We start from the raw sequence: 72,089 nt of genomic DNA, 5'->3' as shown, positions 1-72,089 counted from the left end.
TATAGGTTAAAAAACAGGATGTCTACACTCTACAGGCAAATATGGTAAAGTTTTTGGGTGAAAATATGTTTATTTCACGCTGGATAAGGGGCCCAAGATGATAAGCTAGATGAAGTGTAAAATGATAAATGGAAAGGGGAGGGGTTGAGTGAAATAGGGGGAAGGGGCCCCTGAGACGATAAGCTAGATGAAGTTTAAAATGAAAAGGGGAAGGGGTTGAGTGAAATAGAAATAACACGAGCAGGCAGCACATGCCTCATACCTCTTGTCAAAGAAAAATCCTTCCCTTTTCTATTCCCCTCGGTCTTATTTACTTCCCAACCCGTAATCAGCCTCAAGTCTGCCCCAATCACAAATCAAATCCTCAAAACATTTCAAGTTGTTTTCAACTCGACCGACCGACCAGGCGACGATCAATTCCACTGTGAATTCCTGCACGGGTAGAAGAGGGGCGACAACGATTCTCTCATGATATACTGATTATTCTATCCCGAGAGAGAATCCTGCTGTTATGTGGAGTAATCAAGCTCCTTTCAGATGGAAATATATGTTTTGTTGAACAATATCCATATAGCAATGGACTGTTTTCCATTGAGAATATATGTTTTTATTATGATTTTTTTAATATGTCAGGTTGATAAATTTAAATGGGTTTAAATGTTGGTTTGTTTGTCATCCCTGATGCCTTATAAAGACATGCTAGACACAAGAAGAAGTTGACAAAGAGGATTTGTGTATATGATAGGCAAACCTCTCACAAAAAAAACAGAATGAGAATATCATGAATTATAAACTGCTTAGATAGTGGTTTGTTCAACATACCTGAAGCCCCAAAGATATGGAAGCCACAAAGTGATAAAAGAATACTCAATTGATAGGAAAACCTCTCACAAGCTTCTTGATATAGAACAGAGTCATTTAAAACAACACCTTGGAGATCGAAATGCTGCAACAGGATTACATATATGGGGTATTCCTCTTTTAGAGTATTTTCAATGAAAACATAAAGAAAAAGAAATAAAGCAGAATAAAGAATACAGAGAAATTACTTTCGAACGGGTGTACAGAAAAAAGCCAAGCAAGAATATTATTGTGCTTTTCGGAATAGTTGAAGAATAACATGGAGAATTCTTGTAATAACAATGTGTTCAAAAAAGCTTATTTTTCTTGTGTAAAAAGGCCCAAAAGGCTCTCAGTGACATTATTTCAACTTAGCCACGTCTCCCAGGTTTCATGTAATCAAATTTTCACATCATAAATGTTGACACAATGATCTCACGAACAAAAAATGTAACCCTAAATCTCATTTTCCTATCATAAATCCTGCGAAAAAACACATAAATCCACACTTCCAGTGAACCATTGGGCACATATTAATATAGCCTGTTTCAAGACGATGACAGTGTCACATTAAAAACATGGGCATCATTCTTAAATGCATAAATATCAAATAATTGTCATTTCTGAAATACAAAATGTTTTTTATGCTACAGATATATAAAAAGAAAAACAAGAGGAAAAAACAATGATTGAAAAAAATCGCAACTTTATGAGATGATTTTTGACATACAAAAAAAAATTATGCTACAGGACAATAAAAACTAAAAACAAATGGAAAATATAATTGAAAAAAAAAATCAAAACTTATGAGATAACAATATGAAATCCTAAAATGATTGAATGATTAAGAGCAGTAGAAACACAGAAGAAACAGAGAAGAAAAAGAGAAAAACACGTAACAAATAGATCATTAGAAGAAATATTATTTTAGGAAAAAGAAGCCACATTATTTTTATGAATCTTTATTTCAAAATAAAGTTATTATTAGACATGAAATAAGACATGTACATATACGAATCAGTACAAAACTTAAAAAATATGAAAAATATGATTTTTATACATTCCATTCATAAGTCCTCGATTCTGTTGATTTATTTTGAAAAAGTATGATTTTAATACATTCCATTTGTAAGTCCTTGATTCTGTTGATGTATTCTTTATACCTTTTTGTAACAAACCTTGAAAGCAGAGAGACTACAAAGTGATGAAAGTGATGACAAGAAAAAAATACATTTCTAAACAACAACGTGATTTTAAAAATGCGGGATTACTTGCTCCTGGTTACCTTTATGGAATGCATCATTTATTCTTTGATGCAAAGAGGAATGCTCCGTTGATGGAGTCTCTTACTCAGGACCCAGACCATAAGGCCTGTCCTCATCAGCTTGAGATTGCCAAATATCCCGCTATTTCTGATTTAGGAAATAATCCAGAAGTAACAAATCGCGTCTTCATCAGCTCGAGACTTCCATCAGCTCGAGATTGCCAAATATCCCACTATATATTTCTGATTTGGGAAATAATCCCGAAGTTACAAATCGTGTCCTCATCAGCTACAGACTTGACCACAAAACGTAGAGCTTGAGCTCGAGGAATTAGAAATAGTACGAGTCTTCGGGCTGGTGAAGATGCACCAGACAAATAGCGGGATATTTTGCAAACTATCCCAAGATATCTTGGTATGATTATCTTGGACAAATATCCCGCTAATTGCAACTTTGGGCTGATGATGACGCAAATTGACTAGATAATTCGCGATCGGGATATTTTAAATAGCGGGATATTTGGTAATCTGGAGCTGATGAAAACAGGCCTTTCGCTACCTCCCAAAGTCAGTTTATTTCTCTTGGATTAGGCCTAATGTATTCTACATGCCAAGTGCATTACCACTTTTGATGTTGTTCAAATTCCTTTCAAAAAGTAACGATTGCAAAAGAAACCATTTGTATGATCACACCAACAAGTTTAAATCTGGTTTCATCTGATTCAATACTTCTGTAACTATATTTGTGTTGAAAATGGCGCCAGAAATTACAGATAAGAAGTGGAAGCCAACTTTAGATTGAAGTAGAAACCAACTCTAATAAAAACATTTTCCATTTAATACTTATGCCAATTTCTTTTCATCTCTATATGAAGCAATTCTATACTTTTTATTATGATTTTGGTATAGAGAAATGAACACAAATATGTATTATGGATAGCGAATAATATTGTACTTTAGATGATTTTTGTATCAAAAATGCAATGACTGAGACACATCAAATGACAGGCGACTATTCAATACCACTAACTTTAATATGATAAACCTCAAGTTATGTCTATCACTTACAAATGCCAAGTTAAAAAGAAAAATCTTGGATGGCATTCAAGTTTTAAAATGGTTGCTTTATTGAAACTAAACCAATCTCGAATGGATCCATCTGTTTTCATGTCAGACCAATAACAACTATATCTGTCACGATGATGCAGAAAATTGGACTGAAAACAACAATTTTATCTCATTTGATGAAGCAGATTATAGTGTTTGGTTTTGATAAAAACAATCCGATTGATCTGATCATTTGAAGTTTCCGATTTCTCTGTAAACAGGATGCAACTCTTTTGGAGAAACTTTCCAAAAAGAACCCTCTATTTAGTTCCGTTTTTATTCTTTATAAAAAATGTAGTAAAAGGTGCTTTAAGCTTCTTTTAGGTCATGTTGTATGGACCTAATACAAACTAGCATGTGTTTTGTTTCTTTCCCTTCGAGTATGAATACTCATTTTGCACTGATATTGGTGATAACATTCTTAACCAAGAAGTTTCTTTTACAAATATAAGTGGAGAAACATAAATATTAGCAACTATTAATTCTTCCTCAAATCTGTACCCATCACCAATAATCTGCTTGTTTTGAGGGTCTTTTCTCTTCTTGTTGTGTGTCTGTTGTTGTTGTTGTTTGTTTGTCTGTTTGTTGTTGTTTGTTACAAATTCTTAGAAGAGTAAACTTCTTCCAAATCTGTAAAATTAACCAATAACCTGTTATTTTCTCTATTCTTAAAGTTTGAAATTGGTAAACAACTTATGCTGCTGCCATCAAAGAATAGTGGAGAAGTAGAGGTTCATAGTTGTCATGACTCTTTGAAAGTTTGTTGACAGGTAACAAAATCAATTACAAAGACCTTTACATACCTCATAAATTTGTTTTATTGAATTGTGTCATTTTGATGAATTATTGCATCCCGGGCAGGTGTTTGAAATGGCTTAATGAAAGGACAGTGGAAGGTTAAGACACTTGAGACGAGGCAGTAAAATGGTGATTTATCAAATTTTGTGACACCACCTATTTCTCACGGTGTTAAAATTTAGGAATACATAGGCCTGCCTCGAGTCTTATTTGTAGGCTGTATTCTTTCTTAAATGTGGTTTATACATTGAAATGATCAGTAATTATTAGATCAAAACTATTGTTTGAGATGATGAGCAACTTTTACGATAATCATTTTCATTTAAAAACATTAATCTGAGGTGTATAGAGCAGCATCACAATAGCCTTTTCTATTCATTCACAAACTTCTTTCTCTAAAATAAAAGTCTGTACTCCCAGGCTATGCCTATAAATTCTTCTTACAAATTTCACAAACCAGTGTGATTTACAAAATGATAAAATTGAATCTATTGCCTTATTTCACAGGTCATAAACTCGCTGTTCACCTAACAATAATCATATTCAAATTAAGTTAAGGCTGGTTGAAGACTTTAATTCAAACCACTTTTATGATGATAAGTCTGTTGAGAGAGAGAAGGGCGTTAACATCTATAACTTTTCATAGAGTTAATATCCTTCTAGCATGAAGCAGACAATAATTTTTTTTGATAGGCCAACTGTCAGAGCCCTTGCTGAGACGTCAAATTCCTGAAGTTGCTGAAGACGATCTCTGGGTCGATGGCCGAGGGTGACATCAGTGAAGATATTCTGACATCATTGGCTACAAAAATTTTCATTTGACATTGTCTTAGTCTGAAGGGTGTTTCCACTGTGTATAGGAGCTAACACCCTTCTGGCTCGAGATGGATGAATTATGTTCTGTGAGAGCAGGAGAAAATTGTGGTGGTAACGTGTGCAATGAATGAATGAATCTGTATTATCTTATGGATGTGCTGCCCTTCTCCGTTCATTTCAGTTTTGGGGAATGTTAACAAACATTTGTATTAAAGCGATAGGGGAAAGGGGGCAAGATGCCCCCCTCATAAATCTTTGGCTACTGTTCACCTACAGCAGGATTAACAGGAAATTTTCTATATTAATTCTAAGTGATGGTGATGGTGGTTATTTTACCTGACTGTTAAGAAAGCATAAATGCTTGTAAGCAACCAGACGGCCGACGGCTTTAGGTCCTCTCTGAGGGACCTGGTAATGAGGATGAATGCCTTACCAAAGGGCACTAGCGCATCGACTTGGTTTCGAACCCGGGTCACCAAATTACCAGACCACTGCTCTACCGACTTATGCTATGCCATGGACAGGAGAAAGGGGGTAATGGCCTTGGGAGGGGGATTCTCATTAGCCCCCCCCCCCCCTCCTCCTCCTCTCCATCCCCTCCTTATAGTACTGATGACAATCATACTTCTGTGATCAATGGTGGGGTGGGTGGAAGAGATAGTATTCGAGTTAAAAAAAGAAAACAATATGTTGATTCTAACATGCTACATCACATCGATTTCAATTAGTCTTTAACCATTTCTTTCTTTTTTAAAGGGGCACACAAGTTTTCCCCTTTCATCTAAATAGATCAAGAGTCTGATACGACTATCTTTAGCAGAAGGCGTTCAATATGCAAGACAAGATTACAATCCTTCATCAGGAGGAGGAGCAAAAGCAAACAAAAACAGAAAAAGAAATCATGCTCGGCTCAATTTCCAAACTGGATCAAACCGTCATCTTCGGGGCGACATCCGCAAGACAGTTACGAGGTGTGCAGGTATTTCCCCAGATGAAAATCAGATGAAGATCATACGAGATAAAAAGCAGTCTGCATGCACACCGATCTCCTAAGGCCTGTCCTCATCAGCTCGAGATTGCCAAATATCCCGCTATTTGAACTATCCCGATCGCGAATTATCCAGTTAATTTGCATCCTCATCAGCCCGAAGTTGCAATTAGCGGAATATTTGGTTGAGAATAATCATCCCAAGATATCTTAGGCTAGTTTGAAAAATGTCCCGCTATTTGTCCAGCGCATCTTCACCAAACCGAAGACTCGCACTATGCGCGAACATCATATCTCGAGCCAATCAAGTCTCGAGCTGATGAAGACGCGATTTGTAATTTCTGGATTATTTCCCAAATCAGAAATAGCGGGCTATTTGGCAATCTCGAGCTGATGATGACAGGCCTATCGTGTCCATGGCATAAGTATACAGTTTCCCTTGGAAAAACTAACTTGCAATGAAATATGATTTGTTAGATTTGGTTTGAAGGGGAAGTGTCACTCATGACTGTCTACTTTCAGTTCTGGAGGAAGATTATATATTCCTGGTTTCTGAAATATCTTTGGGTGCATAAACATCTGTCTTGTAATCAGATATCGTGACAATTGAATATAATTTATTCTAGTTTGATTGCCCAAAAAGGAAAATGATGTGAGTATTGAATTCTATTCTTGATAGATATGTGACGCTTGTTTTAAATTAGTTTATGTTCTTTATTCTACTTTTTTTCCCCCAACCTTTCCAACATTCTCTTCTCTCTTGAACATCCCCCCTTTCCTGTCTCTCCCCTCTTGTTCTCTTTCTAAACTCCTACGATACCCCACATTTTCTTTGTATTTCACTGATCTACCCCATGCTGTTTATGTTTCTTGACTGCATTTTCTTAAAAGCAGTAACAGATAGCTAAAGATAGAGGTAAAGAAAAGAAATGTTGATTTAAGGGACAGATAGAGGGTAGAATATGACAATATTGAAAATACAAAAAAAGGTAAAAATATATGTATTTAAAAATGAAACTTATCCTTTGAAATTTACATTAGCTAAAAAAGACTCATCTCAAAGTCATTCACATTTAATTTCTTATGAGTCAAAGTTTATTGGAGTAGCAAAAAGTGCAGGGACACCCACACAGATTTTGGTTGACCACAGTGATCATAAAAGCTGAAATAGCAGTAAGATTGAAGTGCAAGTACTTCATGAAGTTTTTGGACAAGGCTTCTCTGAACTAGTATGAACATTTGAAAGGGATTAGGGGATCATAAGTGCAAATTATAATGGGATTGCATTCCTGACTGCCTCACCTCAAAAATGTTAAACTTTAAATGTAAAAAAATGAATGCACATTTCCATCATACTGCATTTGATATTATTTACACTTTGGTTGCTTTCTTCACCTCTTTGCACTGTTGCTTGTTTGCCACAAGTGCAATTTTGCACAAAACAATAAGCACTAAGTGACTGTAGGACAGCTTGGGCTACACAGTAACGTTTGCAATATTTCCCATTTCCAGTCTTGATTAGCTCTATGACTATACCCTTCTAACACCAGCAAATACTCGAAACCGTTAGTAAGCTTGAAGCCTATGGAAAATCTATCCCATCAGGCAGGAAGTTTATTTGTGTTAAAGATAAATATCATAAAAGAAATCAAGAGACAATTTCATACTTTCTCCCACTCCAAAATTTATCTTTTCTACACCCCCCCCCCCCCCCCCTCCTCCCACTCCCCCCTTCACACGGAGCCCCAAGTTTTCATGACTGAAAATGAGGCTAGTATAATTCTGTCACTATAGATGCCCATTCCAATCACCTACCTCTGCCCAACCTCATCCTAAATAGAATAAATTCTAATCACATTATCCATTTTTAGTAACGCAGTCGCTACCCCTACACTTGAACCCAACCTGGCTGAATTAGGTCACTTTGAGCCACACCGGTCAGCAACCAAGGCTGCACGATTCCCACACTGGGTTACTGCAACCCAAAACTATTGGACAGAAATCATCATTAGCCATGCTCATGTTGCAGATCACTTATCTCATAGAAATTGATAAAACTTTTCCTCCACAAAACCAGGCCTGCCCAAAACCAATACCAGCTGAGGATCTCGAAAGGAATACATGTAGTTCATCCTATGTCAAATACTAGGGTTAGAAGTAAAAAGTGTCCAGACAAGTTTTTATTCTTTATGAGAAAATAATCAAATCCATTTTGAATGCATATTTTTCAGCTACAGTATGTCAAGAAAGGGGCAACTAGCATTAAACATCTTACAAGAAAAATAATTTGAGTGATCACATTGAAATTGGAACCACTACTTAAGCAAGGAACTGGGGTGTTTTTGGGGAAACATGATCGATGACTTAGTGGTAGAGGAGTGGTCTCTTATCCAGAAGGTCCAGGGTTCAAAACTAAGTACATGTAGTGTCCTTTGCACTCTGTTAACAAATTTAAGAAAAAAAAATCAAATTGACTGCATTATTGACAGATAAAGGTATATTTCTAGGAAATTTTGTTTGCACTGTGAATCCTCCAGAACTTTTTTTCCACAAAGTTGATTCTCTCGAAGATGAACCCTTGTGTGAATACTGCTTTCCATTCAGTTACCCTTGCATCCCAACGAGGTAAAACTGCTGCAATGATCACGTACCTGATGTCAAAATAATTTGGGGGAGAATGTGTCACTGGGAACATGAACCTTACAATGAATGTCAGAGATGTAAGGGGGGTTGAACTTGAAAGAGGGGCCGGGTTGAACTTGAATGGGCGGGGAGTCGGTGTTTCAGATCTGTCCATTACCTATGACTCTGCAAGGTTGCTGGGAGGGACCCGTGTCTGGTATAGTTCACAGAATAACCTCTGCATGGGGTGAACTAGGGGTGCAAACTATAGTTGGAGTAGGAATGACTAGAATGGGTTGATATAATGTCACAGAATCTGTTAAATTAGCAGGTGAATTAAGTGCTTATGAAAATTGGGAAGATTGGCTTTCAACCCTTAGTATCAAAGTCAACATGAAAAGAAAAATCAATTGTATCCAACAAAAAATTCACACAATTGTAACTTTCACTTTTTTTTTTATCCTTGTCTGATTTTTCTTTAAATTTTTTTTAATCTATTTTGTTTTCTTTCTCACTCACCAGCTATTGCCTACAGAACCATGTAGTCCCTGTATTACAGACTAGGAATGAGAGGATTCAAACAAGTAGTTAATTTTCTACTTCTCACAATATAAACTTGTTCTTGGAGAAAAATTTCCCTTACAATAAAATTAGCAGGGGAGGGGGGGGGGGCTCCATTCTGCCTCCCTGTGTTTGTTGTATGTATGTAAAACACAATGCAGGAGTCTATTTTTTGCCCAGGTTACCTGGATTGGAAGTCGTATAGGGTTCCAGTGTCCAGTACTAAGATGGCTGAATGCAGCCGACTAGGAAAGGTGACCTACATCTCGCTGTCAGGGTCATTGCACTATGCTATTATTAAGGATGGGGAGGGCTGTCTGAATGGACAAATTTACTACCAAATATTCTAGCAGGAGGGAAAGAGGCCAAAGCTACTCTTTCAAGTTGAAAGTGATATTTTTTACCAAAAAAAAATTCATCACCTGGTGAGCTTCTCTAGACATGTCTACTAGACATAGTAGGTGGATTCACACGCCTATATTTTCACCATGCACTGTCTCATATCATAGGGCCTATGAAGAAAAAAATGTTGTATTGCCCTTTAGTACCAAACAAGGGTCGGTCAGTCAGAAATCTTTTCCTTCTTTTTTACTTTTTTAAAATATTTTTTCTCCCTCTTTGGGCTGATATTTCTCAGTTTTGAATGCATTAATACATTCATTTTTTTTAACAGTTAAAAAAAAAAAAAAAATCAAAAAGCTGACTGTAGATTTGAAGATCAAAATCTACGAAAGTTATTGTAGCTTGTTATAGACAACAAATTTATGCAACAGGGCCCTGATCTTCACAATGAAATGTGACAATACTTTCCAAAGTGTGAAATCTCCCGTCTCTTCCAGCTTGATACTTGTATCCACCCACATTCAAACATACATAGAAATCAAATCAAAACAAAATCCAATTTCTCCCTTTTCCAGCCCACTACAACGCCCGACCTTCGGAAAAAATCAACTCTGTCTCGAAACCAGCGGATTCGGTCTCATCTCCGCAAACATTTTACCCTGCATACCTTCCCACCTGAAGATTAGCTACCCATTCACACCACCACAATTCATTGTATAAACCATATAGCTCTATAACGATGAGTATAAGTAATTTCTCTCTAGTCTAAATGTTGTATAATTTAAAACATCGTACAACAGATTGTCTTATAGTGAAATGCATGTTTGCGCATCGTTTAAAACAAAACGTCAATGAAGAATCAGGGTCCCCAAAGCACGCTAGTTTGAACATAACAAAACCTGTACAACTTGGCGGGTTTATCATAGGCCATTTTTTTTTAAAATTCATGTTTAATGTCCCCGCCCGCTTCCTTTTTTGGGGCCGCCTCCCTTTTTTTCTTTTTATTGAATAAAAACATGAAAAACATACCATGTTGAGGGAAAACGTACTGAGGGGCCATTTTGGAAAGAAAAAAAAAGGGCCTCCTCCTTCCTATTTTTCAAACAGGCAGGACACTAAACATATTTTCATATTTTCATATTTTCATATTCATATTTATTTCATTTCCAACAGAAAGGTAAACAGCGATATTCCTTTTATTTCATACATAATTCATTTTTTCTGGAAACTATACAAATACACTTTGGCCAGCTGCTATGTCAAATGACCTCTTTAATGAAAACTAATTTCTATACACAATTTTTCTTTACACAATTTTTCTTAACACAATTTTCTCCGCACAGCACCCCTTTCTGCTATACAATGATTCTTCATACAAATCTCTACATTTCTATATACAAGTTTTGTATGAGTTCCCCCTAGTCTGAATGGGACATGGAAAATCAACTCTTTTGCGGTGTAGTCAATTTCTCACAAATCAGATTCAATTCAGAGATTTCATCTTGTAAACTGAATAAAAATACAGCTGACAGCAGAGATAAAAATATTTTGCTGCTAGTCACACATAAATAAATCTCTTTTTCTCAATAAACATAATTTTGTGGGTAAATATTTAAAGTTGAAGTTTCAAACTTTTTTTTCTTTCTGAACAGAACTAAATAATTTGAAAGGCCTTTGGAAGGGCTTGCTGTTATCATCAGCTCACAGAAATGTTCGTATCAATGATTTACTAATTTTCATCACTCTTCCTTGTCATACGGTTGATTATAAGCTCAGCAAGATTTCACTTAAAGTTTATAATCAAGAATTCCCTAATGAACCAAGGATATGGCTAAGATCTAATGACAATTTTTTTTTCTTCTTCACTCGACTGCTAAAAAAAAAAGTATATAGTAATCTTTAAGCCCCTCTGCACTAGTTTGACCAGGAGGGATTAAACCTCCCACCATGGTCGCCGACAAGTGGTTATCTCATCAAATCAGCTCTCAATTAACATAAGAAAAAGGGGATCATGGGGGACCACTGGTCACCAATTAGTCAGTGTTTGCTACATAGAGGGCGCAAAGTAGCTATAAGTAGTGCAGTGGGGCTTTAAGCCCAGTTTGAGGGACTTGGCAATGGAGGAGGCTTGCGGAAGTCAACATGGGCATCAACTTGGTTTTGGACCTGGGACCTCGCGGTTCATTGCAGGGGTCTACCACTGAGTCATTGCCTCCTCATTCCTGCAGGCATAATGCCAAGAGGAGTGATAATTATTACCATCTAGAAATAATGTGCTAACTTCTTTTCAGTTTCAATCTCTGCATTGTGCTGTAATATACAGGGGTGATAGTGAGCACCTTTTTTCCCCTCAACCCCCCCCCCCCCCCCATGGATTCGGGGGGGGGGGGGGGAAATGAGAAAATAGGGGAAAAATCAGGGGGAATCGGGGGAAAAAACGGGGGGGGGGGATTATTAAAAAGGTAATTATCAGGCCTGAATATAGACACTACCATTTTTAAAAGATCACCACTTTTTACAGAAGGAATGAAGAATAGATCACTGTATCATTTTTTTTTCAATTTTTCATATTTTTTTTTGGACAAAACATCAAGACTGGCCAATTTTACAATGCTTCATGTGTATTTGCTACAAGTCAAGTTTTAAGTATTACAGTTTGACTTGTATGACCTCCAGGAGCTGGCAAGAGACAGGAATATCCACCTCAAAGACCAGAGACAGGTGTGCATCTCACTACACAAGTTGTATTAGGCCTGTCTTCATCAGCTTGAGTTGGCCAAATAGCCCGCTATATTTCTGATTCGGGAAATTAGCCCGATCACGAAATAGCAGTCTATTTGGCGGGTGAAGACAACAAATAGCGGGCTATTTGCTCGGGAAATCTTCCCAAGATATCTGGTGCTAGTTTGCAAAATAGCCCGCTATTTGTCCGGTCCATCTTCACCAGCCCGAAGACTCGCACTATGCACAAACACTTGAGCACATTTCTCTAGCTGATTTCTCTAGCTCAAGTTTCCAGCTGATGAAGACACTATTTGTAACTTTGGGCTAATTAATTTCCCGGATTCCAAAACAGCGGGCTATTTGGCCAACTCAAGCTGATGAAAACAGGCCTAATGAGACTGCGTGGATATACCACGGACCCTACATTCCTGTAAAACATCACTGAGAAAAGCATAAGCCAAGACAAAAATAGTGGAACAAATGCTACATGTAATATATAGTTCCATAACAAGTTTGATCTCATAACGGTAAATCCTACACACGTTTCCTCTCAAACTGTGTTCCACATCCAAATGACATTGAGGCCTACAATTAGGAGGCATCATTAGATCAAGGCTATAGAACAGAGAAATCAACCTGAGAGCAACGTGACACAAATTTGTCATTCTCAACAAGAGCCTAATAGATATTGAATAGCAGCCGGCACACTAACCTCATACTGCCCTGTATGAATTAGTTTAACCCTCTCCCTCCTAAACAGCCATTAGATGCAGAGGGCATTTTAAACATGAGGAAATACACGGGCTCATACCACTGGGCCCTCTGTAGTTTTTAAACAAATTATACAGGCCCAATATAGACATGAAAATGCAGTCATTAAATTGAAAGTTCAGTTAATGGTTTGAAATTTTAAGATTATCTTGTAGTTATCAAAGGACCATGCAGACGAACCGGTGGTTTTAGATACTTCAACTTTTTCAAGTTTACTCAAGTTTTATAAGCATAGTAGCATGATATGCTACAAATGACACTCAACATTACATGCCATGCAGTCACAGTAGCAATTTCAACAATTCTGACTGCTTGCTCTGCTTGCAGTTGAAACAAAAAAACTCAGGCAGTCGTTCAGTGCCATGTGAACCCGGCGTAATGATTAGTGGGTAGTGGGTAAAACTGTGAGGCTCTAATAACTCACACAATTACAATGGTGCCATGCGAACACAGCAAATACATCTGATTTTGACCATGAGGGAGATTGGACGGGTTAAAGTTATCCTTGGAATGCCCTGAGTAGGTTCATTAGCATTAACCTTGCTGAGAAATGACTCTCTGTGAGAAGACCCGAGTTTCACCTGAGTCTGAGATGAGCAAATGGTTTTCATTAGATACCAGGTATTGTTAAAACTTTTAAAATTACAATGGTGCCATGCGAACACAGCAAATACATCTGACTTTGACCATGAGGGAGGATGGAAAGGTTAAAGTTATCCTTGGAATGCCCTGAGTAGGTTCATTAGCATTGACCTTGCTGAGAAATGACCCTCTGTGAGAAGACCCGAGTTTCACCCAAGTCTGAAATGAGCAAATGGTTCTCATTAGATACCAGGTATCGATACTAAGGCACTAATTTTAAAACTTTTTAAATTACAATAGTGCCGTGCAAACACAGCAAATTCATCCTGATGATTTTGACCATGAGGGAGATTGGACGGGTTACAGTTATCCTAGGAATGCCCTGAGTAGGTTCATTAGCATTGACCTTGCTGAGCTAAATGACCCTCTGTGAGAAGACCCGAGTTTCACCCAAGTCTGAAATGAGCAAATGGTTATCATTAGATACCAGGTATCGGTACTATATAGCCACTAATAACTACTTTTTAATCTACAATGGTGCCATATAAACACAGCGAATACATCTCATGATCTGCCTTTGACCATGAGGGAGATTGGACGGGTTAAAGTTATCCTTGGAATGCCCTGAGTAGGTTCATTAGTATTGACCTTGCTGAGAAATGACCCTCTGTGAACAGACCTCAGTTTCACCTGAGATGAGCAAATGGTTTTCATTAGGTACCAGGGCTCCGTCTTACAAAGACGATTGTTATCATCGCAACTATATACATAAGAGATGGGAGACTGCAAACTTGCGATTGATTAGAGGATTTGCGATTGATTTGGATCAATCACATCTCTTTGGAAGACGAGGCCTAGGTATCAATACATCCTGGCTCAAAGATCTTCATCAATTTTCGAGTGCATCATGTATTGTTTTGTTTTTTTGTTTTTTTAGATAAATAAGAAAGTAAACTGAGATGCAGTGTGAGGCAAAAGAAGAAGGGTAATGATGGCTTGCTCTTCTTCATGATAAATATACCGTCTGCTGGGAGCTGGAAGGATTTTAATGAAGTCTATATCAAGGCATGAGTTGACGTCCTTCTGGCTCTCAATAGGCAATATACCATGTCACTCTTCAAATGGTAACCTACAACTTGCCTGGTCGTATAGGCCCAAAGACCACAAAGACCACCAATACAGCCCCACACAGACCATCTTCTCCAGTTGAGGCCAGAAGGGCGTTACCCCATACACTTTCACAGAATTAACAACTTTCTGGCTTTATTATAACCTCACCTGATTTCAATACCTTCTTAGGACCTTGAAACAGATGGTCAAATGGTAGGGTATATGTTGACAGGTTGAACATATAATAAACCAGGATATCATTATATGCCCTTGAGGCTTGATATTCATACAGATCAAGAAGCTCTACTCCTAACCAGAACAAAATCATTGGTGAAAGCCAGAAGGGCGTAAGGTCCTAGAATTGCATAAAGTTAGGGACCTTCTGCATGATTCCGACAGAAGAAATCCTTTCTGGATATCCACTGCACTTAAAATTCCAATCAGAGAGTTACGTACCATAAGCATCTCAATCCTTTCCTCATCAAAATTCCTGGATGCTCAAAAGTCAAAAATAGCCTTGCGGTAAACATTGTCTTTTGGAGCCAGAAGGGCGTTAACCCATATACTATAACACACAGTTTATAATGCCCTTCTGGCTTTCAACAGATGACCTACTCCTGTGTAGAGAGAAGCTATTTGCCCCCTTCATGCCATGGATGGCAAATTCATCCAAGAATGTGAGCAGGGAACAATGTGCTTTGACTAAGAATGGCCACTAGAATTAGAGATATCATGTCATATATAGCGTTGGTTATCTAATCCCAAGATACATATCCCACAGAAATAAAATCCTCTTTAAATTGTTTGACCATCTTCAACAATTTTCTTGAAGTCACAGTTGAGTGCAAAATGTTTACCTCCTATATCCTTGCCCATTACAATTCCCCCATGAAGAATGCACATTTGTCCTACAAACAAAAGCTTTTCTCAAAATGTGAATTAACCCACTAGATTCACTTGATTTTAGTATATACTAGCAGGACCCGTGGAAAATCCACGGGATTCTAGGGGGAGGGGAGGAGGGGCGGTAAATAGAAAGAGGCCTAGATCTATAGTGCTATCGAAAATAAAATTTGATTATATTCATATAGGGTCTAGACGATTGTTATAATATACGCTGTTTGACCATGAATGGCGCACCGTAATACCCGTTTTAATGCATTGATTTGATGAAGGAACTGTATCATATAGTAAAAGTATTCTATCCAGCTATTAGTTTTTAAACAACCGTCTGAATTTTCTTGTGAAAACTTTACTTTGAAAAATGATTATCGAAATTCAGCATACAACTATACATGGACAGAATAATCACAATCTAAGCTCAGGTTTCATACCTCTATAGTCACGAAACTATATTGAAATAGGGGCAATAAGAGCAATTTCAAAATGGTGTCGAGTCTACTCTATAATAGCTCAGCTCAGCTCACCTCACCTCACACAGTCACAGTTCCGACAGTGCTCGGCAGCAGTGGCGCACTGCACTGCCCGTGCCTCACGGCAGCTAGCTTGCAACTGAACTGTCAGTTACGATGAATTTCTTGTGAATACTTTACTTTGAAGAATGATTTTCAAAATTCAGTAAACATGAACAGGATAATACCAAAGTAACCCTGCTTGCATACCTCTATTCACGTAAACTATATATAAATCACGGCAATCATCATAGAATCAAAGACGAAGCGACTGAGCTGTGCGTGTGACGGTGAGCGTAGAATCATCGCATACATTATACACGTACGTTCGTACACGCAGCAGGTCCGGCTGGCCTACAAAGCATATCATATAAAAAGACGCATAACACGGGTAAGCCCAACCCGTGAGAGCGTGCATTTTTTACATCCCCTCACCCGGGTGAGTCATCTGTTAATGTGTATTTCTCTTACATGCTACAAAGCGTATCCTATAGCAAGAGGCCTAAACTCGGGGTAAGCCACACCCGTTACTACGTGATGTGCTACACCCATTGACAGAAGTGGATTCTCGTCCACTGTGTGTCTCTTTGTTGATTGGACAGAGGGCGAATGCACGCCTTCCCGACTCGCTCTCACAGGTTCGACGCCTCCTTGCAATCCACCACGCCCGCCGTGCTCTCGTCCGCCCGTCCTCCCCGGCACCCCGAAAACGCGTTTAACGGCATGGACGTCGATCGCGGGGTCGACGTGGCACGCGGGTTACGGGAGACAGGCCTCGTTTAATTGTGCCGCCGTCCCCGCGCCCCGGCGGAGGCGGGCGCGGTCGGGGAAAGACGTTTTTGAGGAACCGTTTTGGCCCGTGTTGGACCCCCCGCGGCGATTTTGCGTATTAATAATATAGATTGTATACAACATACATTTTCCATAGACTCTAGGCAGAGTTATCTGGGCCTGGTTGTGAACGGGTTAAGAGTCTATCTTAACATACCCTTCAGCTGTAATTCCGATGATCCTCCCCGCACATGGTCAAACGATGACAAGATGATATCTCTGTGATATGTCAATGGACACTGGACATTGATAGTTGGATAACTTTGGTAAAGTATGCTAGTGCCCATCTTCATTACAAATGTGGTTGTGGATCGCTTGACTGTAGCATGCAATGCCTATGAGGTGTGCAGCAAAGACAGTTGCACCCAAGTTGTGATCAGGGAAACAAATTTTTTTTTTAATTTGGGGGGCTATTTTTCAAGCTTGCTTGCATGAAAGTAGCACTCTTTAATTTGTTTTGCATTGAACTCAATTTTAGGGGGCTCTTTTTAATGACTTTCGGGGGCTCATTTAGGAATTTCGAGGGCTCATTTGCTCCTTTGGTATATATTTCCCAAGATGATGATGATATAATATATAAATATATTTCAATACTCCTTCACAGTTACTCATTATATATTTGTTTCCAACCCCTATACCCTTTTTCAAGCCCCTTTCTCCATAACTCTTGTCCGTCCTCTTTACCCTTCCTTCTCCATCCTCCTTAATCTCCTCCCCCCCCCCCCCAACCCCCTCACCTCTCCTCTTTCCTCCCTTTTTCTTGACCCTCCACATTCTCCACCCAACCCTTAATTGCCTCTCCTTCTTCATTCCTCTCTCTCCATTTAAACCCTCACCTCTCCTGTTCATCCCTCCTTCTCCACTTTTCTCAGTCTCCATCCCAAACCTCGCCTGTCTTCTTTCGCTCCTACTTCTCATTCTCCACCCCAACCCTTACCTTTCTTCTTTAATCCTTCCTTCATCATTATTATTCTCAACCCCAACCCCGACCCTCTCTCCTTTCTTCTTCCCTCCTTCTCCACCCTTCTGCACCCATCTCATTCACCACCCCAACCCTAACCTCTTCTTTAATCATTCCTCCATGATCATTATTTTCAACCCCAACCCTCACCTCTCCTCCTTCCTCCCTCCTTCTCCACCCTTCTGTTTCCCACCCCAATCCTCACCTCCCCTCTTTCATCCCTCCGTCTACATCCCTTCTGTTCTTCATCCATCATCACACTATCATCCGCTCCCACCCTGACAATCAGGTATCTCTCTAATGAGGTTTTTATAGCTATCATATCTCTTCATGACCCAGTAAACCCCCACTCAACAGAATTATCACACCAACCTTCGACGAATTATGCTACATGTAGGAGAGCTAAACATTCACTTGGACAAAGCTCCATCCACAAATAAACCCTCAGTTTGATACCAGGGAGATTCACGACGCAGCTCATTCATCATGTTGATAATGTCACTGTCTTGACCATGAACCTGAGGGTCTTAAACCTTGGAAAGTCACGCTTACATCGCATCAGGATACTCTCTATCTCATTTGCTTGTGAAGAGGCAGAGTCTCTGTTTATGTTCCCCCTTCTTATCTTCTCCGTTGAATCTTTACTGCGATATTAAAAATCAATAAATACCTCCTGTGATGAACTTATTTTAGGTAACCAAATGCCATTCACATTTTCTGGCCTCTCCATTATATATTATATTTCTTGGAGCACATACATGACCCATCTGTTTACAGTCAGAAAGGTGTCAACTCTGTAAACTGGTGAATTAATGCTGTTCTGGTTCCAAACATACGATACTCTCACAACTTCTGTGTGAAGCTTATTACCACCAACATCACCATCATCATCATCATCATCATCATCATCATCATCAGAAATACCATTATCATCGCCTCCAATACCATACCTTGAAAAGTGAAAACTGTCTTTTCTTAAATTCAAAGGCATATGTGTCAGATCACAACTTCCTTTACATCATCAGGGATACCAAACAACATCATCATCCACCCCCCCCCCCCCCCCCCTCCACCCCTCTTGTCCACATCATCAGCAAATATCATCTCACAGGCCTAGATACTTCACTCTTCACCTCAGTGTAGTAGGAGCATCTTCAATTCAAAATAATCTTTACCTCTCTCAATAAACAGACAAATCATCTTCCAGCATCAATTTTACAACATGGTCATAAACACAGAAATATATTTGACTGCTTAGTTATGATAGCCAAGACCAATAAGGGGATGTTTAGGATTTCTCAAATGTTTTCACCTTCTAAGAAAGAACAAGGATCTATGAATATTAGTGACAGGGTGAGAGGCTGGGCAATGTCTTAAATGACGAGAAGATAAACCAGGCACATCATCTACATCATGACGCAGCCAAGTTTTCAAACGTTTTTGTATAAGGAAAGAATTACGAGATAAGGCGAGTTCGAAATATAGAAAGTCATTAAGATTCTAACATGGAAACAAAAATGTTCCATGATATCTTAACTGGCATTGTAACGCAGACCAGGATCAGGGAGGAAGGGGAGTTCAAAATTATTTATCTTTAATTTTTCGGCATAAATAATGTCCAATTTTCTATCTCCCTATCCATTTCTCCACCCCCCCCCCCCTTCCTTTCAATCTCTTTCTCTCTCCATCTCTCTCTCTCTTTCTCCCTCCCCCTCTCTCTCTTTCTCCCTCCCCCTCTCTCTCTCCTCTCATTTGTACAAAAATATATGCATAACTGTCACTATACAAAATCAATTTGCTTTATTGAAATGTGGGTTACTTGTTAGAACCACCAAAAGAAAGGAAAATAAATTGTTATTTCACCACAAAAGAAATACTTTCTTAAAATGCGTCATAAGAGAAAATGTGTCATAATCTACTTATTCGGCTTCCTTTAAACTGCATACCAAGTGTTACCCACACCTGTCACATTGGTTACACATAATCAACCTCTTTATTCCCGTTCCGATTTTTAAAAGCCAAAAGAATTGGAGAAATGGACCATAAAGTCAACAAAGTATCAAAAGTCAAAATACCCTCAATAATTATGTCAAAAAGTCAGAAGTATTTCTTAGGATTCGATCTGGGTCAAGTGCAGAAGTCATGCTCTGAATGAAGCGAAAACAAAGAGCCTCTTGGTGTGGCGGTCTAGCCCTGTTTGATGTGGGGTGAAAGCGGGGTGTCGGTGGACCGGCTGCTGCTATTTGATCAGGGTCTGACCTGTGAAAACTCTTCGGGAGGCACGCTATATACCTACCTCTGCAATGGCCATGGTGGAGCTGAGATAGTTTAAAAAGCACATGTAGTGTATTAGTTAGCCTCCTAAAATCAATTTGTCAGATATTTATGATCACTGGGTGGCAAAATACAAAACAGTTAGAACTCAAAAAGGGTTTAGTTTTAATCATGTGAGGTCGATGGTACATAGGACATGAAAAATCAATAACAAGCTTTTGTTCCAATCATTTTTACAAATATCAAATCTATTCACAGGAGATTCGCAGAAGAGGCTTTCAAAAGACTTGTCTCCATCAGTATTGAAACAAACCCCCAATTAACACTGCACATGACCTTGAATCTTCTAATGAACTTTGGTAATCCAAATCTTGGTTAGGACCAAGGTTTCATAGTTTTTTTCCTCCGGACACTGAAAGCGTTAATTGGGTAAACAGATTTTATTTTTATGATGGGGGAGTAAGTTTACCTTCTTTGTTTGACCTTCAAGTCCATGTGCATTGTAGCTAGACTCTATAATGTCAGATTTCTTTGAGTTTAGGCGCTAAGTCACTAACAGATATCAAAGATACTCACCGCTCTAAACGGTGGAAAATTGATTATTCTGAAGGTGTCTAAGAATGTGTGGAATGGCTTTTCTGTGTCTTTTTAATAACGCATCTTCACATTTGACGCCATCTGTGATCTAGCTAACTCAATTGGGTAAGGTAAACACAAAGTTAACAGAAATGATAATGAAAGTGTAAACTTAGTACGTCATGATCGAGGTCCACCAAAACGTCTTAGGAATAAATAAACTACCTGCATGGGCAGTAGGTGTCAAACTAAAACGTCATAAGTACAAGTTTGCCGACATCCCATTGAAATGCATGTGTTGAAGTTTACACATATTTCAATGGGATGTCGACGAACTTGAACTTCAAAATGCCTTGTTCATTACACCAAATCAATTCTCATTAAAATAAATATGACAGCATATCCTAAGACTACTAAGTAATATTGGAGTTAATTGAAAGGTAGGCCAAATACAAATACATTTCGAAAGGTGCGAAAGAATTAACTGCTTCAAGAAAGTCCCAAACTGATAGTGGAATTGATAGTATCTTGTTATCCTCATCTGATGAAATATAAAGGCTCCATTATTAAAAGCCTTCATCTTGTAATGACAGTACAAAAGGAATATCAAGGGCAATGAACTAACAATGCAATAACATATTTATTTAAATGTGAGATATGTATATGTCATCAGATTGGCAGTAGTTGTGATTGATAGTCGGGTCTTAAGATCACATCTCACATTCTCCCTGGGGTCATACAGGTCATTATCTGACTCATCTCATCCCACAGCTTGTAACATCATCATGTAGATGATGTATCTTTCTCCTCCAAGTCACTGGCCTAGTCATTAGTCTTTATGAATTATTTACCACCCTAGTAAGGCCCATTTGGTCGCGGGTTGCACTGGTCCAACAACCTTTGGGTCTAATTAAAGGAACCTAATAAACTCTAATTTAATCCAACGGTGGTGAGATGTAGGACCAAAAAAACATTGGACCAAGAACTAGTACAACCTTTAAAGAGTCTTCAATGTCTTTAAAACCTATTGGTCCAATATATTAGCTAGCCCTAGTGCTACTACAAGAAATAAGGAAATAGGACCAAGAAATAAAATATTCAGGACCAACATTCTATTAGTCAAATGGAACATAACCCTTACCCTGACAAAAATGATAATAGGACCAATAACTGAAACGTTCACTCTGGTCTCATATGGGCCAACAAATTAAGTTCATTAACTGGTCCCACGGAACAACCCCTAACCCTAAGTAGCACCACCAACTAAGACAGTCCAATGGTCTGAGAAGGACCACTGCAATTTGGTCTAATGGAATCTAGGAAAATAGATTGTTCATGTTCATGTAAGCAGGCACAACAAAAAATGATTTGAACCATGCTTTTAATCTCTCTCTTTTCTTGTATGAACTGGCCGGTCAGGTTCATGACAATCATTGCCCCTTAGGCTTCAGTAGAGGAACTGATCTATCAGTTCATATTTCCAACGTGAAACATCACACATAGGAATGGTATGGCATTGTCAATCGGCAGTCATATATTTCATATCATAACCCATCAATGCAATTCTAAATCCACTCCATCTTCCTATCACATTGAATTTGTGCAGGGCTCTACTACTAACCTAGACACCCTAGGGAAACATGGAGCCCCCGACTGCTGATCCTGGACTATCATAATTTCACAATTTTTACAAGGGGCTCATGCTTTAATACAGACCTGGTGTGGTAAAGTGGTTCATCCACTGGACTCTCAATCCTAAGGTTGGGGTTTCGAATCTCAGCCTAGCACTAACGTCTCTTTGCAAGACATTATTCCATGTTTGCCACTCTCTACCCAGGTGTAAATGGGTACCTGGCAATTGCTGGGGTAATAATAATTGCATGGCCCTCAGGAAAACAACAACACTTATGCTGATGAGGTCTCCATGGGTAGACAAACTTATTGTTATTGTTATTATTATCATCATTATTATTACTATTATTATTATTATCCTAAAATATAAATCCATATATTTCTACATCCTGGTCAAGGAAAGAATCTTTTGCAACTTGCAAGTTTCTGTCATTGGAAAGGGCAGTGATTAACAACACATGAAATTTTAAGATTTTATAAAATTTACTATTATTATTTTTACTAGAGATAGTAACTCAAAAGCCAGGTCTCTTACGAAAACCTACTGACCCTGAAGTGATTAAATATACTTTTTGATGTAAATCTATGTTTTGTTACATTATAAACTTCCTTCTATATATATATATATCATGACACTTAAAACATTGAATAAAATAACCAAACGGTGAATGCGTGCCTAGCAGAGTATTCTTGGCATTGCACTATCAATGGTAAAGATAATATCTTTGATTATTTTGGAACAAGCTGGCATTTATCACAACCAGTAACGCTAAACTTGAACTGGACATGATGTTTACAATGAAAGAATGTGATGCTATGTACTGCATGACGATATGTGTGTGGGCTTAATTTGTTTAACATTGTGCTTTTGCCTCAACTCACCCCACTGCCCCCTCCCCCTTCAGACTAGTCAAATTAATGGTATAGCAATACAAAAAATAAATGGCTATTCATAAAAATTTACTTCTTCTGTACTTAGAATGTCATCATTATAGCGCACAGAAGTGTGTGGCATGATCGTTTCAACGAAAAACAATAAAGAATCAAGTCCACTTTTAATGAGAAAGTCATATCATACGAAAACGTTATAACTAGGTTGGGATTATCGCAAGCGCACACTAATTGGTCAGTGTTCAAGAGATCTTTTCAAAATTAGTTTCTTTATATGGTGTGTATTTACACTTAGGAGTGACAATAGAGAGATGCAGTATTACTACTTGATAACATGCCTCTTCCCCATGTTTACACCCATTTGTGCTATTCAACGATTCTTTTAAATCATATTTTTATACAAAAATTTCATACAAATTCTCCCTAGTGTGAATGACTATCAAACACTTATATAAATCAATATGTTTACACGAGATTGCACTGGCTCCTGCAAATGTCATAAATATTTCAGAAAACAATTTTTCGTTGTTTGTTGTTTGGATACAAAAGCCAAAACACCATTATCTCCACTCAACATGTGAAAAGAGATTACATGCTCAAGTGCAAAACAATTTACAGAAATATTTTGATACAGATAGACACCTCTTCAGCTATCAATGGTGAGCTAATTGAAATCTTCACCTTCTATGGCTTGCTCATCAGGAGGATTTCATGCTTAGCACGTCTGTTGTCAGATAATCTTTTCATTACTTCTCTATGATATTTCATTCAGACTCACTCTATGATTACCGGAAGATTATGTGTAGGAGGTGATGTTTGAGAAGTAAGGTGTCTAGAGATTACAGTACTTCGCAGAACTTTACAAATGGAATTAATATTTTCAATATTGAAATGAAAAAGATATCATCTGTGTTGTATTTCTTAAAAGATATAGACGTATGTATCATGCAAAACAATTCAGGAATTCAATCCAAATAATTAAAGACATTATTGATTGATATTTGAAAAGGAAGCTATGGAATGATCCTTTCGTTAATCCTTTTGCTAGACAAGCTTTTCATAATCCTCATGGATTATCCCTATGGGGTGGTCTTGTATACCTTTATAATACCAGAGGAACTGAAGGGGGTATGTTAAAGAGCATAAAGGGGGAAACGATTGCTTGAATTTTATGAATGTTGCTTTGCTCGAGGGGGAAATTGTCCGCACACGTTGGAATGCCTCAGAATACAAAGACAGCAATTTGTATCATTTGATCACGTTAATCTAGATAGGCTTAATGAGATGATCCGATTCACTCATCGTCAAGTCTGTGCTTCCTCATTAATTCATTTGGCCTATATCTGTAATAGAACATTCTCCTTCTAAATATATCCCTAGATCATGTTCTTTTTTCTTTCTTCCAAGCAGACCTTCTTTCCACATTTCTTTACTCTTGTCTTTCTCTCTGTCAGCTCATCTCTGGAGTTAATATGCCTACATCTTTTTACACTGTTGGTCTGAAAATGAATTCCAAAGAATTAATACCACCGCATGTTACACATTACTCTCTAATTGTTATCGTTCAACAGAATAATAAGTTTCCACTATCCACTTTAAATTCTACCCCGCCCCCTCCCTCCCTCCCTCCTCCCAACACCCCCCCCCCCCCCCCTCTCTCTCTCTCTCCCTCTCTCTCTCTTCCTAACCCTCCCTCCACCTCTCTCTCTCTCCTATTTGTCCCTCTCTCTTCCCCTTCCCCTCTCCTCCCCCATTTGTCCTTCCCCTGTCTTCCTCACCTCTCCCTCCCTCTTTTCCCCTCTCTAGCAGGCTCCATCCCCTTCTCTATCTCTCTCTCTCTCTCTCTCTCTCTCTCTCTCTCTCTCTTCCATCTCCCTCTTTTCTCCTCTCTTCCACCCTCTTCCCTCTCTCTCTCTCTCTCTCTCTCTCTCTCTCTCTCTCTCTCATCCATCCCTCTTCCATCCTGTATCTCTCCCTCATTCTAACCTTCTCTTGATTTATCTTTCCCACTTTCCAGATGGCCAGATGCATCATAACTCATAATTACTCCTCATATTATCTTGAAGTTTATCTGGGAAGTGAATACAAAGTTTGAGGTACAAAAAACAAAGTTTTTCCTCAATTCTTTTCACTGTTACCAAGGTAACCACTCCTCCCAGAAGATTTCTCCACAATTGGACACAAATTAGGGTCCATGGACCCAAGCTAAGTGACTGCAACAATGTCAATGACATAACGACAACAACAGCTGTTATAGGAGATCCAAAACTTGGGAAACAACTGCAACAAACAAGATGGATGACAAGACTTCATAAGAAATGGAAATATTCTGATAAAAAAGGAAATATTCTGATGAAAATGACTATTTTTGTCCGTAAATCACTTCTGAATCAAAACAACAATTATTCACTTTCAGAGAGCGATCTATATATCTGAGCAAAGAGATCGAGTAGATTTTAAAAAGCTGACATATTTGTATTTAGTTCGAAAAGTCACTTATTTGAAAGAAAAAATAAACACGTAATTGCACAAAACCTTGAATTTTGAAATATGATATAAATTGGACCTACAATATACCCCTGGAAATCTATAATGATCACTTCATTGTTTTGCTCATTATGTACAGTTTGTACTTTATTGTTTTGCCTTGCATACTTTGTTTTATGATGTACATACATTTGTTGTTGTTAATAAACTTCAAACTTTAAACCTTTTAGATGACACAAAATATATACCCTCTGCTATCAGAATACATGTATTAACTAATGTGGGATTCATTAATATTTTCATTGAAAAAAAAAATACTACAAGAGCAAGTAGTTCCAGAACCCGGATTCCTTGAGTACATTTTAAGACAATTTCAAAAAAATTAAATTGTAATGGAAGCAAAATAATGAGAGACCAATCAAAACATTGTGAACAAAAGAACTCAAAAAGTATAGACCAATTCAGACTAATGACACTCCATTGGGAGCTCATAGCATAGATGCAATAGGTATACAGACCCATTTTCTCAGAAGAAATGTTCCAAAATATTCAGCCATAATCTTACTCACTTCATCTTAATAAAAGCCTGAGTAGCAATAAAAACATATGTGGACTCATGGGAATCATTATTCAAAACAATTAACTCAATTTACTTTACAGAAGAGCAAATTGTTTTTTTTTTAAATATTGTATTTTAAATGTGTATAATAAAATATTCTAAATATCAACAAATAATAAAATGAAATCACACATTTCATTTTGTCAAATTTTTGTAATGTTGGATGCATACTTTGTTTTTGCAGAAGTACTCCTATATATGTTATCAACTTATCACTAGATCAACTTTTGGTGGAAAATTTTTGCAAATTTGATATGTTACTGTCACTTTATAATATTTCCTTTTTCCTTAGAATCTGAGTCTGTAATACACTCTCAATATATTTTATGTCTCCCAATCACATGTCATTAATATTGGGTTGACAATCTATCGGGACATTACTTTGAAGTAAAAAGCTGCTACTAATCTTACAACTTCTAATTTTCTAGCCAAAGTCTCCCAATTATATGAAGTCACAAACAACAACTCGCTCATTCTCACTCTTTCTTCCTCACTCAAAAGCAACAAGTAGAAATAAAGGGAAGTTCTGTCCTTTTAAAATCATCTGGTTGTAACATCTGATTATTTACAATCCACAAGTCTTTACAAATTGATTTGGTTATTAGTATTTCTATTCCGGAAACATCTGACTTCTGAGAGGCTTAAAAGATTTACAAATCATTGTGAGAATGTCTCATTCCTCTCTTTACTGTTGAAAGCTGCCATTGATCTTAAAACTTCCAATTTTCTAGCCTAAATATCCCAATTATATGAAGCCACAAAATAACAACTCGCTCATTCTCACTCTTTCTTCCCCACTTTAAAGGTACTATGTCCCATTTGCAGGCCAAAAAAATGAAAAGGTTAAATTCCAACGGCATTTGAAAGACAGTACTAATTTAGAACTTCACTAAAAACACGGGGGCTTGAAAATGTCTTTAAGTGGGAAAATAACGACTATTAGTTGTCAAAATCAACTTAGGAGCTATAGAGCCAGTAAGTAATAGTCTGATTTTTAAAACTACCCTAAAAACAGGGGGGGCTTGTAAATGTAGAAAGGTTTACTTGCATAATTTGAATATTAGGACACTGCTAATGTTTCAATTTCACAGATAGGACATACACAGAAAGGGACATAGTATCTTTAAAGCAACAAGTAGAAATAAAGGGAAGCTCTGTCTATTCAAAATCATCTGGTTGTAACAACTGATTATTTACAATCCATGAGTCTTTACAAATTGATTTGGTTATTAGTGTTTGTATTCCGGAAACTTCTGACTTCTGAGAGGCTTAACTGATTTACAAGTCATTGTGAGAATGTCTCTTTGATGTTAAAAGTTGCTAGTGATCTATAAAACTTCTAATTTTCTAGCCCAAATCTCCCAATTATATGAAGTCACAAAATAACAACTCGCTCATTCTCACTCTTTCTTCCCCTCTCAAAAGCAACAAGTAGAAATAAAGGGAGGTTCTGTCTATTCAAAATCATCTGGTTGTAACAACTGGTTATTTACAATCCACAAGTCTCTACAAATTGATTTATTTGTCTGTATTTCTATTCCGGAAACTTGTGACTTCTGAGAGGCTCAAGTGATTTACAAGTCATTGTGAGAATGCCTCCCCCCTCTCTTTACTTTGACAATTGTCTTGCCCCAGCAATTCTTTAAGCCGGAACAAATGAGGAGAAAAATATGTTGAAAGTACATGTACAATGATACTCTTTTCACACTGGTTTTGCTTAACCCCGTACTTTGCTTAGCCCCGTACTATCCTTAACCCCGGACTATTTTTTTTGGCTTTTCACACACGCTTTTGTTAGTCCCATACTAGCGCCTATTCCGGAATACGAAAATTCCCGCTGTTCTCACTGCATTTCGTTAACCCCGGATATCGTGTATGTTATGATTGGACATACTTCGCATCTGGCCAGCTGCGATACGCTCCATTGCGTAGTACCGGACTATTTTTCGTTTCTGTTCTCATTCATTTGCTTAGCACCGCAATTGCGGGGTTAGCAGGAGTTAGCACCACAATTGCGGAGTTAGCCCTGCTATTTTGCAGGGTTAGTTAACCCCGTACTATAGGTGGGGTTAGCCAACTTTAGCCCACTTTGGTAAAAACCAGTCTGAACAGAAAGTGGAATAGGCTTAACCCCGTACTATAGGTGGGGCTAAGACCCCCCCTTAACCCCACCTATAGTACGGGGTTAAGCAAAATATTGCCAGTGTGAAAAGAGTATGAGAGGATAGCCGATAACATGGTATGGTAACTGCACAGACACTTTTAAAATACACAACTCAAGAGAAAATGACACACTTAGGATTGGAGTTTAACAATCAATCTTAAGTCCTAATGTTGCCAGCTTTCCTAGACACTGATAACACATGATTTACTTTGCAATGATTTGCATACCATGTAACATTTGTTTAGATTGATGAAAAACAAATTGGCAAAAAAGTGTCGCATAACTCACAATGTGAGGCATACTTCAAACTACATTTTTTACATATGAGATAGTCTTTATTTCAGAAAGAAACTTAGCTTTTCTTCTTTCTTTTTGTAGAGAAAAGTACCATGACCTTGTCATAAAGTTCACGACATAATTTTAAAGGGATAGTTGAGTTCTGTTTTCAGACCGCAAATGCCTTCAAAGTGCATGGTTATTGCTCTTATTCTTATCTATTACCTTTATAGTGCAATTTTAGAACCTAAAATTGCTATGAAGATAATTTTAGACCCCAAAATGTGTGAAATTTAGCCAATACGATCATACCAATTCAGCTCTACTTTAAAAAAAACATGTTGACCGTTAATTAATTATTTAATTAAAAATAACAATACATGAGCCAGCTAATTGTGGGTAATATAAGCAAGACGAAAATGCCAACAAAAAAGCCAACATCGGCATCGGCTGATATACGACGTAAAAGGCGTTATTTCGTTTTTTTCAACGGTTTTTTCAAATTTTTCAAAATATCTAATATTTGTGGTGGTACACAATTAGAAATCGTTATATTTCAGCTGTCTCTGAACCGATTTTGATCAAACAAAGATGATTTTGTCATTTAAATATTATGTTCTTTCAAATTTGACACTCAATTTTTCATTATCTCACAAAAAAAATTATTTTGTATATCGCCCTCTGCAACAGAACTCAACTATCCCTTTAAGGTGACTTGCCCTTTTTGCCTTAACCTTCAGAGCTTCCAATATTCAAATGACTACACACCTAAGAGTCCATTGCCCTTCACACTATACAAGCCTATTTTCATTTGATGATACAGATGAAAGCTTTTGAAACACAATTATTCTTTCCATTGTTGATTTTGATTGAAAAAAGACATCATTCATAATCAAAATACATATTAATCTTCAAGAAACTTTTTGCCTTACCCTTTGGAGCTTTCAATATTCAAATGAGTACACACCTAAGACTCCATTGCCCTTCACACTATACAAGCCCATTTTCATTTGATGATACAGATGAAAGCTTTCAAATTAAAATTATTTATTTCATTGGTGATTTTGATTCAAAATAACAACATTGTTCATAATCAGAATATACATCAAACGCCACGATAGCTAAGCCTTATTTTATAATTTTCTGATGAAATAGGAGCTCATGTAATTATTTTGGTTGTATTTATATATTTATTTATGTACATGTATATGCACCTTCCAATGTCCGAAGACAAATTTTATGTATTTTTTTACATGACAATAAATTAATCTTGAATTTTGAATCTTCATCTGGAAAAAGTAGAAACCATACAACTTCTTGGGCGGTGGAAACCTCCTAACCCACTCATCGGTTTAAGAAAGAAATCAATTATCATTACAATAGCTGATTTCAAACACAAAAAACAAGCAGACAACAGCAACAAAAAAAGAAAACACAAAACTATGTCTCAAGTAGGTGTAACACAGACAAATAAGCTGGATAACACACCGCCTACTATTCTCAAGATTAAAGCCGATTCGCTTGCGCAGAAAGGAATGAGAAGACATATATCTTACCTACTTGGGTCTGTTTATTCACAAGAAAAAAATCCAAACAAGCCCTTACCTGTAGGGGTGGAAAAGTGAGAAATAAAGAAAAAAATCAAAGTAAATCTGTTATAGTCACTGTACTTTCAGAGGGTGATATATTGGGTTCCATATTTCACATGTTATGCAATACCAATTCAATTCAATTCAATTCAATATCAATTTTTTTTAAATTCAATTCCATTCATTTATTTTTCCTCTTTCAATCATTCATATTTACAATGATGGTACATTTTAACATATTCACATATTTATATACATATAGATCAATTTGCACAATACAATACATTAACAAAATAAACATGAAATTGAAAGGGAAGGAGGGCCGACTAAAAAGCAGAGCTTGTAGGGTATGAACCCCATCGAAAAGTTATTGTTATGAATTATTATTTTATGAGAAAAAACAACAACAATAACAATAACTGATTCAGTAATACCAAAAAGAAATCACTTTTAAACGCAAAACATTGATAAATACATAGTCTTTTACATGTACAATACAGTCTTTTACCAGTCTTAAACTGCTTGAAAAAACTATTGCTTTCAGCTGGATCTTATTGTAAAAAATTTTTATTAACGAAAACTTAAGATTCACTTTCAATTTTCCACACATTTTGCCCCCCCCCCTCCCCTTTTCCCTCTCTCTCTCTCTCTCTCTCTCTCTATCCCTTTTTCTTCCACTTACCCGGTATTCTTAAAGAAATCATGAGCTCACTACTCCAAACCAAATATCAAATACAAAATATTCAAACTACAGTAATAGTATATAATATCATTGATTTTACTAAATATGAAAAATGCAATACAAGAAGATACATAGATATAATGGAGAACTCGAAAGTATATCGAAGTAAATCAAGGAATCAATATAAATGCAAAGGCCAACTATCATAAGCAACTATCACTGAAATCTTTTTATCCTTTCTACAAACATTGCATCTCACGCACCTGTATAACACATATGAAACAGAACTCTAATAAATTCAATGTATTGGATCGGAAAGGCTGGGTGTAGACCATGCTGGAATAGACCAATTGGGTAGCAGACAAACTAGTTGTAGACAGAACAGCAATTCACCTTTTAGGGTATTATTATTTTTTATTTTTTTTAGTGGTCCGCTGCTGGCCAGCTGTAGGTCTCGTTGGGCGTAACTGGGGTACTAGAAGTCTCATTGTACTTTCAAAATCAAATCCACATGATATACAATAACAGGATATTTTTCTCCATTGTTCCTCAAGCATTTGGTACTAATCTTATTCATCAAAATTTATTAAAAACCGAGACAAATAAAGCTACAGGACATCATGAAAACAGGATATCATTCCTATTGTTCTCATTCGTGTAATTAATTTCATTCACTTCAATAATTGCAAAATTGTTCATAATATTATGTTTTTGTAAAGCATAATGTCTGAATGCACGCTGCTTTACTCCCGCCCGATTAACTTGCACCTGGAAAATATTACACTTATTACCAACGATGAGAAAATCATCTTTTCCAACAAAGAATGATAATCTTGGGTGTTTTTTGCTTTTTTTGTTACACTTATGACTCTGCTTTCTTTGGTAACTGACAATGCTGTTTCAATAAAGTGACAGATATTGTTTGCTTAATGCATCCATGAATCACGATTTGTTGGCCGTATGCCATACACCATACACGAAACCCCAGGGCTGTCATTTTGTCAATTTCGTGGGTCACGTATATTGACCTTGGACTATGTTGTATACAGATGGATCATTACACATCTATCAAAAAGTTAAGCCTTTGTGTGGATTAAATGTAACTTGGTTCCTATCATCAGATACATACTTTATCCTTCCAGCTCTGATTCCTCTCTTTCCTATAATCCCTCCCTTCCATATTTCATGCACTTTGTCCATCAAATTCCAGTGTCTCCCAATTGCATTTAGTCCCTCCTTAACAGGGTAGAAAATAAAATGATATTAAAGAGGGCTAGTTTTCACAGAAGCTGTACGTGGAGGTGTGATGGTCAAGTGGTTCATTTACTGGACTCCTAATGCAAAAGGTTGAGGGTTCAAATCCCCAGCCCGCCACTAAATGTCCTTTGGCAAGACATTAATCTATATGAACATTTGCCACCAAATTTATTGGGAGGGGGCCTCCTAAAAAAAATTGCAATAAAATTTTTTAAAAAGGCGAGCACCAGTTTTCTCTGTAGTTTCATTTTTAAATCACACCCAAAGGACCAATATTGACACATAATCACAATTTACTTCCGAACACCTGCACAAATTTGCAATCCTTTTTGCCAATTATTCAAATAGAGCGGAAGCAAGCTTGTAAAATAAAAGCAATCGTTACAGCCAGATCGTAAACAATCCGTTCAAATCCCACCTAAATTAGTTTGTATAAAGAATAAAAGAAATTTTACCATGAATTGAACGTGAGAGACTGAATATTTGACAAATTTAGGAGCAGAATTCAATATTTGACCTGAAGACAGGTGTATTAGGGATTGTTAATATGTCAAAAATTGATAGGCAATTACTGACACCCTATGAGAGGGTAGAAAATTGATTTGTTTTCTTCTTTTGATAGCTGTTACTTTTATTTGATTAGGAAATTCCATAATTACTGACATCCCATCAGAGGATTGGAGGATTTCTTTTAATTTGATAGTTGTTACTTTTCTTTGAACAAGAATGAATTATTAGAATTGTAGTGAAATAAATGAAGACTGAAATAAATCAAGAATGAACTAAAGTATTTTAAACAGATAGACCTACACAATAGCTTTCTCACAAGGGTAATTAGACAATCCATAGGAGGGATATAGCATAATGAATTTTTTAATTTGATAGCTGTTACTTTAATTTGTCTTGGAATGAATCATAATTACAAGGACCATAAATTGAGAATGAAGTCAACCAGCTTATAGCCTACATATACATTAGCTTCCCTTTATATTTGTAGATAAGCAATATCCTTGGCAGGTCAAATTTGTGGTTAGAATTGAGAAAAAATATTTAGGACAAATTGGACATGTGATTCTTGTTGCAAATTTATAAAATTAAGCATACTTGCAAATAAAAGTAACAATTACCTTTGAATCATCCACAATTTGTTCAATTTCCACCATAATTACTTTGCATAGTGAAGAAACGAAAGATGACCATGAACTGTACGTGACTAGACCTTATATTTGACACTTTTGGGGGCAGAATTTAATATTTGACCTAAAGACAGGTGTATTGTACATTGTCAATATGTCAAAAAGTGATAGGTAATTATTGACACCCTAAGGGGGAATAGGTTGGTGTGAATTCAATTTAAATAGGAAACTGTTACTTTTACAAGAATGAGGAGAGAAGATTATTTTCATAATGAGCTATATTGAAAAGAACAAATGTATTTAAACAGGAATTTACAGGGTCTCAAAGTAGGCAACAGAATTGAACAGACAACTCCCATTATTAGTCAAGTTCACAGAACTGATGTACAGAAAGATATAGAAAATTTGTAAAAACAAGAAGTTTAATGAGAAAGGGGACAATGCTTTGTGGTATCCAATACTCTGTCTTCGTTCTAACCTAGTGGAGGACTTATTATTTGAGTAACAGGAGAATAGACCTGTGCAGAAGTTTCTTATACCAAAACTCTGGTAATAATTTATTTCATATCACCAATAGGTTTCCACCTTCATTGTAAGAGAGCTACTGCTACATCAGTTCAGCCTATGGAAAGCTTGTAAAGTGGGTATCAATACTATTTACTAAAGTGAGCATCGAACTGTATCCCAACTCCTCCTTCCAGATGTTTCATTTACTCTATCACCATCTCTCTCTCTCTCTCTCTCTCTCTCTCTCTCTCTCTCTCTCTCTCATTCCGGCAATGCATCTCTATTTCTACTTTTCAAAAAAAAATCTTCCTTTCTTTCTTTCTTTTAGCTTGCCCTCATTCCCTTTTCTTTTTATTGGCAATAGTTTTACAGTCAATTTCTAACCAACTAATCAACTTCTTAACTTCAACCATGGACCCAACATTACACCTAACCCTTACCCTTAACCTAAACATCAGCCTTAAACCGACTGGTATATCTTTGACAAGATATCCCCATATATGATGTGCATGAGCAGATATCTGATCACATTTGTTTCACCTCCCTTTTTTCATTTTTCTCTTCAAATTTTCCATCACAGTTGGTCTCTTGAAATGTATTTCTTTTCTTCTTGCCAATTTTCTTCTTCTCTCCATTCTCGTTCGTCTTGATTCTTGTATACATTGTTGTCTGAAACTTTATCTTGGACATGACAAACAACCATTATCCAATTTCTGTGACATAAATGAGGTCCTTGGGGAAATCATTAGTTTCATATACTAGATTCTTTAAACCATGTGAAATAATGAGATAATTTTGTTTGACATTGGGAATCTTTCTCCCTTCGGTGAAATATTTATGTGCTCCTCGACTCTGGAATGAGCTTCCACGTTTTATTCGATTAGCACCTTCGCCTGGATGTCTTCCGAAAATGTCTCAAAACTCTCCTCTTTGACCATGATCAACAATAGATTCTTTGATAACTTTTATGTAAAGCGCTGTGAAACAACAGTTAGTTTGTAAGAGCGCTATAGAAATGACTTTATTGTATTATATTGTATTGTATGAGAAAATAAAGGGAGCATTAAATTCACTGTCATATTGGCTTTTTTAAACTACCATTAACACTACTGTAAAAACCCATTAAAAAATAATGCATTACATTTATATAATACTCGAAGTTCATCTACTTTTCATTTAAATAAAATAAGACTAAATATAACTAAGAAATCAATTTTTTTTAAAGGGCCACAATTGTGGAATAATATACCTCAAGATATAAAATCTAGTCCATCAATTAACATTTTTACAAGGAGATATAAATCATTTTTAATCCAACAAAATATATAAGGATTGATTATGTACACGGTCTGGTTTTTGGTTTGGGTTTGTTTTTGTCCCCCCCCCCCCCCCCTCTAGTAGGCTCTTTTTTTTTCTTTTTTTCTTTTAAATCACCCTCTCAAACAACAATATAATACTGTATTATACTTTATTACTGTTTTGGTGGCAGCACCAATAAAGCCTTTGGCTTTCCTAGCTGTCTCCACATTCATATTTTTGTTGTTGTGTTGTATTGTAAATGTTTCTCTTTAACTTGTACACTATGTTTTGTATTTTATATGTTTGTTATGTTTTTTATAAAAGAATTGGTGTTTAAAAATTTGTTTTTTCTTTTTTGTTAATTGTGCCCATGCGCGGCTTGTCGCTGCATTAAAATAGACGTGAGGAGAGTCATGTGACCAACAAAAACGTGGAATATTCACTGGTGTTTTGAGAGCAAGCATTTACACTGCAAAAACTAGCACAGTTTCGGCCAGTGTTTCAAAAATTCACACTCCAGAGGTAATTTTTTCGATTTTGTTTGTTTGTGTGTGTGTGTTCGTGTGTGTGCGTGTGTGTGTTTATGTGTACCACGGGCCACTTCTGATATTAAAAACACCAGAATGTGAGAAACATTTATGATTTTAGCTTGCAGTGTAAATACAGTTTTTTTTTTTAAAGGTGTTTATACAGTGCAAATGCAACTGTTATCCCTACACACAAATGCTACCCAAGTCGTAAAATTGTCACATTCCATCTAAATGAACATTTCATGTGTCACCAGCGAACAATGTTTCATGTTTCTCTTTGCCATTCGGCACAAATGATTAATGACGATTGAGTTCACAAGTCAGACGGAAAATGAGGTTCAATGTTTACCTTTCAAAGCTGGAGAAATCCAAGACTTGAAATAATACAATGAAAAACACATTACTTTTCTTTCTTTCCATTGTAGACTTTAAAAATCATTGATACTTTAAATGCAACTTTGGCGACAATGCTATGGCCTTGGTGCACAGAATTGGCACAAATGATTAAGAACATAGTGTAAGACTTGAAACTAACATGGTTTTATGTTTTTCAATGACATTTGTTTTCTTTTTACATCTTAATAAAGTGGTAGTGAAAAGAACATCGCAATATAATGCCACTCCTAGTAAACCAGAAGTTAGATCTTGGCCCGTTGCATAAAACTAATACCATTGATGGTAACTTTGCCATCAATGACAACTAACATGGTAACAGGGCTCAACAGCCAATCAAAATCAAGGTTTCCATGGTACTTACCATTGATGGTAAAGTTACCATTGATGGTAAAGTTACCATCAATAGTAAGTTCTGTGCAACAGGCCCAGATATTTCTTCACATCATTCGCCTTCTTTTCCTCAACACAGTGGCATATTCCAGGATATAAATCCTCCCAAATCAAAGAAGTCTACAGCTAGCAACACTTTGAATCTCTTATAGATACACATCTTTCAGCAACCTCACGACTATAAAACCAACATCTATGTTTCTAAGAAAATAAACTTTAATAGGAGGAGAGGGAAAAAAATGGTATTAAAGCTCAGACAATTCCCAGTGGGGATTAAAGCACCTTAGGTGGCAAGTGATGGTATTATCACACCCCAGGGACCAAAAAGGGAGGGTAAATTACAAGACTTGGACTCCAGGCTCTCAGGGGAATTGAACCTTGATCTTCACCCAGCACGACAGGGGTCAAAGGTTGCTGGAAGAGTGTTAGAAATGGACTGCAAGTGGTGTAAAGATATCGTAATTGGATTGGGGAGATGGATTCGTCTGCTAATGTTCATGTTCCGTTGGGAGGATCTACTTATTATGTGATAATGATGGAAGTTTTTGATATAAGGTGTTGATATAAGGAACTGAAATGCATGACATTATCCCAAGTGATTTCAAGTTGGTAAGCCTTCTCCAACTCCACATAGATTGTGGATACATCATCAATCAATAATACAAGTTCAAGTTCCACCCATGATACCAGCTAGGCTGTCAACTTTGGGGAGCTAGCTGCTTGGAGGGAGTTTTTTTTCTCCAGATGAACCAGCGTACCGTATCGTATGCAAACAATTTTTGTTCAATGGGGGATAATCGCGCCGGAATGGGGGATAAGAGCACATTTTCATTTTGGGGGGGGGGGGGGGGTTATACGATACGGTTTGGCGGGAGGTTTTTACATAAATCGGGAGATTCTACATCGTTGGCGGGAGAGAGTGAGGAAGGCCTGGTGGCGGGAGTCTCCTGCTACGAGCTTTTGGGGCGGCAGGAGAATGACCATGGCGGCGTGAGACTCGCTCCAAATGCCGGAGGGTTGACAGCCCTGTGACACTTTGTGCCTTTGAGTAAGAAAAATATATATGTGTGTTCATGAGCTCTGCAGAACGTGCAAATGGATGTACAGACATTGTATGTACATCATAAGAAAAGTGCATTCCAAAAAGGAACAAAGTTTTGAGGCAATCTTTGAATAACATCTATAAATGCATTTTAGTCTGCATATCATCATGATTGTTAATTACTCCAGTGACCATGCTTGGAATGTTTACAAATTTGAGAAAAATCAGTGATTTCACCCTTTAAACGAATAAGGAACAGTATCGTTTTTCAACTGTTAAAATCACATTTTCATCATGATGCATGATATGGCTCAAATGCAACGTGGTATTATGGGAACAAAGACGATAGAATTGAAATGTTCTCAATGGTTAGGTCCTTTAGAGATACACAAAGTTGTATGTTCTTGAATGCAATGACAGGCGGAATATCACAAGAAAAGAATATTGGAGTCTACAAGCATTCCCTAATTTCAGTAAAACCTCAAATATGCAACATGTATCTCACTCTCTTCAACACAACCATTGTTGTGTAATGAACTGCAGCATGAAATCAACCTGACATGGACATGAAATCAACATGATATTGAAATTAGCGAGGCCTGTGTATATAACAACTATGTCATGAATGACACAAGGTGTATCCATGCAAACAAAAATTTCTGTCACATCCAGATTCCATCAAGATTTTAACCAAGATTTGATCTGCAAAATTGACAACTCCAAGAATTTCAAATTAAAGGTAAAGACCAGTTCTGGTCATGTGATTGCAATGTGAAAGAAACGTGGAATCGATTTTAAAAAAGGTTGATCATCTAGCATGTAAGTATTGGTGTGTACTGCAAGGTGTTGGAATCATCAAAATGATAAGAAATTGGGCCCAGTCTTGGTAAAGTTACAAGCACTGTACACAGAGAAATGAATTTGGGACTACGCGACATGTGCACGATATCTATCCGGTCCGGATAGATATAATAGTTTACCAAATATATCAATTAGTAGGCGGTTTCCCGGCAAAAAATTTTATCATCACGTATTAGTCAAAACATAGTTTTTCACATGATTGGTAAAAGGAGCTTCCATTTCATTTTTTTTGAGAGGGGGGCGTTTCCAAAACTGGTCTATACCTTTAAAAGCTTGTTTACACATGGCACGGTAATCCGCTACAACAAAAGGCAGCACCTTTTAAACGTGTAAATGAACGCCAACTGCGCGCAACAAAGGACTTGAATATTTACTGAGCTTTGTGTTATATGATACAGAAAAGTGAAGTGTGTTACATTTACGTCATCATTTTTTTTTCTTAAAATACTGCAGTCTTGTTGCACCATATCTGAACGAGCCTTAAAGTACATTTTCTACAGATCAAATTTGAATAATTTTTTGTTAACCTTTCAATACCCAATTCCTACATGTAGGTGTGGAGACATAGATCTGTTGACTATATATTCAAGATCCTATACAGGTTGTATTATCTTTTTTTTCACTACCAAAACTAAATATTATCTTTAAAGTGCTGTATGGACATAGCCATTGACTGGCATACAAACACACAAACCTGCCTCCCTGTTGGATATTGTAAAAATCACATACCTAACCCAGCCATAAATATTATGAAAAGATTATCCAACAAAGACATGATATTTGGAAATGACACCTGAAATAATAATTCTGGGGCCCAGTCAAGGCCAAATACACACACATCATGCACTTGAATGGGAGTATCAAGTCATGAATAAAAAATAATCATTTATTTGGTCTGAAAGCACCCTTTACAGGGAATGTTCTCCGTGATTACCCCTGTACAGAGGGCTGAAATACGTCAGTCAGATATGACAAAGTCAGGGACTGTTCACACAAGAGTAAAGCAAAAACTGACGCAAAATTATTTTATGAAGAAAAAACATCAATAAAGCAAAATGGAAGGAGGGATAAAGGCCTACATGTATAGAGCTGTCGTAGTGGGGTGGTTTAAGCACTTGACTTGAAATGCATATGTCGTGGGTTCGATCCCGACATGGCACCGATGTTCTTTGGCAAGGCATTGATATACATTTGCCATTCCATACCCTGGAGAGAAATGGGGACCAGCATAGGTTGACAAGAGCCTTTGTGCTTAAGTATTTGCCATATATGCCCTCACAGTGACCATATGGTATGAATCCTCCCCAGGGAGTGGAGATATGCACACAGTGCGTGAATTAATCTCATGACCAGCATAGGTTGACAAGAGCCTTTGTGCATAAGTATTTGCCATATATGCCCTCACAGTGACCATATGGTAGGAATCCTCCCCAGGGAGTGGAGATGGTGCACACAGTGCGAGAATCAATCTCATGACCAGGGTGATATTATCTGTAAAGCTCAGATCTTCATTTCCCAATGATTTTGTGATACAACTTCCAGTCATGAACATGATTTACAAATCTAGTACTGTGTAACTACACAAAACATTGTACCATTTTCCCAGTTTTTACAGAGATTATTGGGATTTGCCATAGAAAAGTTTGAACAGCGGCTATTTATTTTCTTTTCCACTTCATTTACTATTGTTCAATATTTTGACAGCATATCTTTTTCCTCCGATAATCTAGTGACAGTAGTAGCGAGGCATGAATAATCAAAACACATGCAGGTTGCATGAAATTCAGTGACTTAACATAAATCACTCAGAATTGTAAAAGTTAAGAAGGTGGAGTTCCAGAAAATATGAATAATAATTGTGAACTTCCTCATATTCATATTTTTTTTACATCAGTTTGAGAGAAAATCACAGTAGAAATGTCTCCTGAAAAGTATTGCTCATCAAATGCCCTCATATTTGAAATATGACGAGAAATTGCTGACAAAGTTTGGGCCAATCTTCATGCCACATGTTAAGTCCTCATATCTGTGTGCAGTGCATTTCATTTTCAGCAAAATTGAGTCAATTTCTTTTCCTTTTGATAATTGTCAACCTGACTGTTTACATAAATCTGTATGAACAGCAATCGACCTTTCCCAAGTTGCTACCAAGAAGTTTCTTTCACATTATAATTACATGACTTTTTTTTATTTATTTTTTTAAATCTCTAACCAAAATCACAAAAATTAGAAAATTAAAAACATCCTTCTTCTCCTTAATCAAATATGTCATATGCAAGAAGTTTTGTGCTAGATCATCAAGCATGTTTGCCAAACTTAAAATAAATTATAAGTAATGCATATCTAGACATGCTGAATTAAAATCGACCATGGCCTTGATTGAGTGTCGTTAAAAACCTTCATCTGTTTTGCTATACACATTTAATGAAAAGAAAAAGATACTACCTTCAAATTATCATTCTTATCTCCATTTCTATCTACCATTTGCACATGAAAACTCATTGCTGCAACCTCGAGCATTAAATAAAATTTTCCAGGCAATTAACCTCACTTAATGATTCGTGACACCCCCTCTTCTAGAACTATTGTTATATATACTCTACAATTACCACGATTCTGTACCTGTCTGCCTTTTTCAAACTCACAGAAATAAGATTAAAGAAATAGATCACATGTACAATGACAGCATCAAGGTATTGAATGAAAAATTAAACCTTTTGTTATGCTTTTGAATTAAAAGGATACCATACTAGTCGGCATGTCTACACATCAAAGGAATGCAATCAAACATTTAAAATAGACAAGCAGAGATAATTTTAAGGACTTGGATGCGCATGATTTTATGGCAATTAGTGTTTATTGAGGGCCAGTGCAGCAGGACTGATCAAACAATTTAAATTAAGTACAAAGCGAGGGTTTAATTGTTTCCTGACAACTTTAGGATGTTACTTCTGGAATTGATTTGCTTTGGACACATAAAACATTCAACAAACTAACGAAGCCTGACGATACTGAATGGATTTTTAAAGAGAGATATCTGAGAGACCATGGAGATGCAATTACCCGTAAACATTTAAAGCTTCATTAACGGTTTCTTTTAGTGTTCATTTCACATGTGCCTATTGATCTAAGGTACAATTAAAACTTCAGCACAAAATAAGTATTCCACAATTATCTTTCTGCTCAATTAGTTCCATTTGAGGAAATTTCTCCCACCAAAACTGCCTCCTCAATTAGCAAATCATTTGGTAATTTTGATTTTTTTTTTTTCTTCAAAAAGATTTACTGATCCAATTATTCAGTGTTTATTTCACATGTGCTTAATGATAGAAATCTGTATTTATATTCAATCAAACTTCAAAGGTATACAATCTGACAAATATCAAACGATTAGATTTTTAGAGGTTAAAGGTATGGACTAGTTTTGGAAACACCCCCCTCTAAAATTGAAATGGAAGCTCTTATTACCAATCATGTGAAAGATTATGTTTTGACTAATACATGATGATACAAATTTTGCCTACTAATTGATGTATTTGGTAAATTATAAATATCCGGACTGGATACATATCGCGTAGTCCCATATTCATCTTTCTGTGTACAGTGCTTGTAACTTTACCAAGACTGGGCCAAATTTCTTATCATTTTGATGATTCCAGAACCTTGCAGTACACACCGATACTTATATGCTAGATGATCAACCTTTTCTGATCGATTCTACAACGTTTCTTTCACAATGCATTCGCATGACCAGAACTGGTCTTTACCTTTAAAGAGTGATGTCTGATAGACCATGGAGATACATATACCGAAAAACATTTAATGCCTCATTAACGATTTCTTTTAGTGTTTACTTCACATGTGCCTAATGAACTGAATTACGATTAACGTTCTAACTTTCAGCAACAAAAGTATATTACAGATCATATTATAAGTATACCACAATTATCTTTCTGCTCAATTAGCTTCATTTGTGGAAATTTCTCACGCCCAAACTGCCTCCTCAATTAGCAAATCATTTGGAAATTTTGATTTCTTTTTAAAGATTCAATGATTCAATTATCTAGTGCGTATTTCACATGTACTTAATGATTGAAATCTGTATTTACATTCCATCAAACTTAAAAGGTATACAATCATACAAATATTAAATGATTATTTGTGCTTTCTGCTGATATAGATTTTTTAAAGTTAAGTTTACAAACTATAAAATTGCATCCTTAATTATCTTTCTCTACAATAAAAACCATATCTGTGATTCAGATATTGTTCACTGGTAGCATAGAACATTTTATTTGTTTGAAGCCAAAAGGGTGTTAAATTATAGACACTTAAACACAGAGTTGTCGACCTTCTGACATCAAACATACAATTCAGGGTACGTTTCAATAAATTCTGAGAACATTTTCTATTTCAGTTGTTACCAGACATCAACATAACCTTATCTGTTTCTTGAATCAGATATTGTTCACTGGTAGCCAAGAACATTTTATCTGTTTGAAGCTCGAAGGGCATTATCTTATAGACACGTTAACACAAAGGTATCAGTCTTCTGACATTGAACATACAATTCGGTGTACATTTCATTGAGTTCTGTGAGAATCTTTCCAGTTATAATCACAGATCAAGGTAACCTTTCACACCGACACATGAATGTTAGATAATGAGTCATTACTGTCAATCAAGGATCAAGGCTTTCTGTATTGACTCAAGACTATCGTCATGTTTACAATTGAGTTGAGGCTTTATCTTCTCATGGACCATTGCAAGAACATTCATGATATTTGAATGGTATGGGGTACATGCAGCTTCAGTTCGCTTCAACCCAACCAGAAATGAAAAGAAAATCCATTGTGGTAGTATGCATTGTGGCGCTCCAATAAATGGCAGCATGTAGTTGCATTCTTTTGTCAAAGATATAACATGTTTGGTTAAGGTTAGGGTTGCAATTGGGTTTATGTTAGGTTTATTTATGGTTATGGTTAGGATTACGTACACAGGGTTTGATCAAAATGGTATAAATGTTGACCATAGAGGAATTATCGCTGATCATGTCTTGTACAAGCGACTGGTATTACTCCGGGGGGGGGGGGGGGGAGAACTCTTGAAATACATTTAAAACCTGACAAGATTCCTTGAAAGGATTTTAAAAAATCAGTCATTATAGAAACAGACTGTTCACCTCAGAATCAAATACAATTTGTTTAAAGTCTATACAGTCACACTAGTGCAAAGGGACCAAAAAGAGAAAAGTTTCTCATAGACAGGCAGTCGTTGGGGCATGCAGCATCGACTGTAGTCAACCATCATGTTCATTCATTGTCACACGGGTCAAAATTTGAAGAGAGTAAAAAAATTAAAAATGCCTTCTATATACATGTGGCTGCCAACCAAGTATGTTTTACCTGTTTGAGTATTTTGCATGATGGATATAAATAAATAGATATGAAACTATCAGTATTGTCAATACTAACCTTTTATTTCACACAAGTCATCTTCAAAAGATCACAAATTCATTGGCGAAATAATTAACAGCATCGTGGTTGTGGATGACTTACCTGGAGAAAAGACAAACATGGGGGAAAGAGGAAAGTTTGTTTAAAATTAAGAACAAAATTAATAACAGCACAAATATTTGAATGAGGATGATAATAATATTCTGTTTACAGTAATCCTATTAATTAAAAGTATGTGTGCCTAATTGCTACACAGGTGCACATGAACTTTCAAAGTATGCAGGCTGAATTATGCTTCATTCTCTTTTGAAAAGAGCATAGAATATGAAGAAACTGAACAAAGTTGATAAAGACATTGCAAGTATCCATTAATGTTTCAGGAATAAAGAAGTAGATAGTTGTAGTCCTCATAACTCATGAGGCCTTATATACTGACAAAAGTACACCATTTGTTTGAAGTTTTGCACATATCTGTTTCATCCAGTCCCTTTTGTGAAGAAAACTAAATCAATAATTCAGTTACCTAGACTGGTCCATTTTTAATCCACCAAACATTTCATTTTTATAAACAAACTTCAAAAAATGTCCAGACTTCATGAATGTTACAGTTCTGACAGGATTAAGAGGGTATTATAAAAGAGAGAAATGATTGAAAATGATTGAAAATGGCAAATGTCATAAGTATGGGAGCTCATTTCAAATCACACAATATCATATTCGCTCTGTAAATGCAAATAATCTCAAAAATATAATTTCCAATTTGGTTTCAACAATTATGTGACAAACATTCTCCATAGAGAGGTTAAGGAACATGGGTCAAATCATGTGGGAGTAAAAGTATGGAAAGAAGACTGGGGTAGGAGGAGGGAGGGGTAGGTGAAAGGTTTGGGGAGGGGGAAAGGGGGGAGGGGAGGGGGAAAGGGGAAAGGGGAAAAGGGAGGGGAGAGGGGGAGGGGGGAGTGGGAGAGGGTAGAGGGGAGAGGGGGAGGGGTGAGGGGAAGAGGGGAGAGGGGAAGAGGGGAGAGGGGAAGAGGGGAGAGGGGGAGAGGGAGAGGGGAGAGGGGGAGAGGGAGAGGGGAGAGGGAGAGGGAGAGGGAGAGGGAGAGAGGGGGGAGAGGGGGAGGGAGAGGGGGAGAGTGAGAGGGAGAGGGGGAGAGGGAGAGGGGGAGAGGGAGAGGGGGAGAGGGGAGAGGGGGAGAGGGGGAGAGGGAGAGGGGGAGAGGGGAGAGGGGAAGAGGGGAGAGGGGAGAGGGGGAGGAGGAGAGGGAGAGAGGGAGAGGGGAGAGGGGAAGAGGGAGAGGGGAGAGGGGGGATGGGGAGAGGGGAGAGGGGAGAGGGGGAGAGGGGAGGGGGAGAGGGGAGATGGGGAGAGGGGAGAGGGGAGAGGGGAAAGGGAGAGAGGGGAGAGGGGAGAGGGGAAAGCGGAGAGGGAGAGGGGAAGAGGAGAGAGGAAGAGGGGAGAGGGGGAGGGGAGGGGAGGGAAAGAGAGAGAGAGAGAGAGAGCGAGAAAGAGAGGGAGAGAGAGAGAGAGGGAGAGAGGAGGAATGCAAGATCGAAAAAGTCAACAAAAAAATAAAGACAGTCAGACTGGTTTTCAGAGAGATAGGGAAGAGAGGAGGATCAAGGCTCAGGTTGAATTTTCTTTATCATTTTATTTTCCTAAAATATTATGTTGCAAAACAATTGACAGCCCAAAATCAGCTGGCATTTTTCCAAAATAGCATTCCATATTATTCAAGAAGTCATTTGCTACAACGTAAACCCCACAGCCTGAATAAATTTATGCAGTTGCTATTTATCTGAATGGGTGGGAAAGCACACGCATTACAGCACTTTCTAAGACAACATTTTTCGAAACAACAATGCTGAAGCACCTAGGGTATCTCTCTCAAGTTAAATTAGTTTTTTATACAAAATTTTAATAGCTTGTATACAGATTCTTCACTTGCTAATAGAGTCACTAGCATGCTGGAAAGTGTGTTGTGGCATTGAATCTTTCATATAAACACGACACTGGGGGAATTTTCTGTCAAAATCTTCAAGAGAACTTCTTCCTTTCCGTCAAGTACTGGGCCTACACAAACACCCAATTATGGGATTTTCTACACACTACAATGCAAATTTTACAATACCAGAAACTGAGTAGTGTGTATATTAGGTCCTTTTTTCTCAAAAAGGGGGCTGCTGTTTCGTTGAAGAAAATTAAGAAAGGCGAATCGTTTCATTCTCCCTATCTTTAAAGTACGACCCACAATGCCCACACAAACAACCTACACTGTATTATGGGATTTTCGACACACTAAATCTGAATCCTATACCATGGGTGATTTTCTAAGAAAAGATCTGCCCTATAGTAGATCAACGGGAATTCGTGAGATAAATTGCCATTCATAACTCCAATTTTATCACAGTTAGAACTTTGTCAGGCCATGTTTATTGGCTACTAAAAACTGTCACTCACAATATAAGTTACATAATCTTGCCACAGATTGTAGTTCATTGGATTATTGCATACCACCTTATATTAAAGACATGTTTGAATTGGGAGTTTATAGAGCTAATCGCAGACAGGATTAAAAAATTCTTTGGTTACAGAGGAAATGAAATAACTTCCCAAATACCTGTATGAATATTACTACTGCACAATGCACTACATCGACCTTAGGATTAAGAAGTTAATCACACCAGGCAAACTTGATCAATTGCTCACTTTACATTTTGAATTTTGTGAATGTATATTTCCAACTACATAATATTAAAAAGTTGTGTACATGTTGTCTGCTGCCCGCAAGAAGGTCTTTACTGCCATTGATAAGACACAGATGTATAATTAAAGACATTTTTGTGGACTCAATGTTGATAATGCATGTTGTTGTTGTTGTTGTTGTGTTTTGTTGTTTTGTTGTTGTTGTGTTGTTGTTGTTGTTTTTTTTTTTTTTGTTTTTTGTTTTTTATGGGGGGGGGGGGGGGTTGGGGGGGGGTTGTGGCTTTTGCACATGCGCTACTTGACGCTACACTGCATGTAATAGCACCAAAGCGAGGTGAGTCACCTATAGTATGACAGTGAGCATTTACACAGCAAAAATCAGCAGAGTTAAGGGCCATGCAGTGTTTCAACAAATTAAAGGTAATACAAAGTTTTGGTATGGGGTCATGAATTTCATTCAAATGAACATATTGGAAGCATATGCGATCCTATAATATTCAGTGATCGTTGTCGCGGTCGAAATCAACTCTAAAGTTATGAAATTGTAAATAATAAACACTTTATGTTGTATAGCTCCCTCTCAAGGTCAAGATATCAATTAAGCTATAAAACAATGTTTCTTCACTAAAATCGACAGATTAGCTATTCCCGTTCGGAAATTATATACCACAACTACATATTCTGAGATTTTCATGGTCGCAGCTACATGTACCATTGTACGGGCGTGGGAGCTATTTTAAATTTATCCAAAATTTTCAGGAGCACCAGTAAATCTTTATAATCAAATTTTCTCGAAAGCAGAAGTGTTTTAGGGGCTAAAGATTCTAATGTTTTAAATACATCCACAGGGGCATCCACATATATCAAAATTGTCAAGAATCACTATCCACCCATTTTTAAAAATTTCCCAAAACTTTGTATTACCTTTAAAGTTTATGGGTAAGCTGCCTAGCAACTTCAAACAAATTTCCAGGATGTATATGTACATGTAAGAATAAACGGTTGTGTTTGAGCAATAGACCAACTGACTATTAGCCTATAAAATAGTCATTAGATCAAATGGTTACATACACAAGATGATTATTACCGGTAGACCACAAGAGACGTGTCTTCACTGTCTCGAGATTGCCAAATATCCAGCTATTTGAACTATCCCGATCGCAAACTATCCAGCTAATTGCGTCTTCATTAGACCGAAGTAGCAAATTAGCTGGATAGTTGGTCGGGATAATATCCCAAGATATCTCGGTCTAGTTTGCAAAATATCCCACTATTTCCCAACTAGCGGGATAGTTTGCGACCGTCTTCATTAGACCAAAGTACGGAGTCAAATATCCCGATCCCATCATGCACAATGACCGCTCAGCACCGCGCTAGTACAGCTAGTAAACACGGAAAACCGCAAACTAGACCGAGATATCTTGGGATATTATCCCGACCAACTATCCAGCTAATTTGCTACATCGGTCTAATGAAGACGCAAATTAGCTGGATAGTTTGCGATCGGGATAATTCAAATAGCTGGATATTTGGCAATCTCGAGATAGTGCAGACACGCCTAAGGATAGTAGACGGACCAGTCGTAGACCAAACTGCAATAAACAGTAAACGATTAGGGGGGGGGGCTTGTTGACCAATCGTAAGGTGGATGATTTGAAGCAGTGTAGGTGAACAAGGTATGTACAAAAGACTGGACTGTGTAGAAAACAAAATTCTTGAACAAAGAATTGTTTGCAGGCAGTTCTGAGAACTGAGAACGTGGTACAAGGTAGAGCTACTTTTGTATATTCATTTGGCGCGATTTAGATCTGTAAACTGGTTCTCAATGTATGAGCAGAAGAATAAAGTGGCTTCACAAACGAAAAAATACTTTCCAACGGCTGTTAAGGTTCACACGTGATATTAGTGTCTAAAGTGAGAGCAAACAACTTTCATGTACATTGGCGGTAGTGTTACAAATGGCTTAAGATACCTTGAAATACAGAAAAGTGAAGGCAAACGTAGCATAACTGTGTTAATGCAAAATGCTTGCATTGACTAACTTATCTGTGCAAATGTAGAATCAAAGTCCTATTTAAATTATTCAAATTCCAGAGTGTAGGCCATGCCTGTTTTTAGGACTTATAAGGAATCTCATTATTTCCTTTCATGAAATTCAGTAAGTGACATATTAGGCAATTATAAATGGAAGACCGCCACACATAGCGCATTTTGACACCTTCAAACAATTTCCACAAGCATTCATATCCTCATCTTCTCTCATAATCCTTGATTCTTAAGTGAAATCCGCAAATAAGTGGTCAGACTATTTAAATTGTTGACCTAAGGACATAAGGATTACCTAGACACTTAACAGATGAATAAATCCCAACGCATTCTGACACCTTCAAACAATTTTCACAAGCATTTAAATCCTCGTCTTCCTTTATAATTTTTTATTCTTGGGTGAAAACCATGAATAGGTGGCCATGCAGACTGCGTAAATTGTTGATCTTTTAACCATGAGAAAACATGCATATGAATAGAAGGGGCGTCTTTGTAAATGTGGCCGTCCTTGGTTACAATGACACTTCATTTTCAAAAGACGTTCCTTTTCCATCTTCCTTTTCTTCCTAGCAAAACATGTATAAGTATATGGCTGCATTAATTTACACTGCAACCAAAAATCCCAATCCCATTTCGGTGTTTTGTTGGTAACTACCGGCAAACACGACGTAAAAAAGAAGTCGAAAAAATCTACCTCTGGAGGTTTTTGTTTTTTAAGGGCTCCTAAAATTTCATTGATTTTTGCAGTGTATACAAATGCCAGCTCTCAAAACTTCATTCTTTGTGCTATTCTATGTACATTTAACTCAAATTAAAAGTAAACTATAACACACCTGTCAACAAATCAAGTACTGGTAGGCCAAATTATATGATTATTACAGTCTTTGATTTTAGACAGTTATCCCAATTCTTCAATATCTTGAGCTCTCTGTGCATGCAGTGGATAACTGTCATTATGTTCTCCTGGCTTGGCTTGGAGGTACCGTATGCTATTTCTCTGAAATCTTTTCATAATAATTTTTATGATTGTTGAATCATTCTTTCACCTAGATTCCCCATTTCAGACTAGCATAATTTATTGTATGTATACAGCAAAGAAAAAAACTACAGAAAGCTACAAGACGTATACGTAGGTAATTAAATAAGTAATTAATTTGTTCACATCTGAACGTCACAACACATGGCACAAGACAAACCTTTAGCAACGGGGAATGAAAGAAACTGTTTACATTTTTTTTTTTTTTTTTTTTTTTTTTTTTTGGGGGGGGGGGGGGGGGGGTCATAAGAAGAAAAGTTATACGGCCTAAAGCAAAATCCAGAGGTTTGAGCATCATTTCTAACGAAAACTTACAAGAGTAATCAGGGTCTCTCACTCATGTCTACATTCCGTATTGAATGAACTCACACTTTTGGTTGGAATCATTACGAGATCTCTTTAAATCCCCACTGCACTACTTGTAGCTACTTGCTACCTCTATATAGAAAACAATGCAGAGGTGGTGACCATTGGTCCCCCATGATACTATTTTTCTTATGTCAATTGAGAGCTGAGATGATGAGATAACCACTTGTCAGTAACCTCGCCTTGTGGTCAATCTCTCCTGGCCAAACTAGTGCAGATATGCTTTAAAAGAAGTTTTGCATGAATTTTCTCTTGTGTGAATTAATGCCCAGCTAGCACGTCATATTCTCTACTTATATTTACAGAGGAAGGAAATGGCTCACTGAGAATCAACTTTATAATTCCCATGGGTAGATTCAGACTAATATTTGATTTGATCTTCATCAAAGTCCCTAGGGTGTCATCAGCACAGTTTGAGCCCCTGCCCTGGTGCTAGAAATCACACCCCTACGCCCATCCTTAACCCACCTCACTCCATTACCATGACAATGCTGGCAACCTAAGATTAAAGGGATAATCCATTTGGTACCTCATGTGGTGTAGCAATGATCACTTTGATTCTTTGTATTGTGAGGCGCGATATGGCTCAATGGTAGAGCACTGGTCTCGTAACAGGGAGGTCCTGGGTTCTGGGTTCGAAACAAATTCAATGCGCTAGCGCCCTTTGGTAAGGCACCAATCCTCATTACCAAATCCCTTGGAGAGGACTTAAAGCCGTCGGTCCCCTGGTTGCTAACTTATCTTTACTCGTATACATGTACTGTACTGTATAACGCTTGGCAACTTTCAAAGTAATTTTGGGTAAAATGTATGATTTGTTTGCAAAACAGATTTATTCTCAGAACAGAATTATGAAGTATGTTTATGTTGATTAAGAAGAAAAACACAAACAATCAATAAAGTGAGTGAAACTGGGGGTAACATCAAACTCTTGTTGTTTAATATTGTCTTTCATTTGGATCATCTGTTTCTTTTCAAACCCCACAGATCTGTTGATATAATCGTAACCTTTTTATTTCTTATAGCAAAAGTTGCTGGAATAAAATGTACCATCCCTTTAAAACAGAATCTGTATCTTTAACACTTGAAGTTCAACAGAGGCCCTATTTGTTTGTTCTTTACACCATTAGACTTCAAATATTATTCAACAAATACTGCTAAAAATAAATGTGTGTCTTGTAGGCAGTCATGATATGGTTGGCTGAATAAAATCATTGGGGGGTTTAATAGTGATATGTGTGTACATAATTATTTAGAATGTTTGCTGTAGATACACATCTCGATTCCCATGGCTTTACTGTGCAATATTCATTTTAATCTCAATACCAAGAAAATACAGATGCTAAGTCATCTTGACACTTGATACTGTTGATATTCATATACTTCCTATCCCCACTCCCTACCTAAGCAACATTATTTCATCCAGAAAAAGCAGACATTTCTATATCAATATGAAATTAAACAATTAAGAAAGTGATGAGAACAGGCCGACTTCTCCCAGTACTTGAAGACATTTCCATTATGACTCAAATATTCTTTAAAAACTTTTTGCATGAGAGATCTATTAAATTTTGGACAGCTTTAAAAAAGTGATTGATACAACTTAAACCTCAGAAAGTTCATTTGAATATAAAGCAAAAATAAGATACACAATCGCAACTATTTTCCACAAATCAAATTGATGGCAATCTTAATACCTTGTTGTACATCCCGTAAAAAGCATGATCACATTAAATTATATGTCATAGGGCGCGTTCATGCTTGATTTTGAAGGCAGAATGAGCGATTTGTAACGCTCATCGTAAACGCTCATCGTAATCGCAGTTCCACGGTGCAGTGTTCATGCTCACTTCTCCAGGCAATTCTCCTTGGGTGGCCTTCAGCTGGATTCGCAAACCTGTGTGTGCATGCTACGTAGACCTACTAGAGGTCAGTGCGTTGACCCCATTTAAACGCGTTTACAAATTGTAAACGCATCTTTTTGTGAGTTTACGATCGGCGATCGTGATCGCCGTTTTTTCGGTGATTCTACAAAAGTGAGCTAAGACGCAACCGTATTTTAAACTAAACGCGTAACAGATGCCTGATTCTGGCCGTCAAAATCAAGCATGAACGCGCCCATAGTCATGTTCACACATTTCAATGAGTGACGCACAAGGTTATTGAAATTGCCTTCGGTTGATTGTTTTTCTAAAGAAGTTGCGATCATGTTAAATATGTACAGTATGTCTGTCATTTACTGAAAGAAAAACATTGGAAATATAGCTCAAAAGCAAAACAATATAATGTTCTAAAAACTAACCTGAGTCACATTACATGTAAAACCGCCTAGACTTAGAGAATCTTGCTTTAACAGGGAAAGTTGTGGAAAGGGAAGGAGGAGTAGGGGAAGAAGGAAGATACTTTGGATAGACAATCTGCATTGTTAGAAGAGAGAGGAGTGAAAGAACTGGGAGTGGTGCTAATACAGAAGGCTAGAGCCGAGGGTTGTGGAACAGCATGATCGCCAAAGTGAATCGATATGGCACTTAGAGAGAGAGAGATATGCATAATGCCTCCTACTTTAATAATAATAATAATAATAATAATAATTGACATTTATATAGCGCCATCTATCTAGACGATTCTATTCCGAGGCGCACAAGAAAAATAGAAAGAATGAGAGACAATGACTTACAATCTAATGTGAACAGACCTACTTCACTGCAAATAGATTTGGCAGTTTCCCCACTGTTCTCCTAATTAGCCTATAATGCCTCCTACTTAATTAATTCAATCAAGCACCTGCGCCTCTTTCGAGACATTGCCCCTCTTTCGAGACATTGCCCTGATTGTAAACTGAGCGTGAACTTTTCAACAAGATATCAAGAACATATTCCCATTATCTGCCCCCCTCCCTCCCCCACCCAGCATCTTAAAGCCCCACTATACTACTTGTAGCTACTTGCTCCCTCTATATAGAAAAACTATGCCTAATCGGTGACCTTTGGTCCCCCATGATCCTCTTTTTCTTATGTTAATTGAGAGCTGAGTTGATGAGATAGCCACCTGTCAGTGACCACCCTTGGTGGTCTAATCCCTCCTAGCCAAACTAGTGCAGACGGCCTTTAAAACTCGGAGTGCAAGATTGTTTTGTCCCAGGCCGATGAGAAAGCCATATAAACATCACATCTTAACCCTTTCACATCTCATTACTGGCAACTGTTGCACACATTCACTAGTTTTTAATTTAATTCAATTTAGAAAATTTACATAGCTACGTTTTTTACAGTTTTATATTCATAAGCTTAATGTAGATTTAATGCTGATAATCTGCTTGAGCTAATGGGTTGATTAAATATGGTTTGACTCACAGGTGAACTCATGAAAAGTGCATGAACATTAATGTTCCAAAGTTCTTTCCACCAGCTGTCCAAATAATGTTTGAATGAATGGTTCTCACCTTTTTTTCAACTTTAAGATGTCGTTAAAAACTAATCTGCCAAAGTCATTTTACAATTACTGTAACAGAAAAAAAGTTGCAATTGGGAATTTAGTGTTTGACGATCTGAGGATTTGAACACCATCCCTCTAACTTAGGTTTAACAGATGGATAAAAACTACTAATGCTCTTCCAAACTATAGATAAAAAACATTACTCAACATACAACATGATACAAAGATTCCATTTTGTATCGCTATGGTTGCATTGGTATCAAAAGCCCTAACTCTATTCTCAAAATTATGAGATGTGATACATGTAATAAAAACTATACCCTCCAGTTCCGAAGGATTTTTGACATTCATTCACCATGATGTGGTGTATTAATATATATGTTTTACCTTAATCCTCTTTCTAAGCTTTAAAACATCACTGACGGTAATGACATAATAAATTATTTGAAAAGGGACATAAAACATAAAGCTTTCTCAATTCTGAATCTTCCTGCTAAGCCTACGGAATACAAAGCACCCAACAGAATGGTTTAATGATGGAAAATTTCATTCATTTCTCATACCCTTCAACAAGCCTACATTACTTTTAAATTCAGATAAAAATAATGATTAATCCCCAACAACAACAACAGCAACAACAAAAAAAGCAAAACAAATTGTAATAATAATAAATAAATAAATAAATATATAATTGCTTTAAAAATTGTTAGTTATAAGTTGTGTAACCAAATTGTGGTCATGAATAGTTGAAATATGTTAAGCCTAATTTCATAACTGTAGGAATCCTTCGTACAATGCAATACAAAAATAAGGCTATATATAATGGCACTGCCTGCGTTGTATGTATAATTTGTATACAGTGTTTAGTTGGAGGTGTTACAGCCACAAGTAGTTACTTTATACAAGCCATGCCCTTCCAGACTTCCAAACTCATTTATTTCATGGCGGGCCCCCTCCCTGCATCTCTGCGTTCCTCGCATTGGCTTCCTCTGAGTAACAAATTTGTGCCAGATCCACTGCACGACACCCAGAGTGGATAAGATACGAGGAGTGGATAGAATACAAAGCCAGATTAATAGGGTGGCAAGTGGATCTATTAAAGTGAAAGTTGGACTCTGAGTTTAAAATGATGAATTATTTGTTTGCTCTCCCACTTTTTTTAGTCGTTAGTTTGAAAGAATGACATGGTGGAAATTTTTCCCCAAAATGAGTGCTCTCCAGATAAATGACAAGTAATGGTTGGAGAAAAAAAAGTTTGGACCAAAAATGTTGTGTTTTGTCCTATTATTCCCACTTGGAGTGGATAGAATATGAAGCAAGATTAACAGAGTGGCAAGTGGATCTATTAAAGTGACGGTTGGATTCTGGTTAAAGGGATCGTTTAACAATGTTAAATCTGAGATACACAGCCCTACGTGTTATCAGTGTCTGTGATATGGTGTAATATTGAAGCCCTCAAAAAACTGCGCTTCAAAATGATCAAGAAGTGCCTCAAAAAAGTAAAAATCTTTGAGTGACCGGTTTTACCATACTCGTTTTCCCCCAATAGACTGTAGTGTTATGAAAACCGTAAGGCGAACGGTTTTCAAAATTTGTAATTCCAATCATAAACATCTTGATAATCAGATGGGCGATCGGCTTGTAAAAGTCATGGGGTTCCTGACTGACCTAAAGGTTTATAATTATCATTGCATCATGAGCTAAATCCAGAATTTTTTTTCAGAATCTGAGACAAAGTTACCGGATCCCTTTAATATGACATATTATTTGTTAAGCTTTCCCACTGTCTGTCAGCTTAGAAGAATTTCATAGCAGAAATATTGCCTGAAAAGATTGCTCTCCAGATGCCCACATATTCTGATATGACAAGCAATGGTTGGAGAAAAAAAGTTTGGACCATACAATTTGTGTTTTGTCTTATTATTCCCATATTATGTGTGGAATATATGATATTTAGCAGGACTGGGTCAATTACTTTTGATTTTGATCATTCCAATACCATATGGTATATCAATTTGTATACTAATCAACCTTTGCCTGAATGCTTCTAGTGTCTTCCACGATGTTAGTACTTGACCAGTTTTCAACTTTAACACTACTCAAAGGATAGAGGATCTATAAATGTCGCTGGGAGGGGGAGCAATGAGACAACTTTTACTACTAAAGTAGAGGTAGTGAGAGCCAGAAGGATACTATTAAACTCATGAGGGTCCCATTATAAGCAATGTATCATACACAATCGTATAACAGGGTGGCGCTAATGGTCAGCACACAAATGATTGGCCAACTGTAATCTCATTGGAACTCTTCATAACTTCTTTCTTCATATGATTCTTATGTGACGTTGTTAGCCTGTGTGCTCCTTTATACAAGGTTTCTTCAAACAAGGTTTGTATAGCTTTCTAGTAGCCTGAACAAGCCGCTATACTTCCAGGACAAAAACCATAAGAAATACTCTTCAAGTCAAGTACTTCCCGGGATAATTGCCCACAGAAAATACCCCTCCGGGACAACAACCACTAAGCTTTTCCAAGAGAAACATTACGTTGTTTGTTGACAACTAGACAATCATCCAATTTGCACAATTATACAATCCCGTTTAATCTTATTCCTGTATTTATCTGTCCCTGATTTGTATGAAGGTATGTAAACTATTTGGTACACTATCAGATAGAGAAGGAAACAAATATACTTGTTGGAACCAGAGGAATTAAAATCAAAGTAGAATAAAAAATAAAATACAATGTCTTCTAGTTAGGGTAATATACCATTATCCTAAATTCCACGACCAATATTTGCTGAAGCCAATTTGAAGAATAATATCCACTTGATCGTGTAAGGGAGATTATCTTCATTTACTTGAATTCATTCTTGTATTGTGCTGACAAGTCTGTTGAAGTCAAAATGTGTACCCCCACAAAGAATTTCAGTCAACCAAAAACACTTTGTCACTGTGTAGTATGTACACTTCGTATATAGACCTCCTTCACTCTTGCAATGCTTCCATTTCTCTCCACCCCTAAAATTTTTCTCTTTCTTCCTCTTTCTTTTCCTTCATCACTTTTCTTCCCATTTTTCTCTTCTCCTCTTTTGGCAATTTTCTCCCATCATTCTATGTCATATTCTCCTTTACCTATGTAATTAACTATGTTATCCATTCTTCCCTCCTCTTTCTTTCTCTCTCTCTCTCTCTCTCTCTCTCTCTCTCTTAACGATCCTCTTCTCATCACCTGACTATCCTCTTCTCATCACCTGACGATCCTCTTCTCATCACCTGACGATCCTCTTCTCATCACCTGACGATCCTCTTCTCATCACCTGACAATCCTCTCTGTTCTTTTTCCAAACCATATTCATGTTTTCTGACTTATCAAAGCCTACTGCCACATTAAATTTTCATTTTATCTTCCTTTCTTTCAACTTTGCCTCATCCTTTATTTTACTCTTTTAGTAAATGCCAAACTCTAATTAGTGATGATTGTCTCATAAATGCCCTTCAACTTGACATTTCACCTTCAAAACTTCTGAACATACTATTTGTCTAACTAATAAATATAAGACAATTAACCATCAACTCTTTCCCCTCCTATTTAATTATTTCCACACATGTCTCTCCCCCCCCCCCCCCCCCACTCTACAACTAAAACCAGCCAGTCACTCACTCACTCACTGACCAATCCAACCCCCTCCCATTGGCCCAAAGCATTAAACTCTACCAGACTGTGGGTGGAGCCTCTTGTCACTGTGGACCAATCACAGCCCAGCTGTGCCTGGCAGCCTCACAGACCCAGATTGCTGGTAGAGTTGGAGCCTTGGAGGTGTCAGTACTGTGCAAGATACCCACGGAGTCACGGTCACAGTTCCACGCTCTTTCTCAACCAGACCAGACGCCACGTATCCCTATCTAGTCAAGCCTGGATCCGTGAACTTTCTTTCCCATTCCCCAGAGTGCATGAAGCTGTATTAGAACCAGCTCCTGGGTTTTATAACTACCACTTCACATCATCTCGCCGCGAAAGAGAAGCCGTGGCTTTAATCTCTCCAAAAGCTGGACCCCACATTGTCCGTTTTGACGCTGTACCATTCACAGACCGGACAGCTTTGGATTTACGCGGATCACTCAGTCAGGATACAACCACATCAGGACAACGATCCTTTGAGATATTGATATTAGCCAACAAATCTGGAAGCAGTGATCTTCCATGTAATCCCCCCTGAAGCTTACAAGAAGCCAACCGGGTGCTTCGGGACTTATACACCATCCTTTCATACTTAACAAACACGTCTTATCGGAGCCCAACCTCCCTCTTATCTTGACTAATCATCTGTTGATTCTACCAGTGTCTTCTGTTTGCGCGGACCAAGTTTGCACTACTACCTCAAGAGGATCTACTTGAGCTCAACCAAAGTGGAATAACGGGAAGCCTATTTGTTTTCGTGGACTTCAATTGAAATATATACCCTGAAGACAGACAGAGTAGCTACTTCAGTAAGTCTCCTAATATTTACTCAAGTTTTCAAACAGGCTTTTAATTTCCTTGTACTTGTAGAATTTGACTAATAGGAAGGCAAATATTCAAAGTCAGACTTTTTGGGGACCTGGCGATTTTTTTATGAAAATGTTAGAAATAAGTCACAGACATGTTTCCATTTAAGAGGATATCTGGTAATTAAACCAAAAAATATATACTCTTAATATCAAATGGACCTAATAATATCAAAAATCAAAGCATACCGTTTGTTTTTAGTTGTTGTTTTTTTTTTCTTTTTAATCTTCCCTTTTCATTTCATTTGTCTTCTCTGAAACAAAATATTGAAAACAAGAAAATTTGAAGAAAAAAAAACAAAAACAAGCCAAGTCTCTTCTTCAACTCTCTGAAAATGGGTCACAAATATGACCAAAGAAAACAGAATGCATCATTTTTTTTTCTTCATAATGCTGAATATTTCCTTTAAGCTCAGTCACTCTGTCAAAATATATAGCTACAATACACCTGAAAAATATTATTGTAGAGTTTTGAGAAGGTCATTTCTTGCTCCAGTAGATAACCTGAAAAGGGTCTTTATCAAACGCCCTGGTATATATTGAGTAACAAAAACACCTCATCACTATTTTTTCCCAAAAATGACATTCTTAACAAAGTGCCTTCATTTCCTTGTTAAAAATTATCAATCACCAATTATCATCAATCATTATTTCTTCTGTTGAGACATGAGAGATATAATGACTACATTTTTACAAAGAGTTAAAACCCTTCTGGGTTTTTACTCATCATTGGGGGAGTTCATATTGATAAAATATTGTGTCTCAAACAGTCTAAATAAATATATCAATTAGTTGCAGAGGATCAGAAAATGAATGCAAAGTTGGTTGGGGGGGGGTATCCATGGGGTCTTGAATCTCTTAAATTTGTCATTTGAATGATAAATTAATACAAAATTAGGATTAATGCAACACTTGTTATGCCACCTCCTTGTTATATTAATGTTTGTGGCTAAAATACAGTGTATTAGGCCTATAAATTTGTCCATTTCATGGTACTTTGATCTACCATTCCAACTTAATATATTGTCATTATATCTTTACAGCGAGAAAGAGACGGTTTACACAACTTGAACCTGGAGCAAGTACCAAGGATATACTTAAGGACTTATTAACTGGAAGACAGCAAGGGATGTCTTGATAACAGCATCTGCTCAACACACTGACAACTCGACATTACCAGTACAAGAACAGTTTTTCTTGAGACTAATAGACAGAACAAGTGAAGACAACAAAATGGGTCTGACATCTAAAATCCTCTTGGTTTTGGCCTTCATTGGGTCCGTCTCAAGTTTGTTTGCCCAACCAGCCGCGCAAGCCGCGCAGCAAGCTGGCCAACAAGACTACTATGACAGACGACGTACGTCCAGGTTAGGAAGCTTAGCAAGCACCGCATCACCTACAGAAGAGGACCCACAGGAACAGTGTGTGCAGTGCTGTCAAGGACCGGGAGGCACCATGGGAATGCCAGGGCCTAACGGGCCCTCAGGATCGGCAGGTGCTCCAGGGATCCCTGGTGTACCCGGGAACCACGGCATCAACGGTCACGATGGGAATCCTGGTTTACAGGGAGCCAAGGGAGACAGTGGTCCTCAGGGTCTTCCAGGTCTCAAAGGTGCTTCAGGTACCAACGGACGGCCAGGAATCCCTGGACTCACGGGTAGGGTTGGTCCACGTGGACCTCCTGGATCTGGGAACGGAGAGCCAACAGTCACCAGGAGTGCCTTCTCCGCTGCCCGCACCACGACGCTGACAGCCCCTCCCGCATCCGACATCATCATCACCTTTGAGCATGTCTTCACCAACTTTGGAAACCACTTTGACGCCTACTCTGGAATCTACATGGCACCTGTCCCAGGCGCGTACTACTTCATTTTCAATATCCACATGGCATCCACGCACAAGAATCCCTACGTGAAGCTCATGCTGAACGGCAAGATGCAGGTTGCAGTTCACGATTACGACAACAGGGACGCTTTTGATTCGACGACAAACAGTGTGATTCTTGAGCTGCAGACGTCGGACCGGGTGTGGTTACAACTCGATGCGGATAATGAAGTAAGCAGCAATAGCAACAGATACACAACGTTTTCAGGGTACATGATATTCAAGTTATAAAACTAAAAGACATGACAATAGGAACATGTGATGACAGAGAGGCTACTGCAGAAAAGTGGTGATTGGTATTTAATGACACTGTATTGGTACTTTGCACTTTCAAAGGTGAAATGAACAGTGGAATGCCATATAATTTGCCAAAAGTTGCCTCTTAGAGTGACGAGGAAAATGATTGGAGTAGCATTTGATCGCCAGGAGGTAATTTCACCTCACATATCATGAGATATTCAATGTTGATGTCACTATACATGTTTTTTTTCAGCATGTGTTCGCCTGAGTATCAATCGTTCATACGTGTACCTGTCTCGCCTACTGTTATACAGGTTAAGTTAATTAAAGTGAAAACAAGTTTCAAGAAATGTGTTTATCCTTGAATGTTCATTAGTTGCCATGGCAATATTTAGTCACATATAATAATAATACCATATTCCTAATAAGGTAAGTTGGGACTACATGTACTTCACAAGAGAAAAATATGAGGATGAGAATCTTCCAAATTCAAAACAAAATTTGAAAAAAGAAAACAAATACTTGAATATGTTTCAAATAACACATACATGTAGCCCCACTACAATAACTGGTAAACACTTTAACCTACACTGCACCTTACAGTGTGAACTACTCAATTATGTTCAAATTTCTGTCCACTAAACTCCAACACCACAAATTCATTCTCCATACCTATACCTTCCTATTTTGTGGTTTTAAAATGTTTGAATTACAAAGAACTGTCATAACATGATATCACTTTTATAGAAATTTCCCCCTTTGTCGTCGGTGCTATATTTTGGTAAAGCGAACCCCACATACCAAAAGGTGGTTTTCACTGCTGAACTTTGTTGGCTTAGCCAGCAGAAGCACTACAAAAGCTTCCACTACTAACTCTTGAAGTTACATGTACTACAACAACACCCTTTTCTTTTTCTTTTTGGGGTGAATGTGAAGGAGTCCAAAGAACCAATTATCCCCCCCCCCCCCCCATTGAAAAAAAAAGCAGCTCAACTTACAAAATCTCATAAATCTCATTAATCGTAAAATGTTTAAAGAGTAATCCGAGCAAAGACCCATTTATACATTGTCAATATTTTGTCAGAAGGATGAAATTGTATCCTTCTTACACAGGGAGCCTGACCGCCTCGAAAAAAATGATGCGGTTTGGGTAACAGGAAATGCTTGTAACAATCGTCCCCTTGTCAGATATAGTTCCACAAAGATTCAGATTAAAAGTCTTTTTTAAGAAGTTTGAGAAAATTAAATAAGGGTCTAGCGGGACATCTGAAGTCTGAAGCCCAGAAAATCTCATTATTTTTCACTGGTCTACACACACAACAATGTAATAAAACATCTCAACATTTGTTTGGTGTTTCCATAAATTTCTAAGAAATCATCTGTATTTTTTGTGTAAAATTCGAGATTTTTAAATTATTTGTTTAATGTCTTTGCCTGTTTGGAATATTGATGGAATGTAATGGTGAAACAAATTTCCATCATTGAGATTTGTAGATAAATGCATTTTGTACATTTGAAGCCTATTTAATGTATGCATATTATCAATGCAAGGAGATGATCTATGTTATTGCTATTATTTAACATGATCTTCTTAGCATCGATACTGTTAAATAGCTGAAATTTATAATGCCATATCATACTAATATTGATGGATATACACTTGTATTAGTTTAAAGCATGCCTCTTTGTATATCATGCACACAAAAATGATTGTGACAAATACCTATTCTGAAGGATCTTTTATTTATTTTACTGCGAAGTGGCTATTTTTCAAAAATATTATAGGAATCATATTCAACAGAATCGCAAAAAAAATCAATTAGTCAAAATTCATAATACAATACTTGGCAATTTTAGGGTGCTCCTATTCAGAAGATATACTATATATTAATCTTCCACATACATGTAGGAATAAACAATCATTAAAAAAGCTCCTTTTTTTTTCTTTACAAGAATTTGGCCTTCTCTGGAAACTTCATGCTATCAAAACAAATCATGCATTGAAACCATTGTAAATATTTCCTACATAATATAGCTTAATTATTCTAATTTCATTTGTAATAATGAATTTGTGCCAAATTACATTTTGTTATAATAAAATCCATAATGGTGGAATTCTAAATTCATTGGCTTATTAGTTTTAGTATTAATTTGTCTAAATGTTATTTATTTATTTCACTTAATTTCCTTCATTCACTGTTCAAACTATCAAGTGAGCCCATAAAGAATCTTCAAATGTTATTAACTTAATTGCATAATTACCCATTTTCTGTAAATTTTGAACCAGGTGGGAAATACTTCCCAAGGCACTTGTAATGTTCACATTTGGGCATCTCAAATTACTCATTTCTTAAGTGAACATGATCGCAAAGAATTTCAAGAAATCAAACTATTAGACAATTTCAGTAGCCTTGTGCATCACCTTAAAAAAGCAAACATTAAAATGTCTTATTACATGATCAAAATATCATTTCTTTAAGCAATACAACGAGATAATGAAATTTTCCTCATGTTGATTTATCGAAAATATTTGCAATCATAAAATAAGGAAAATTTTGAAGTGCCCAGTCAGACAAAAGAGCATATTACAATATTTTCAAAGCACCGTGTCTCCCTCCCAAATCATTCAACACACTGCATGGATGATGCCAGTTCCTATCTTTGTGTTATAACAAAAAAATTACTCATTTATTACATTTAAATATTGAGTTGTTGTAATCCATCAACGCAGAGTTATTTTAAGGTATGAATATGAGGAAACAACATTTTCCAATTTATGTAATTGAGGGAGAAATGGATTAAATCACGATATTACTCATACAATAATCATAGCTCGGATACAAAGAAAAAAAATTATATCATAAGATATGTGGAGAGACATGGACAACATGATCAGTTAAACAATAAACTTCTTATGCAATTTGTAACTGAATTTCTTCAACAAATGAATGTTGATGTTCAGCTGTTTTTCAAAAAATTTGTCAAATTGAATCATGGTGAAATAAAGAACAGAAGGCATGAGTAAAACATTAGGGAAAAAACACAAATTGAATTAGAAACAAAAGATGAGTATGACAAACAGTCTTCCAGGTGATTGAGTAATGTATTATAATGTTCTATTTTCTGTAATATCTCATATTCAAAACATGCTTTTTACAAAAACACTGCCAACCGATAAATAGGTCACTTTTAAAAACAAAATTGAAGTAGCAGTTTATACAAGTTTGAAATACACTTTGTCAGTTAATTTCTTAACTAATGAATGCAATTAGACTGTTTAAACAATTTCCCCTTTAAGGAGATATGTCAATTCATGTATGTATGTAATATCTGAATCTGAATGTGTTAGTTTCCTAATCTTTTTCAAGTGTATACAAAAAGACTGATGTTTCCTTTAACTGTGTCTGTCTGCTATGCCTTAAAAATGAACAGTTTCTACATGTGTTTACAGTTGCAATGATATTAGTTATTGTAATGAAACATTGATTTCACAACTGTTTGTATGTATACTGGAGAAATCAGAAGAGAAAGCAAATTGACAGTCTCTCTCTGTTCTCAAGATTTGGGATTGATCTTGATCAATTGCAAATTCTCCACTCTTTAGAATTCACATGAACTTGTGTTTCATAAGAGACTTCAATCATTTTAATTCAATTGTAAAACTTTTTAAGACATGGTCAGGATTATGGTATTCTTTCTAAATAAGGATAAAGTATTGAATTGAAAGAATTTTGTACAAAATTTGAACTTTGGAAGAAGAATATAAGTTTACCTCATGTAAATGATTATTAATTGAATTGGAGGATGTATTACTGAAGTATTTTGAAGCTCTTTTTTGTCAAACTATTTAAGGGTAAAATAAAATAATTTGGACTTTTTCAGCAGCTAATATTATTAAATATATATATATATTTCAAGTATGTTGTACCACATCTTTTGTTTCTTTTGTACGAGTTATATTTGATCAGTTCTTTGATTGATTTTAAATACTTTCAGATATATACTAACATTGTGGACTCCATCATAGCAAAAATGTATCATTTGGGTTAATCATTATACCCGAGAATAATTGGCTGCATGTATTATTCAACTTCTTTTCTTTTTTGTTGTTGATTATCATGAGGTCTGGTTTTGGTAATGGTCATGGCATCAACTGACAATCACAATGAATGTTTTGAAGCTCCACATGAACTACATTTGCCCCCCCCCCCACAAAACAAAAACAAAAACAAAACAAAAATGTGGTGGAAGCTGTAAAATACATGGAAGTGTCGCTGAGCTAAAAGATGAGGAAATTGGGCTGCTAGTCCTGACACATGCTTTACAAGCTGTCTCCTCAATTCAAATGAGAGTTGGATTTTTTGTCAATGTGATTTCCACTAAGTTCCAGCATGTTTTCATTCAGTTTTTGTCAAAACAACTCTTCCAACACTTGATAAACAATTCAAAATTCACATTCTAAACCATGTCTCATAAAATTACAATTCCGATACCGGAACTTGAGACACTCTAAACAACATGTTTTGAAAAAGTAAAGATACTGTTTAGCAGACGTCTGTTTGGAGCAAGAAGGGCATTACCTCCTATACTTGAACACAGCGTTAAGGCCCTACTGGATCTAAACAGAGAATACCTGACAATGTCTGCTGACAATGCATTATCAGACCTGCTGTGAAGTGTTTCATATCTAGAAGAGAAACGAAGTGTCTCAGAAAACACTGTGGGAGGATACCCTGGGTGCCAGAAGACCACAGAATAAGCCTCCGTTTTCTTTAAAAAAAAAAGAAAAAAGGAAAAAGAAAAAAAAGTTACATACTGCTTGTAAGACCACAAACTAAGGTGTCATGGTACAGTGGTTTATCAACTTGACTCTCAATTCAAGGGTTGAGGGTTCAAATCCCAGCCAGACACTTTAAACATCCAAAAGACCACAGAATAAGTCTCCCTTTTCTATTTTTAAATAAAATTACATACTGCTTGTAAGACCGCAAACTAAGGAGGTGTCTTGGTACAGTGGTTCATTCACTTGACTCTCAATTCAAGGGTTGAGGGTTCAAATCCCAGCCAGACTTTTTAAATGTCCAAAAGACCACAAAATAAGTCTCCCTTTTGTTATTTTTAAATAAAATTACATACTGCTTGTAAGACCGCAAACTAAGGAGGTGTCGTTGGTTCATTCACTTGACTTTCAATTCAAGGGTTGAGGGTTCTAATCCCAGCCAAACACTTTAAATGTCCTTTGGAAAGACATTATATCTACATTTGCCTCTCTCCATCCAGGTGTGAATGGGTACCTGGCAATGACAGGTCCCTCAAGAAGAACAGCATTGATGCTGATGAGGGTTCCCTTGGCAAAAACAATTATTTTACCATTATCATTGATATATTGACTGCAATGAGAGGCATCACTGTTTTGATAGGCTCAAGGGGATGTTACATCCTGCTATGATGCCTTGAGCCTATAGAAATAGCCATGCCTCTCATAGCAGTGTATATATCTATACTAAGCCATGCAACAAATCTTTCACAAATTTGTATTGCATTCAAAACATTTTGGGGGAATCATTAACATTTCTCGCTGTGGAAGTTGCTGTTATTAAAAAACTGGCGAAAATTGAAAGTCACAAAGTGTCTGTTTGTAGCCAGAAGGGCGTTAACTCTGTGTTAAAGTATCTGATTTAACAGCCTTCTGGTTCATTACAGATAAATGTTTCTAGTTTACAGTACATCAGAGTCTGGAGTTGTCAGAAGACTATGATTTGTCTGTCGAGAGCCAGAAGGGCATTAACCTCAAGCATATATATGACTTAATGCATTAATGAAAACATCATAATTTCCTTTTGGCGGTCACCATACCCTATGAAGACTCTATACATATCCATACTCTGTTTTAGAGAAGTAGACAAATCTATATAGTGCCTGAAAGCCTGGGAAGACGGAAAATTACAAAAATGAACCTCACATGAGTCAGTGGAAACAGCATGAATGCTATGTATCTAATTCAGAGTTCCAGATATGATAGCTGGTTAGGTAATGACTTGATAAAATGAAGATCTAACATTTTTATGACCGCTCGCCCCATGGCCTTGGCCGAGTAGGCCTCCTAAGCGGGCTATCATAATGAAAAAAAAATTGATGTAACTTGTTAAGATTGGACAAGCTCATATAGCCTGTTCAAACTATGAGCAATTTATACAAAACTTGTACGAAAGAAACGTCATATAATCCTGGTATCCTGAAAGGGGGGTAGCATCTTGAAAAATACATCAAATAAAGAAAGATCGTACAGTTTTGAAGAGGTCAGTTGACAAATAACATTGGTGCATACAGGTACACGTGATAAGCCCCAGCAAGTCAAAAGATTTTCCAACGATAAAACGTTCCGACTAGAACAAGAACCTGATTCTTTATAAGTTTTCCTTTGAAACAATGCTCAAACATGAGTTTCATTTAACATTTCCTCACAAGGCGATTCTTCCTCCAACGTTCAGACAGAAATTCAAAACTATATGAAGAATTCTTGCTGTCTAAACGCGGGATTGAAGACCTTATAGTTTCATCTTCTTTATTGAATTTGCTGGGAATCTACTGTTATGATTGAAAAAATTTCTTTTAAAGGTACAGGCATTTTATTTCTAAATAAATAAAGTGCTGATGTCAACAATTTCTTAATAAAAAATAAGAGAGCTTATACAAAACTGGCAGCTGTTAAAACTTTCTTAAGAAAAATCATTATCCAGCAATTTTTTTGTAAAATGCAAAAAAAAATCTTGGGATTATGGGTGAATCAAAAAGGTTTTACTCCACCACTATGGGAGCTCTTATCGATTTCTTCCACAGCTTCAAACATATGGATACGCCCATACCATATTGTTATGATTTCAAAACTCTATCTCAACAATACGCATTTCACCTATAATTGGAAACACGTACCCCCCAAGAAAGAGAGTTAAAACTTTAATTGGAACCATATCAAGAAAGAGCTTCTTTATGTGTTCCCAGTAAGTATACCTGGCTCAGTGTATTCTCTCTATAATGCTTTCATAAACTTTTTTCTTAAAAAGGATTTCATTACCAGGTGGGGCTAAACAGCTTTGTAAGATTTTCGTAACGGATGACTGTGGTATTCCTGGATATTCCACACTAATCCGACCGTGTTGAGCGCATATGAATAATGGCCCATTCACATTGCATATTTTGTTGAACTACCGGTACTCATTCACACTACTGAAAAAAGCCATTAAAAAAATGTTGGTGTTTAATAATTTCTGGGTGTTTTTTTTTGTGTGTGTTTGAAATGTGCGCATGACTTAGCAGGGAAGCGAGAAGAGTCACGTGACCAAAAAAACAGGAATACTTCACTGGCATTTTCAGAGCGAGCATTTACACTGCAAAAATTGTGAAATTTTAGCTGGCGTTAAAAAAAAACATTTCAGGGGCATTTTTTTCATTTTTTGGGGTCATGTTTTGGGGTAGTTGCCAGGTTTTGTTTGCTGTGTAAATGCCCCGTATAAGGAAATTTGTGGAGTTTGTATCACCTTGATTTCTTTCATCTACATCTATTCCTTCCTTTCTTACTTTCTTTTCCGTTTTCTTTTTCACCAAAGTCTCTAAAAATCTGATACGATACAAGATGATTGAACTTTTCGTGAACCTTACTGACGTGAATAAAATTCTAAGAAATGCAAATTCTTTAGTTCTTTGATTTTCTTGCTCTTTCCTTTGTCAAGAAAACATATTAAACAATGTCACCATAATCTTAAACAAAAATTCTAAAGACAAAATCAGATCAATGTTGGGTTCATCCCTTCTTTGATACTATTGAAACAAGAACAAATGTTTGATTATAGACTAGACATTTAGCAGACAATACGGAATCAAGCAACATTTATCGTCACGTTCAACATTTGTTGGCGCCATGAGACAACTGTCTCCCATCTCTCATTGCCAACTAGAATCACATTATGCTCAAGTACCAGCTGTGGCAAATAATTGTCGACTTTTTCCTTTCCAATCTTCCCAACATACATTGTTACACAGTTATATCGTTAAGTCTAACAGTCGTACAATTACTTTATTCAATAGAGATGTAATTGCATATTTTTGCAGAATCATCCCAAACACAATGCACATATTCCCAGTTGTCAAATCGGATTACTAAATCTAATAATTTAGAACTCACCACGATTAGTTTGCATCTTCGGATGAATTATGACAAGTCTACTGAACAATGTTCATCAATATCCATATTTTTCAATGCTACAAAAGGCTTTTTAAAGTCTAATTTTACTCAGGGTGCTCTTTGCATTTCGTAGAGATAACACCACATACACTTGATAACTATTATCATTTATGATTGAATTATTATTAGACATATAGATGGTAGATGAAATGGGCATTAGACAAACTGAAAATTTGAGATTACGTGAACAATAGAACAAATGGGTAGTAGACTAAGGGCGTGTTCATGCTTCACTTTTTCTGGCCAGAATCAGGCATCTGTTACGCGTTTAGTTTAAAACACGGTTGCGTCCATGCTTACTTTTGTAGAATCACCGAAAAACGGCGATCACGATCGCCGATCGTAAACTCACAAAAAGATGCGTTTACAATTTGTAAACGCGTTTAAATGGGGTCAACGCACTGACCTCTAGTGGGTCTACGTACATGTAGCATGCACAGTGAAGGTTTGCGAATCCAGCTGGAATACCAATTAAGGCCACACACGGAGAATTGCCTCGATGAGCCAGAGAAGTAAGCATGAACAGTACACCGTGGAACTGCGATCACGATGAGCATTTACGATGAGCGTTTCAGATCGCTCATTCTACCTTCAAAATCAAGCATGAACGCGCCCTAATTAAAATAGGACCATATGGAAATTAGACCAAATGATTATTAGCCTGAATGGTCATTAGACCAAATGATAAGTGGATGAAATGGTCATTAGACCAAATGATAAGTGGATGAAATAATTATTAGACCATATGGATAGTAGACTGACAGGGTGTAGACCATATGGGAATATACTAATTTGGAAGTAGACGAAGTAGTTGTAGACCAAGTGGCAATTCACCATTTTCAGGTATCCGAAACCTAGTTCACTCTCTGATCAACTTAAAGCCCGTCTGCACTAGTTTAGCCAGGGGGATTAGACCTCCCTGCATGGTCACTGACAGGTGGTTATCTTATCAAATCAGCTCTATAACACAAGAAAAGGGGGATCATCAGGGACAAACAGGCACCGATTAAGCATTGTTTGCTCTATAGAGGGCGCAAGTAGCTAAGTAGTGCAGTGGGGCTTTAAAGCATGTCACAAAATGACTTCTATCCTGTCTAAGACTGATTACACCTGGCAAATTGTTAACATGATTTTCAACATAAACCCCAAAATACATGTGTACAAGAGCCAAGCAAAGAGTCAACCATATCGACTTCAAGTCTTTGACTCCTCCACAGTCAATAGATATCACCTCATTGCCAGGACATCACTATTACGTCAAGCATGCGCTCTTAACAATAGGATGAGGGTGTGATCCGGCAACCCTGGACCTCTCATCGCCTATTCTTCTAGTCCCGCCGTCGCTTCCTTCTTGGATCTCCCGCGTTAACAATAATATTTTCGGGACAAACTCTCCACTCTTTTGTTGTCAATGCCATTCCCTTTTCAAAGCGAAAGGTCGCGGTGACGTTATCGTGGGCGATATTTGTTCATGCTTGGTCCAAAGATCTACAAGTGTATGTGTCCTTTATTTTTTCCCATTTTGTTAAGTATGCACAATGAAATACCAGGCTGTAGCCTACAAGGCCAATTACTCATAGCTTTTGCTAATTTGCTTGCTCATTTTGTAGATGCAGGTCACATTAATCACGAAAACATAGACTAAGGCTACAAAATGACATGAAGTCGGCGACAAAACCTTGCAACTTGGAATAAAACGAATGATTGTTGGGGTATAAACATTAATTTATCAGTTTCATCTGGTATTTTTTTCAGACATCCTGTTCCAACAAAAGAGCTTACATTCTTTCCTCTTTTAAAGGTACTATGTCCCTTTTGCAGCCAACCTCAAATGCTGTAGAACTTTGCAGGAATTATGAATATGTCATGTATGTCCTATCTCTGAAATTTAAACGTTAGCAGTGTCCTCATATTCAAATTATGCAAGGAAAACCGTTTACTTGCTAGACTTCACTGTCAGACACTATAGAGTGACTGACTGGCTTTTTTCTTCTTTGGTAATAACATACATGAAAAGAGTTGTAAAGGGTACATGAGTATTTGTCTACATCAATAACCCACTTTTTGTGATGGCCAAGATTAAACTGATTGAATCTTTGCGCAGCATAAAACGTATGACCTTTCGGTACAATTGTCTGAAAATCAAGACTATTACTTTTGGGCTCTATAGCCCTAAAGTCGATTTTACAACTAATAGTCATTATTTTCCCACTTGAAGACATGTTTAAGCCCCACCTTTTTTAGGGAAGTTCTAAATTAGTATTATCTTTCAAATGCAGTTGGAATTTAACTTTTTTCATTTTTTTGGCCTGCAAATGGGACATAGTCCCTTTAAAGCTATGAATATTACCTCCGAACAATATGCTAAAATTAGATTTTATGGCTCATCCCTACTTCAATAATGTGTTTCATTGCATGAATTTTGAAGAAAAGGTAAAAGAGCACCAACAATTACAATTGAAAAGATTTTTTTCCCCCTTCCTTTCTCTCTTCCTTCTACCTCAATTACATCACCGCACAGCCTCCAAACCAACTGATTGATTCTTGGCCAATCAAGGTATAATTCATTCAGTCCGTTGTCGGTCCGGTCTTGATCTCGTCAGTGTAACTGGGGTATTTATCTCTTTCTCACTCTCTCTCTTTCTTTCATCTCTCTCTCTCTCTGTTTTCTTTACACCAAATTATCTATTTTCATATTCCCCTCCTCCTATTCCTGTCTGGGAGTGTCTCGTCTTCTACCCCTCTTCAACCTCTTCTTCCTCCCCTTTCACCTCCTTCTCCCATGCCTCCTCCTCCTCCTCCTATTCCTCTAGCTCCTCTCCTTCTTCCTCCTATCCCTTTTTGTCCTCTCCCTTCTCCTCTTTCTCCCCTCTCTCCTCTCTCCCCTCCTCCTATTCCTCTTTCTCCTCATCTTCCTCCTCCCACCCCCTCCCCCTGTGGTCATCCTTCTCATCATCCTCCTCTTCCTCGGCGATCCAACTTTACAGGTTTTTCGCAACCTTCATGGAAAGGCCAGCATATAACCTTTGAAAATATAGTTAAAATTTACTGTCAATACCTTGTATACTTTGATTTTTACATTGCAAAGTAAATTGAAATGATTTGAATTGAATTCCTTCTCTTCACACAATTCATGATGCAACCCACTGCACCAAGGTTAGTAACCTTCGCCTAGTACAGTGAATCCTCACCTTCTAACATGTGCATCTGTCTCTGCCTGTCTCCATTTACAACTATTTTGTGTAACCTCATTTCTATATTTCTGTTACTAAAATCAAAATCTATACCTGTCACGCTCTGCATAACCTCACATGAGGATTGAATGAACCACCTGTAGATTGCGTAGGCACATGGCAAGTGGCTGGGATTTCTGAGTATGAACCAAGTATATGTGAGCTACAAATTCAGTGCGATATTGTACATACAGTTGTAGCTAAACATAACGATTCACAGGCTCAAAAAGGCTCTTAATTAAATAGAAAAGAAGACTAGTAAAAGTTAATTAATTGTTTATTTAACTAATAGCATTTCTGCATAATCAACAGTTATCAAAGTCCCAATGATATATTCAAGGTAAAGAAGAGATTGTCTGTCTCCCCCCCCCCCCTTTACTCTCTTTCTCATTCTGTTTACTTTCTCCCCCCCCCCCCCCCTCTCTCTCTCTCTCTCACTCTCCCTCTACTACTACTACTACTACTACTACTACTACTACTTCTACTACTACTACTACTACTACTACTACTACTACTACTACTACTCTTTCATCTCTCCTTCTCTCTTTATCTCTCTTTATA

The 72,089-nt window shown here is 37.1% G+C and overlaps 1 protein-coding gene across 1 annotated transcript; it reads left to right on the top strand.

Moving 5' to 3' along the window:
- The first annotated feature begins 57,209 nt into the window (after positions 1-57,209).
- LOC100893509 (collagen alpha-2(VIII) chain) lies at positions 57,210-61,001 on the top strand. Its single transcript, XM_003724100.3, has 2 exons — positions 57,210-57,872; positions 58,973-61,001. Exon 2 carries the CDS (start codon positions 59,163-59,165, stop codon positions 60,042-60,044), a length of 882 nt encoding a protein of 293 aa, XP_003724148.1. The 5' UTR covers positions 57,210-57,872; positions 58,973-59,162; the 3' UTR covers positions 60,045-61,001.
- Positions 61,002-72,089: the final 11,088 nt, after the last annotated feature.

The sequence above is a fragment of the Strongylocentrotus purpuratus genome, unplaced genomic scaffold (assembly GCF_000002235.5).
Source record: "Strongylocentrotus purpuratus isolate Spur 01 unplaced genomic scaffold, Spur_5.0 spur5_scaffold_16, whole genome shotgun sequence".
Classification (NCBI taxonomy): Eukaryota; Metazoa; Echinodermata; class Echinoidea; order Camarodonta; family Strongylocentrotidae; genus Strongylocentrotus; species Strongylocentrotus purpuratus.
The sequence above is the reverse complement of the archived record's forward strand: the minus strand, read 5'-3'. Positions and strand labels throughout refer to the sequence as shown.

Excerpts from the sequence above, each read along its gene's own strand:
- LOC100893509 (XM_003724100.3), top strand. The coding sequence starts at position 59,163 with ATGGGTCTGACATCTAAAATCCTCTTGGTTTTGGCCTTCATTGGGTCC.